Source organism: Ischnura elegans (assembly GCF_921293095.1).
Source record: "Ischnura elegans chromosome 13 unlocalized genomic scaffold, ioIscEleg1.1 SUPER_13_unloc_1, whole genome shotgun sequence".
NCBI lineage: Eukaryota > Metazoa > Arthropoda > Insecta > Odonata > Coenagrionidae > Ischnura > Ischnura elegans.
The window spans coordinates 13,612,324-13,684,412 of record NW_025791657.1 but is presented as its reverse complement, the minus strand read 5'-3'; the positions used below and the strand labels follow the sequence as shown (position 1 = coordinate 13,684,412).

The 72,089-nt window shown below is 36.9% G+C and overlaps 1 protein-coding gene across 5 annotated transcripts; it reads right to left on the bottom strand.

Annotated features, from left to right (window-relative positions):
• Positions 1–16,059: 16,059 nt before the first annotated feature.
• LOC124172595 lies at positions 16,060–34,407 on the bottom strand. 5 transcript variants are annotated; one of them, XM_046552037.1, is made up of 7 exons: positions 34,223–34,407; positions 34,046–34,125; positions 32,835–32,914; positions 26,614–26,693; positions 25,470–25,556; positions 18,951–20,416; positions 16,060–18,126 (listed from the first exon to the last, which is right to left on the bottom strand). In XM_046552037.1, the coding sequence occupies exons 6-7, from the start codon at positions 20,271–20,273 to the stop codon at positions 18,121–18,123; spliced, it is 1,329 nt and encodes a 442-aa protein (XP_046407993.1). In that variant the 5' UTR covers positions 20,274–20,416; positions 25,470–25,556; positions 26,614–26,693; positions 32,835–32,914; positions 34,046–34,125; positions 34,223–34,407; the 3' UTR covers positions 16,060–18,120. The 5 variants fall into 5 exon arrangements, with proteins under 5 accessions (XP_046407993.1, XP_046407995.1, XP_046407996.1 ...); XM_046552039.1 differs by having other exon boundaries at positions 25,470–25,550; XM_046552040.1 differs by lacking the exon at positions 26,614–26,693.
• Positions 34,408–72,089: the final 37,682 nt, after the last annotated feature.

Sequence of the window (72,089 nt, the reverse complement as noted above, 5' to 3'; positions counted from 1 at the left end):
GCTGATATAAGCTGTTGATATATTTTTCATCATTTTGGGATATTTTAGATAGGGGAAGATGAAATGGGAGCTGAAATATGAAGAAAATAAGTGATGAAATTGCGAAAAAAAAGAAAGGTTGTTAATTTTTATTGTTTTTTTTTAATCATTAACGGAAACTAATCTCCCCAAATCTACATCCTTACCACTAATTATTATTTCTTATAACATTTCTCCTCTCAAAAGCCAAATATGAAATATAAATGCTAATAAAATCCTTTTCATTCCTCCAAAATATTGCAAAAGTGATGAAAATTAGAGGGGGGCTTCCCCCCAAAAATGGTGGGTGATGGAGGGAAAAGATGTCGTATTTGGATTCAGGAGGTCATTTTACATATGAATCAGCAGGAATGGTGTCAGTGCTCCAGAAAAAAAATATTTTTTTGCCGTCCAGTGTGACTAGCGGAATTTTAAGATGAACGGTTCAAAATGGTGAGCTTTACGGCTTTGTGGGGGATATTTTACTAAGCCTTACACTATTCTATAAGTAATATCAATCCAAGTAAGTAAAATGGATTAAACTTAAAAATTTCTCTGAGCTCTGGGGGGGGTTTATCCCCCAAAACCCCCCTCGCTGCGCCACTGGCCACAACCTCAGTATTTTGCAATTTATTTGGTAGTTTTTCTTTTCATGGAAGGAAGTCGGGTAAGTAAAATTTATAATTGATAGATAATGGGATCAATATCATTCGGGACAGAGTTTATCAGGACGGTAATCCGGTGGAAAATAGAACATTTAATTATTAGTAGTATGGGCATGGTTTTGTACTGAGATGTAGACTTTTGTAAATACTAGGTTTTCAAAGTCAAATGTAAAAAAATTCTGAGAAAACATGGCACACTGAGAAATAATAATAACAAAGAATGTTGGATAAATTTACAGGTGACGGCCGCGTTGATTCCTTTTAGCGGACAAAATGAACCAAGTGGCCTTAACCTGGAAAAAAATTATCCATTGCATCACCGTGGAAGACTCCGTGCCAATAAAGATATTTATCGGAATGAGAGTCTGTCTTTTACTATAATTTAGAATACAAACTTATTCTTTAATATTATTCCGGGGCTATTTTTATTTATAAAAGCGGGATTTTAAACAACCAGACTCTCCCATTGGTTTCTGAAGGGTAAACACTTTCCTGGCGTTCAGGCTGTGCCCCCTGGCCTCTTGTCAGTGTATTTACAGCTGCATCCACTACCTCCGGAGTGTGCAGACGATGTTCGCTTCATCTATGAAATCATTATCCACAGAAGACGATTCCTCCTTGATTTTTTAAGTTGCTAACTTGAAAAATGACTTATTCGGGATCGTATTTATTCTGTGGGAGAAAGTTTTCCATTCATTTGAGGCCTCAGATTAATTTCTTTTCTAAATAAGATAATATGAACCACTGACGCCCAAGACTTATTGTTCGATATTTGGTGATAATTCAAGTTGAGACAAACTCAAATGAAAACTAAATGAATAATAGAACAAATAATCACACTGTGGCAATAACGAAAAATGAGTGGAACTTTCAACATTATATTTACAATTCTCAAGCCCTTTTCTTTAATAATCCACTACACTTCTTTCATGAACTAAGAGAGGCTAGTTTTCTATACTAAAAAGTGTGGTAGAAACCAATCAGATTACCAAAGGTTGATGAGTGTTGAAAGCTCTGCTTGTAAGAATGATATTCTCCTAGTGTGAAATATTATATAGGATGAAATAAAATGTCGGACCGTGCTGAGAAGTAGCTATTGGTCAAAATATGTAATAATGTGCCCGGGCCTGCTCTCCGGCTGCGCGCACGATTTGGACTGCTTGTGGCATCATATGCTCTGCAGTCCAACAACACCTTGTCCGGTGTATCCGCAGGGGAGATTGACGCCTCGGTAGCTTAACTAGCTGAAGCACTCGACCAAAAATCGGGGGATACGGGTTCGAATCCCGGTGAAGGCGGATGATTTTTTTCCCTTGTGGATCTTTCGCAGCTTATATCGGATTCTTACTCGAGATAAGCATCTACAATGTCCCTTATTAGCTTCGGCCACACCCATCCCACGAACAGTATTTCTATTGGCTACGCTGCGTAAGGCCTGTTCTAATTTGCTTGAATGATATGAGCGCACGGCGTCCATCTTGCCATTGGCATCCATCTCGGAATTTTAATATAATATATAAAAACTTTGGAAGAATAGCAACCCATGAAATAGCTGAAATAATTGATATGTACTTTGAAAGAACATAAATTCACAAACATCAACTATCGGGTAATTCGGTAATTACATTTCGGATATTTAATTAATAAATTTGCGTCTATATTTTGTTTAATTTACAATTATTAAACTATATTTCATGATTAGAGCGCTAAAATTTCGGGTGAAAGTCCCAATTAATGACACAATCTCTGTTTATTCGATGAACACATTCCAGCCACAACAAGCCGCTACGTTATCTTGGCTCACCTATGAGATCACAATATTGCCTATCTCTAATCATTCAAGGAACTCACCCGAATGAAATTTCTAGCATTTCGAGAATATCTTTGCAGCCCCTCGAAATAGTTATTTAATTTACAATTATTATGCCACCTCCCATTCTGTAGCTCATTGGCAATCAATCTGCTTCTTGAGATGCTCTTTTTCATTTTGTGTTTTGTGGCGTTCTCTAGCGGGATATTAGAACACCATAACGGCCAATATTGGTGTAAATATTGGTACTTGTCGTACGATGCGTAAAGCCCAATATTTTAACCAATATTGCGCGCCTATTTATTGGCCAATAAATTGATAAGTGTCATACGGGCTTTAGACTGCTAATCGGACGGCCCGCGTTCGATTCCCGGCGCCGGCCTTCTCGGAGAAAATCCAGAATATTCCAGGAAGTTCCAGCACAACGTTCGAGAATTCATCGCCAATATATAAACAAGCCAGCTTGGTCAAAAATTAGTCAGTCTGTACTTTGAAGTGGTAATAAAAGCTCCACTGCAGAAACCACACTAGTGTGTTTTCCAGCATGGCTATCACTAAATGCCAATTTGCTCATGGGTTACCTTGACATAACTTTCCTTAATGCCTTATCACTTAAACCCATTCTCTGGGTGCAATTAATTGATGATATATTTATACTTTGGAGCCATGGACATAATATTCTTAATTCCTTCATTGGCCGTCATTAACTCTTCTTTCTAAGCCTCCTTTACATCGTTTTTAAAGTATACCGGGACAAGCAACGATGATAACTTATAAAAAAATTTGTCGGAGTCGACCGCCATGCACAATCGTGCGAAGATCCACAGAGAAAAATTCATCCCCCTTGACCGGGATCCACCTAGAAAATATCCGCAGGGAAGAATGACGCCTCGGTAGCTTAACTGGCTAAAGCACTCGACCGGAAGTCGGGGGATCTGGGTTCGTATCCCGGTCAAGGCGGATGATATTTTTCTCTGTGGATCTTTGCACTCCTTTACATCTATCATATCAGCCTCCTCTCTCACCTTCCTTGGCATAAACATACCGATTAATATTTGCAATGCCGAGTGGCACACGGATGGCCCAACCATATGCAAAATTACTCATGGGTTACCTTCAAACAACTTTCCTTAATGCCTTATCACTTAAACACATTCTCTGGGCTAAATTTTAAGTCCAAAATAATATAAAATGTATTTCCAAGCAGGTGATGCTTCAAAAATTTCCCGGACTCCCCATTTCCTGGGGTCGTCTCTTCCCATTCCCTCTAAAGCATACTCATTGTTCCGCCACTACTCTATTGCAAAGGCCGCCTCATGGGTTTAATGGGAAAATATCCATTGCTAGTGTAACCAGTTTGGTAGATGAAATCGCTTGAGAAAATATTGGAAGTACATTTATACATGAGATTAATTCCAGCTGACAACATATATTAGTTTTTTCCATTATTAACATTATTATCGGGGATAGCTGTTGTGCCGATATAAAAAAATTAACCTGGTATTAAAAGCAGGACTCATTGTTTGAAAGGAGAAAAAAGTACCATTGAAATTTTTTCTGACGCTATTGCTCAGGGAGAAATATGCACTGATAGAATAATTTGCCGTTGAACATTGTTTGACGAGAAAAATGTGGCCACACAAACCACGACAAGGCAAGCCATCTCCATTTTATATTCGTCCGAATAAGTGACGGCTTATCGGTTATCCATCGATCTACACGAGCTGATTTTGTGACCATTGTTACCTTGTGGTGCGTATGGCGAGCAAGATAAGATGATAATTTACTACTTTGGAATCGTTCCTTGACTTTCACATCACATTTACCCACGAAATGACAACACCAAACAGATTTACTTTTCAAAAACCCTACGCAATGCAAAAATGGTTGTATTCTGAGAGAGAGAGACGATTAGCAAATTGGATGGGCAAATCAGAAGAATACAGTTGAGTTGGAAGACGTTATATCTATATTAAGAGAAGTCAAGTGCTCACCTTCATTGCATATTATTAGCATTGAAAAAATGTAAATCTCATCTCTCAAACGCGTATGACTGCAGACAAGAAAAGAGATTCAGGATTGGCTGCAGCTGAAATAGCTGGGAAAATATATTCATGCAGAGGTAACGTACACTGCAAACAGAAACTGGTTAGAATATTAAAAAAGAGTAATGAGACTATTAAATGAGAAGAAATAACGTGCCATTGAGTATGAAATGAATCATTAAATAAATCAAAGGGACGCAGGAAGACAAAATGTATCAGTATTTCTCCCTCAATTTTTATTACATTTGTAACGCACCATTAAATAATTTCTTATAATAGTTGTATACCTCTTCATTTGATCGCGATAAATGTATACTTGATAACCGAATTTGAAGGCTGTGCCTAACGGTTGTGACTTTGGAAACAACTCTTTATCAGCTAATTGAAGGAGATTTCCAATTCTATTAGGCATAACTCCTACAGAATGTCATTTCATTGTAATCATGGACATGGACGGATGGCTGAACGCACATTTTTGGTAAAAATAACTTAAATTCTGCTGCAGTGACTACTGACGATTTGTTTGACAAGACAAATTTTCTGTTCCGTTCTTTCTAATGGAATTTATAAAAAAAAACTTTAACACTCATTTGGTTCTTAGAATTGGGGCAATTCCATTTGTGACGGAATTACCTCTAAAGAAAACTATGCAATAGGATAATTCGATTAGAAAAAGGAAAATACAAAAAATTGTTAAACTTCAAACTGTGAATGATCAAAAACAATTATGAAGGTGATGTTAATATAAAGGAACAAAATTAATTATCGAAATACCTTTTGAATGTGCCCAAAATTAACATGTGACGGAAATACAGCCAGGTCCACCAACTAAGTGTAATGATTTCAAGCATTTTCAAAACCCTTTGAATCGAAGCATAATTTATAAACTTTTATCATCATCATCATTAGTCAACAATCCTAAGATTGGTTTGACGCAGCTCTCCATTTCTCTCTCCTATCCGCTAATCTCTTCAAAGCTACATATTTCTTCTCTTTTACATCCTTTATAACCTGACCTATATAACTCATTCGGGGCCGTCCCTTGCCTTTTTTCCCTTCCACTTGTCCTTCAACGATTGTCTTCATCAGACCATCGTGCCTCAAAAATGTGGCCAAAAAAATTGTCCCCTCTTCTGCTTAATGTTTTTAGGAGGCTTCTCTTTTCTCCTACTCTCCTTAGGACTTCCTGGTTACTCACACGGTCAATCCCTTTTATCTTCATATAAATTTTTTATACGGCTCTGAATAATGTTTCAAATACTAATTCAATAAAATTCAACCATTATACTGTTGATTTATCAAGATAAAATATTTCCATCTTAATATTTAATTTTTGGGACAAAGTTGACATTTTCATGGAAGTGCCCGTTAAATCATTTTTTTCGACAATTTTTGGAGTTTCCTAATATACTTCGATTCTTGTTATTATTGGCTTCTAGTGATTGGTCATCACCGTCTCAATACCTACAGTCCGGCCGCCGAGAGTTGTCCGATGACTTTTAGAAGGGTCTAGATCGGGGTAGGGGGCAATGTTGCCGGTTAAGAAAGGAAAACACCCACCTCGCACGTAAACAAAAGGGTTTTTAGTGAAGAAAGGAGCCGAAAGGGACGACGAGCGTGAAGGACCCAAAGGAAAATTCCTTTGTTTTGGCGATTCGCAGAAAGGGCTTGTTTTGGTGGATTAGCCTTCTTTCACTGCTTCATATGCACGTGACAACGTTGTATGACTAGGAGAGGGTGTGAGGTACGTTTGGGGGACAGCAATTGGCTGCAAACCGTGCTCGCGGGCTGGACTGTAGCGGTTTCTTTAAGAGTCCTTTAGTAACAGGCATAAATAAAAGCCATAAATGAATCTTAAAGAAAACATAGCACGGGATTAAACATAGATTAACGTTCATAGGAAAATTGAGCATTGATGCTGGCTTAAGTAACGGAAAAATTACCATATCTTTTGGTCGATTTAGACACACGCCACAAAATTTCTGTATGAAGTCATCGAGGGAGTTAATCTCTTCCATTTATTGAATTCTCTGCGCTCTCTAAGTATTTCAACTCTCGTGGCCAAACTCAGCGTCCAAAGATAATTGGAGAAGAATTGAGGTTGTGACTCTCTCCATTTGGGATATCTTATCTCCGCCTCACATCGACCCTGCCTTCACCTGTTTTTGTCACTTCGGAGGAAAGGACTCCTGTAGTGAAAAAACCACTTTAGAGAAATGATGGAAAAATATCCTTCCGAGGTGAGGCACTAAGGTAGTTGGGCTCGTTTTAGGACAATACGGGAAATAGATATACAAATTGCACACATATAAGATGAAAACATTTCCTTCACACTGTTTCTATATCATTTCAAAAAATTCTGGAACTGGAAACTGAAGTAATCAACCCCATAATAAGTAACTAACCCGAATTATAGTACGCATTTCTTATTCTCCTTCTTAATCTATTGAAAGTATCGTATTTTGAATGCCTTTTTTCTCATCTAATCATGTCTAAGCACATGTTTATGCGAATTTATGATTTATTTACGCAAGCCTTTTACATTCCTCGCTCACCTCGACATTTTTTAAAGACGGCATATTTTAGCATTAAAATTCAAAAAATATCAAACACTTTTGCCTTTCAACATATAATTGGATTCAGTAATACATGATTGATAGGAGCTGACTCCAACTGCGCAATTATTTAATTGTTATGTTACAAATTTACTAATATTTTACAGTGTTCTACTGATATTTAATATTGTCAGGAACATTTGCCCCAAAAACATTTAAAGCATTTGCAAGTGAGATTGTGTTTTGATTTAGTTACAGTTCGAAACTATAAACTCATTTCACCACAGCTTGAGCACATAATATTTGACCCCACCTAGTCCTGTTGGAATATTTGGGATGTTTACCAAAGATTCGTTCTACCAATGTATTAATTATTTAAGTTACTTGCGAATGCGAATTTGTGGTTTGATTTAGTTACATTGTAAAATTATGAACTTCAGCTTCGTCACACAAAATTGCCGAGTTGGAATAAATATTTAAGAAAATTTGCAACCTGCCAATGTAATAAATGTGCGGTAAATTATTTGAACAGAATGAAACAAATGGTTCGAATGTCAACGAAGAATGTCTATAATTTTGAACTTAAATGAGTGCCAACTGCACATGTCTATGGTCATGAATTAGCAGTAAAATACTCTTATTTGCTGATGACGCTGTAGTCCGTCGAGAAATCAATGATTGCTCAGACTTTGAAATATTATCATCGGATGTAAACAACGATCATTTGTGCACCTGCGATTGGGGACTCGGACTGAATCAGAGAGACGGCGTTGCATTTATTGCGTAGGCCGTCCAATTATCCACATGTTTATGCTGTTGATGGTATACGCATAAAGGCAACAGTGAAATTGAAGTAGATGGGAGTATTGATAACTTCGAACCTATCGTGGAGAACGTATATATGGAATATTTATAGCAGATCCCTATAGAAGTTATTCAAACGTATTATGGGAAGATATTCGGATGAAAAAGTAAAATCTCGAAGCTATTTCGCACTTTTCTGACCGCACCTTGAATATGGGGAAATAGCATGTTGGATCCGGTTCAGGAAAACTTAATCCGTGAACTAAATAAAATACATAGGAAAGATGCGAGAACTGAATCCGTAAATTGAATAAAATACATCCAAACTGAGTGCGATTCGTCAAACGGGCGTATAGATAGTGTTAATAAAATGCGAAGCGAATTCGCCTGGGAGACGGATCGCAAGGCTATGATTGCTTGATTAATTAGGAGTGACACAGAGATCCTCATCTAAGAGCAGCATTATATATCCACGTCCAATAGGAGTGATAGATTAAGAGAGATATTTTGCCGAGCGGAAGGATGTGGGAATTCGTTTTTCTCCCGAACCATAAATGATTTTAATAAAAACTAGTCGTAATCTTGTTTGAGAATTTTCTATTTATGCGTAGATGGCTGGCGTCCTGACACCCCCTGCCACACGTCTTTTGAGGGATTGCGGGGTAGTATGTAGATATAGATTGTGGATTGAGAGGGAGCAGAGAATGGTTTTTGTTGACACGTTGCGAAGGTGAGGCAATCTATTTTTACGTATTACTGCAAAAACATTGCAGAGAGGTTCCAGGGATGAGAGATTTTGCTTGGATGAGATTGACAGTATAGAAGCGCAGTGGATTAGAATTGCGAGAAGGAAAGAAGTACAAAATGGATGGAACTCTTTTACTTCGATGAGAACAATGAGGAAAGCCACGAGTGACATTTTCTGAAGGCCACTTTCACCGATGAATTACATTGCCAACGAAATCCACGCGCACGATGGATTGAGTCGTCTGCATATCATTTCGGAGAGTTTTTAAGCAGAGAGATACACAGTTTTGCGACTATGGGATTAATCCAAGACTGACTTGATCTTATACATGTACTAGTGGAGATGAGCTCACACGAATAAAAATCTTCTCTATCAAGCGATTTTCTTGCTTGCGAAAAGTAAGAAAACCTGAATGTTGCTGCCAATCTTTCATGAGTTGGTGACGTCAGGAGTGTTCTCGATTGCGTCAACCTAACCCATTGCATAAAAGCCTCGATAATTTAGGACTACATTACTTTAGCGTTGGCCCTGCACTATTTTTAGAACAAAAAATAAGAGCTTAACTACGAGAAATTCTAAAGAAGTGAAATAGGTGAAGAAAACTCGGATCATTTTCTGCGAAAAGTGTAGCAAGAGAACTTGTGACGTAAACGGCGATTAGCATTGATCACAGAACTTACAGCAATCTATTTGGACCACTCTTATTTAAAATACGTTTACTCTTTTTCTGCCCCTTAGAAAATTTTCTTGCTCTCTAAAAATAAATGTTTTCCTTGTAATTCATTGCCAGCTGTTTCCAAAATACCATTGACAAGAAATATTACGTCGTTGCTGGATAGGAGGAATTTTTAAGCAATATTTAAAAAAATAGGCTTCTGTAGACCTTGCCACGCACGGACTCGAATGATATATCTATAATAGATAAGATTTTTTTATATTATCTGTAATAAAAGGTGCCACCCACTTTTATATCAGTAAAATCTCTCCTTTAAGTACAAGCAGGACCTATCAAGGATGAATATATATGATTGATACCACGGATGTTAGGAAACAAAGCTACGATTTATGCTGTTATGACCAGATAACTCAAATTGCCAACGATCTTAAGCGTTGAAGGGGCGCAGCTAAGAATAAGGCTAGGGTTGGGGGTATTTATGCACAACTAATACTTAGGGGTGTGGGGGTATAGCATACCCACGAGGGTACACAGGAGTTTCGTGGGCCCTCCTCCAGATAATGTTTTGAATAATGGTTCAAAATTGCCAGTTTTACGACTTTCTGAGCGATGTTTGATTAATCCTAACCCTATTCTATAAGTAATACTGATCCAATTAAGTAAAATGGATTAAACTTAAAAAATTACTCTGAGCTCTGGGGGGAGGTTTATCCCGAAAAAACCCCTTTCCTTGCCCACTGCCAATAACGATCATAAAACTCCCATGTTACAGGTTTTCCTTTTTCCACGTAACCGATGTAGATTACTCCATATGCATCCAAAACGTCGTTGCCATGACCTGGCCGGCCCATTTTACCATCTTCGCCTGCTTTGGAGCCTTTATCTTCAAAAAATCCCTCGTTTTACTTGTTAAACCTTAGAGGACCAAGGGAGGGCTAAAAAATGTCCACCTTTTTATTTTTTCGATATTTTAAGTACTCATTCACCCAATACAGATTTATAACTTCGTTATAATGTCAAATATAGGTTTAAAAAGATAAATACATCTTGATGTATATGGAAATTTTTTTTCATACAACGTTATGATAGTGTAAATACGCGGTGGACACAAAGTAACCCTCCCTTGGTCCAACCTGTGACATATTTTTCGACCGAATGGAATCGTGTAAAAGGACAAATATTTTTGTTTGGCATTATAATTTATAACTTAATTAGTTTAAATTAAGTATTAACGTTTATTTTAATTCAATAATAGGCTCCATACTGCATTTATGTATTTAAACTATGGGATGTTATTACTTTGATTTTATTTCACAAATTTCTATTTTACATAGTTTCGATTATTATTATCTTCTAAGAAATCAGAATTCGTAAAAAAAAAATAGTTTTCAATCTATTTATCTTACATATTGATTAATTTTCTTTAAAAATTTTGAACTGCATGTATAAATAATTACTCTCTGTTTCTATTCAATTTGCTTACTCTTATAGGCTCTGCTTGGCTGAATTATAAACTGATACATTATATCGAAAAAAAGTTACTGAGTACCCTTCTGAAATTTTGAATATTGAAGTCATTCCTTGTTAATACTTTCAAAAAAACCTTTTCACTGTATTTATTTTATTCATTCATGAACAGGAAAGGGCGCAAAGAGCTCTATCCAGCCATTCATGAAGCATCTTTTACAAAATGAATTTTTGCATACCCCGGAAACACTTTGGTTACCTATTTAATCAGACTCGCAAGAATTCGAAGTATTTTACCTTCTTGTCAAACTGGAATGTCATTGATGCGAAAATATGAGTGCAACAAGAACTAGCCCACTTTCTTACCATGATATTAGTGTTTTTAAATTTATGACACACCGGCTAATTTACTCAATACCTTCACCCTCACCCTCAGCTGCCGCGTGATTTGAACTCAGGCCATTCAAGATGCAATCTGTGTACAATATCATGCAATTTATACATTCAGGATACAATCCTAAAATTACCTATCATACGGTAAGCATTTACGATGCATGGCATGCCATCTGCAAAGCTACTGTGAAATTTTGGTCCTGATGTTGAAACCTAGAGCTACTATGCGGTGGCTTTTGAGTGAAAGAGTTTATATATTTGAAAAGTTTTCCTATCTGTATATCTACTTGACTGAGAGTGACGTGTAATGAGAATTGGAAATTACAAGTGACACAGAATAAATCAGTAATGAAGAATTGAGTGATACTGTAGTCCATTTAAGTGAAATCAGTTCAAATAATGACAGTAAGGCAGGTGAAGGAAGTGACTTTTGTAGGAAATAAGGCAGCTAGGAAGATATCGAGTACGTTGCAAAAATGGCAAGGAAAAACCTGAGTGATCCTCGTCGCGCGACTAGGCGAACCATTCAAAATACATTGCGGAAAAAGCAATGTTTACTACCTGCTGGTAAGGAAAAGGATATGCACAAGTCATTTGAAAAAATTTCAACCCTGACATTCTTGGCATGATTTTACGGCAAACAAATGAAGAAGCAGAACGAGCTCAAAGTCTAAAAATGATACGGTAGAACTAAAATCCTTCGTAGGAGTTTTGATATTGTTCGGTGCAAACGGTGATAGCAAGTTAGAATTGCATGATTGGTGGTTACAAAGATTTGGAATGTCCTCCTATATTGCTGCGAAGCGTTGAAACTGATATTAGGAACTATTGCCTTATTTGATGAGAAGTCTACTCGGGGAAAGACAAAGATGAAAAGATAAAGTTGCGCTTATTTTTCGGTATTCCAAATGGTCAATGCGATATCACCCAAATATTACATTTGTGAACCCGATACGTTCGTTGATATGATAGTTGATGAAATGTTATCATTGTTTAGGGGAAGGTGTAGATTCATAGTATTCATGAAACAATAACTAGGGTAGTATGAGATACTTATAAGAATGTTCACCAACTGTTATGAGAGGTATGTGCTCAACATGGAAATTGTTGCCTGAGAAAATAATGAACCATCAAAAAGCAGAGGTTCAAACGAAATAGTGAACGCCTGGTGGTCCCAATCAAGAATTCCGGGGAAAATGTGTCAATGGGTAGATACTATAATTCTGTGGAGCCAGCAGAAGAACTTTATGGATTGACTATGGTTGGAAATATGCAGAGTAACAGAAAACGTATTCCTGAACAATCGAAGGGAACAGCTAGTCAGAAGATTTTTTCAAGTTTGTTTGAATTTACAGACCCGAGATCTGGGAGTCCACCGGTGACTCTTATCATTCATCACCAAAGAGAAGCCTAAGAAAAATATCGTTTCTCTATCCACACAGTATATTGAAATCTGTTCATATCCGATATAAATGTCAATAATTGTTTCAAAAATAAATGTGACGCAAATTTGCTCTACTACAACACCAAAGGAGGAGTTGATGTTATTGATCAGATGCTCTGAAAGTATTCCACCAAAAGATCAGCAAGAAGTTGGCCAATCTGTCTTCTTTGCACTAATCGACATTGCTGCCGTGAATGGATTCTCTCTTTTTATCCTCATTTTCCTCAATATAATATCAAATTAATTAAAAGGAGACATCATTTAGGCATATTTGTTGGGCCTTGAACTTATGCGGCCACAATACAGTATTAGTTGGAAAAGACAATAGATTTACAGAAGCACATTTTATTGATGATGGAAGGGGTCGCGGATAGAAAAATACAGCCGTCATATGTTGCTGTCAAAGTAATTGGCACAGGAAGTTTCCACACGTGCAGCAACGCACTCACATCAAAAAGAGAAAAACCAAACAAATAATAAAAACTATGATTATATGTACTATATATAACAGTTATATTTGCGGTAAACATGGCATAAAAACTAACGTATACAATTTAGGCAATAATGCTGCCTTATCAGAATATTCGAGTTGATTATTCATTAGTGATTGCTAATGTTAATAATTTTATAAATTTATCGGAATGATATGGTTAATGATAAATAAATACTACGAACAATGAAGAACATAATTTTTTTAATTAGGAGACGTATTATGATTTATCATGTACTTTTAAATTAAGTAACTGAAAATGGAGTGGAAAATTTTAGGTTTATTTTAAATAATTGTTAAATTGTTTTCCTGGAGTACGGTTGCTGAAAATTGACTTAAATTTGAAATACTATTCCTTATTGTTATTTTAGATGCACAGTTATCGGTGATTTAGAAACTTAATTTTCAAATAAGAGCATGAAACCCGGTACCTCTGTGAAGAAGTTTTATCATAATTTCGTTTATGATCAGTTTAAAAACATTTGAAATTTTCCGTATTTTTATTGCGATTTTATGGCTTTCAGCTGGATAAACAACTTTTAAAATGTTTTAACAATATAAAAACACAATTGTTGAAGATATACTCTGTTTCATGATTAGTTAAAACGAAAAAATATAAGTGGACATTTTTTGACCCTCCCTTGGTCCACGGTGTAACCGGAAAAAGGTTGGTCCTTTAAGGGTTAATTTGTCTATTTAGTATAGCGATGAATCCATACTTCATCGAAGGTAATGTTTCAACGCGGAAAGTCTCCAGGACGCAAGATAAAAATGTTTTCCTAAGAGTAGCTATTTCCTTAATCAAGTTTTCTATTCGTCCATATATACGTAAAAATTTCAATTAATAAATGATACAGCTTATATTTCTTCGGGAAGTCAACATTAAGCGAAAATCGGATCGGGAAACAATGCTGCGTTTTCGCAACCTTGGCCCTATACGGTAAATGTAGTCAGTCATGCAACCCGCATTACCTTCTGTTGCAGTCTCGTAAAAAATATGCCTTTTTTACTGTCAAATTATGATTACGTAGGGTCATTTACGCCTTTTTTATGCCACGTATTTGGTAGAAATCGTAATATTTGATAACTAAAATTCTTAGACGTTATTTCTCCAGTGAGATGTTGTATTACTTAACCTATCCAAAATATATAATATACGCATTACGGATTGAAAGAAATCAAGTCATAACGAATATTTGTTATGAAAAACATGTTTTATGCTCACATGAACATGTATTTCACATTTTTAATTAACATCAATTTTATCGTTGCAGATTAAATTAAAATAATTAATGCCTATTTATGAAATACATGAATGCATTTTGGTGCAATGGACAACATAATTTGCACTCCCATATAAATTTAAAAAATGAGGTGGTTCACGTAAATATAGATTTTGATATTGACGGAACCTTTGAAAAATAGGACGAGACATCTGGTGTAGTTCATCATGGCGGTCCTCTTTCAAAACACCCAATAAAAGGTATTAGTACTTTTCATTTAACTCATTTTCAAAAAGCGGAGTTGTGTCCTAAGTAAAGGAAGAACTAAAATATTGCATTAATATTTTCTCCTTATCCTTTAGGCGGAATTTGAGGAAAAAATCAGAAAAGAATTCAGTTGATTCTCTTCAATTTAAAATTTTCACCAGGTCCTTAAGTGATTTTGTATGAGATAAATGACGTATTTCTCAAATAGATATTCCATTGACGACAATAGGCATAGTTTGCGTCTGTCAATAAAAGATATCAGAAAAGTTCCGTTTTTTTAATGTTTTAGGTTATCACTGGCTTCCCCAACAAGACATTGGTCAAAAGAAGACGATAAGGCGTGGATTTGATTGGGAAATCATTGAGCCAAAGCATATTTATAATAGTGAAAAAATAAACTTTTCAAACAATTCCTATCTGGACGGAAATGACACATTTGTAAATCATGGCCTATATTTGTAGACATGAATTAGAAATTTTTACTATTCGGAACACTTGCGCATCATTTGTCAATTGATGAGCAAGTGATACCTCACTTCGCCGCAGTGCAAAAATGTTCTTTAAAAACAAGCCGTTTAGATTTGGCTTTAAACTTCGGTGATTGTGTTCTTCAGACGACTTAAGGATACAACCAGGCGATGGTAAACGACTCCGATCGAAAGTAAGGCTAGGAAGCAAGTGTTATTCTGGAATTTCTTAGGGTTATCCCTGAACCCTCTAATAATCGTAGTTTTTCAATCACTTCTTTATATCGTGCATACTATTTATTGTTTTGAAAGAAAAAGGATTTTTGACACTGGCACCATGCGTGAAAATAGATAGGGTGAGTGCCTGATGTAATTTAGAGAAAACATCGGTATAAAACCGAGAGGAACGTGAAAACAAGCATTTGATGAAGCCGTAGGTCAGTATTTTTTGATGGAATAATAACTCAGTTGTCACTGTAGACAGCAATACATGTTCTGTGCTTCCATTGGGCACAGGGAAACGTTTCAGCAGACAAAAAATACTATTCCACAGCCTCGAGTTATTGGGGAGTGTATTAAATACATAAAATGTCTGTACATACGTGAATATGTAAATTCAAATTACCGCATTAGAATTCGCGGGGAAAAAGGTCCTAGTTAATCAACCTATGAATGGAAGGAAATGCAATATGGTTACAATAACAGAGGCTTGAGCTGGATATTTATCATTCTTACTCCTTAAATGGATTCATATCATATGCATTTTATGCATAAAATTTAAAAAATATAATAACACCTTTGATTAGCGATTAGATTAACGCATTTCAAGGATAAGGTGGGCTATGGGGCACAGCACTAAATAGCATCATGGAAATTAGTAGGTGAACATCAGGAGGTCCTTCTGCACTTTGTTAAAAAATTTGTCATGATTGAATCTGATACACCTGATACGGGATACTGCTTTCAAACCAAAATAAATCAAAAAACTTTGAGCCATACGAAATTTATTTTATCTGTATGAAGCATGATGTGCAATATTGGATAAAGCTCCACAACAGTTTGCAGCAAAAAATTCTAGTTTAATAACATCACATTCTATGTAATGCTATTTCCCCAAATGTAAGTTTCATAAGTAATTTAATTATATAAACAATATGCATACACTTACAACTACTAAATAATTGACTTGAGTATTGGAAAAAATACATTACTTTCACATAGTATCATGACATTTTTAGAAAATAAAAAAATATGAGAAAAATAATGCTAAATAAATGAGAACAGGCAATACCTTAAGTGACGATATCTTGCCATTACACTTCAGAGATAATCCAAAAGATAAAAAAGAGAATTATTCAGAGATACACAGTTTTCCTCAATGATATGCGCTCTTTATCCTAGATTGTCAATTACAGTCAATAATCATTAAGAAATTTACATGTAAAATTTTTACCATCAGACATGATTATTAAATGTTTTTTTTTAAATCAACATATAATGACAGTACTGCAGATTAGTAAATGAAATAATAATACTATATTTTTATCTAATGGAACATATTTACATATTCTGAATGATTAATCTTGTCTTACCAACTTGAGTGTTGTAGCACAGTTAAATTATCAATTCAGAAATACCTTAGAAAAATCAATTATTTTAAATGGATTTTCTTTTAGAAAAAACAACACATCATATGAACCACATTTCTGTTACCCCCAGGTAGCAGAGAGACGATAGATATTGTTTAGCAAATAATAAAATTACAGAAACGAACGAGTAACAAATACTAATGCCGAAAATAAGAAAAAAGTAAAATTATGAAGCATAAAAAGTAATAAAAAAAACCCAAACCCATTTATCAAATGGAAGATTGGGCAAATAAAGAGCCATTTAAAAAAATATGCCTTAGACATACGATGAAACCAAAAGAAAGGAGAACTCAAAAAGGTATGAATTAGGAATAGCTACATTTCTTATAAAGAGAACTGGCAACATGTATAACCATTATATTCACTTCAATCCTTGAGAACCAAGGAGCAATCCTGAGGATTACGAGACATTTACTGTTTGCTTATAAATAAGCAAATGCACATTTCCAGTCAACTGAATACTATACAAAGGATATCTGAATGTTGGAAATATATACGTGCATGAATGAATGCAATGATCTTCTCTAACGTCAGTGAAAATTTGAAAAAGACCAACTAGAATAAAAATGGACTTAGGTCACAAACATGTAGTAGAATGAATTTTAGAACCTAATTACTTAATTACGACATTTCTTAAATGTCTTCCAACTGTTAAACATTTAAAAAAATCCCATCTTAAGCATTATATGTCAAGTATGACAAGATTGTAAATTTATATACTACATAACATTTCAATTGTACAGCATATCTTTGAAATTGATAATCTTTGAAAAATATAGTGTTAGGCCTACTAAACAATGTTATGCCTACATCATTATAATTGCAAACTACAGGGAAATGTCTTTAAAGCAAATGGGTCAAACAAGTCGAGAGCAATGAACCAAAACAAACCAATGTTCATCAAAGGGCTACATAAACATGAGTACATCTGGCAAAATATGATTATAAAATTGGAAAGAGCTGCATATGTTGTAAATAGATTTATGTGCACGATGGCTTTCAGATAAATTTTAGGATTACTTTGGTAAGCCAAAATAGTACATTCCTTCCATTTACTAATAGCGCAAATGAAATGCAAAGTGATATATTATCAAAAATACAAATATCCCAGCGGCATGACTAGGAAAAGGCTGATAAAATTTAGTGCCCACAAGATTAAAACAATATGCATTTCAAAATGTGATTACCTACCGAATGAAAAAGTGCCATGTAGCAAACATGAAATCAACATTAATGTCTTATTATAATCATAAAATAGGTGTAACGATTGCACTAAACACACAAGTAGTTCATTTAACCCAATTAAAAAACTGAGAGGCTTGAAGAAAGTAAATGAATGTAAACATAATGTTCATCTTCAGGACAGGCTCCACAATCTCCAAAGTATATCTGGCCAAATTCATCTCTGAAATAGAAAATATAAATTAATGGAATGATAAGTAGTGTAATCACAAACAAAATGCAATATCAATATTAGTTAAATATTCATATTGAGATAAAATATTATCTCCATTTACAAGAATGAAATGGCAGTATTCATAAGCAACATTTATTAAATATCTTCCAACAAACCGAACAATGTTCTACAAGAATCTTTAATTTTATGATTGAAAAATATTGGAAGACTTTCATTATTGTTTGAAATTCGTATATGAATCAATGGATTGGTATATCATGGATTTGAATATAGGCACTCTTCAATGTCGTTATATTATTTTATCTTTAACTTCGACATTTATCCATTAGATTAGAGTTTTTAGTTTAGAAGTCACTTCCTTGAACTTATGACGTATAAGACCTTAAAAACATGTTACCTTTTCACAAGAAATCTTCATCTTGGAATATTGAGAATTAGAATGTTTGCCTAAAATAAATTGCATTTAAATGTTCTAATACTACAAAACCCGACTCTCATTAAATCAAACTACTCATATAACACATGAGAGGATGAACTCCAATGTACCAGAAGTTTCATTTCACCTCTACATGCCAACCAATGTACCAGAAGTTTCATTTCACCTCTACATGCCAACCAATGAGTGGCCAACTTTTGGGAAATCATGGACAATTAAATTACGAACAAATCTCTCAATAATTGAAAAGTTTGTTCACATTTACACTTATTATTTACCGATTTATTGGCTAAAACAGCTTCAAATAATGATTTCAATGTTTTAATGAATACCATGATGTAAAGAATAAAGCGTAAGAAATAGACATAGGACCCACCTTTGCACTGGCTAGAAGTGTTCCCATCACATTGTTAGAATAGAGAGAGAGGAGGAGAGGGGCTTGCTGCTGCAAAATAGCTCTTCCTTCTGTGGATCCATCGTAAGCAATAATAGGAGGGACAGCTGCCGCAAGCCGACATACCTTTGCATTCAGTGTCTTCCGATACAATGCATAAATGGTGTATCCAGGTAATACCCGTTCCCCATTCCACCTCTCCTCCGCATCCTCTATAGCCCTCATCCACTCACGCTCTCGTTCCATATCTCCCTTGCTATAGGGCCTCCCCTCATTATCAAAAACTAATTTAAGGGATAATTGTGAGAGGCCCCAAGCTAACCCGGCACATACGACTTTCTCCCTATCACCAGAACAATCCTCTGCACCCAAATATACAGTCTCACTCTCAAAATCACAAAACGATATCAATGCACTCCCATCCTCCTCAGTCCCATCCAATTCCACAAAATTCTCCTTCATCCTTCCAATGTGATTAGAATCTCTGTCCACCATCACCTTCACCCGATCATTCCCACACAAATATTTAATTATGCAAGCAGTGATTTCATCTCCATCATACAGTCTCTCATACAATCTACGCATTCCATCAACTCCACTTCCATACACTATCCTAGTCTTTCGCATCATGGCGTCCACACACTCCTGCCTTGCTCTGGTCGGATCGGTTGTAGGTTGACTTAAAGATGCCTCCCCAATAAGACCACACTTGATACACGTCACATCCTCCGCTGTTGACGTCACGGATTCTTCTAGACAACGCAACAGTGCATCGCGTCCACACACTTGATCCTTGAGTTCCTCCAACGATGAGCTCAGCTGTCGCACAAGAGATTTCATCTCTCGCCTCAATGAGTCCACGGAGGACTTGAGAGATGCAATATCACATTCTGGCCTAGCCACGGGTGTCACATGATCAGTACTCCTATTATAAGATGCTTCGAGACGACGCATAATAACTTGGTCTCTCCTGTGAACCAACGTCACCAAATTCAGCACTTTTGAGCGTTCCACATCATAAGGGAACTGCCGCACCATCTCCTCAGCCGAAGACAATGCATTTTGTTGACTCTCATCTGTAATGTCTGTGTCTGCTCCTCTCGCCAGTAATTCCTGCACCCAATCAGCCTTCCCAAGTGCCACACCAACATGCAAGAGTGTTTTCTCCTTTATCATACTGCTATCAACATCTTCCAACATGTCCAGCAGCTCTTTATGCTGGAGCAATGAGCCAGTCAGCAATCCAGCAATGAGCCTCTCCTCAACATATTTCTCCGCACCACTAGCAGAAATGTTCCTTGCCATTATTTCGAAAGAATGAAATAATTATTTAAGAGTATGTTGGATTCAGAATACAGGGAGTGGCCAATGGGAACCAGGCGTGGTAGCGCTGGTCAGCGAGGAGTAACACACGATCTCAGTGTTGCTACGAAAGGATGAAACGTTGACTGCAAAGAAACAGAATGAATATCAAATTATTGCCTTAAAAGTTGTCAATAACAGTGTGCAAACATAACAACTAAAGCACAATCTTGTATCAGATGATGACTGTGAGCCGAAACGGGTCATACGCATTGAAATGTAGTGGAAAAGTGCTGCCCTCTTGTATTCAAACAAAAAATGTTCCTGAGTAACAACTTAATAGCGGATGCCGGCACGGATGGAAATGCATTAAAAATTATAAATATTTGCATTGTTACTTTCTGAACGGCAAGTAAAGTGTAATTTCTCTTTTGCCAAATCAAGCGAAGTCCAAGTTTTCCTCACTTCCTTACCTCCTCTAAGAAATGCAAATCATATTAGTTCTCTATTGCCTTCCCCATACACACCATCACTTATATTATGTAACTTTACTTAACCGTGGGACTACCGAATCGACTGCGCAACCTTGAAATATGTTGAAAATGGACAATAGCTCCCTTTAAAAGATTTTATTTGTCATGCACAATTGGTGATCCTCTTATCTCCATCCATCCTTCATTCACACTTTACGCTAAAGTGAAGACGTGGCTAGGATGGAAGCATTTTCAAGAGGGCGAAGAGCTTCAAGACAAAGCCAAAATTAATGGAAGTTATTGGAGGAAACATTCAATGAAAAAGGCGTAGCAAATCGTGTCTACAGCCACGACCAATCCCTTAATCACCGAGGCAATTATGTCTAAAGAACACCACATGTGTGCTCATTATTTAGCAATAGAATAATTTCTAATTAATCACTTGGTCATCTGTTCATAACACATCGGAAGTTGAAGAAAAACAGCACTAATACATTATTGAATTTTATGAGCTGTGATATTTCCACCTTTCACAGAACTTGATCTTACGAAATTGTTATTCTTCATAACCTCATATCCGGTTATTGAGAAGCAGAACCCTGTCAAAATCCATTTCTTAGCAAAGGATTTCCAAAATATTCCAAGGCAGGGCACCCCAGGTCAGGAGATAAAAGATAGGATCTTTAGCCCCATCGGAGGGCCACAATCACCCCACACCACCCCTGCTTATCTTCCTACGAACTCCTCCCGTCCACTTCATATCTCCCCCTGACTCTTCAGTAAAAAAAGAATATAGCCTATTTAGATTTTAGAGGTGGCCTCATATTGTATTTATTATACTGGAGCAAAAATTTACTATCTTTCACTCATTAAACGTTGAATATTTTTACTTGAAAATTAGAAAAAGCAATTCTGTTTCCTATTTAAGAATAAAATTTCCTTAGTTGCCCCCTGATTCTAAAAAAAGGCAAAATTTATAATATGGTTATCATTGCGTTTGTTTTGGTTTGATTTTCAATCATAAAATATCATTAATATTAAAGAGAATATTTTGGTACAATAATTTTCGTATGTTGATCATAATACTAATTATAGGAAGAGACTGGCATTCACAGATAGGATATTAATGTAACTGTGATTTAAATGAATGCATAGCAAGCACTATCTCTCCATAGACATTTTCCTATCTTCTACAAAATGAACTCAAAGCCTCTGGAAGCATCCCTTACGCACATAAGACCACAAAAAAATATTTAAAGGGACATGCAGCAGTAGAAACGATTGTAAGAACATATTTAGACACATCATCTCATGCCACGAAGTAAAATTTGAAGGAAAAGAAGATATATGAAATAAAGACAACGGATTAAAGTTTTATAATAGTCGCTAGTCATTATAAATGACATATTACAAGTTATTAAACTGTAGATCACCCACATTTCTCCTTAGTAAGGTAATGAGTTTATAAAGGAAGAGGTATGCGTGGTTAGGTATGAGAAATGAGCCCCAAGTACCTTGTTTTACTTTGTGGAACCACTATCTTCCAAATAAAGTTTATTCTAATAATATTCGACCATAACCACTAATATTCAATGACCTTGGTTGCCTCTAGTCACAATTGGAACAATCTCCTCCATGTCATAATCCAACTAGCCTGCCCTTGTTCATTCCGCCATTTTGACTTCGCTCTTGACCGCTTCGAAAAGAAATTCTCGTGGCGAACGTATCGCCTGTCGACCTCTGCTCCGGAGCACTTCCATTGAGAGCGCACTGTAGCGAATGTAGCGTTCTTTGGACCTCATCCCATGGTAACGGAGATTTCTAAATAATCTTACCCACTTTCAGAAATATACTCCTATCACCTCACCTTGAAGAGTAGCTCACTGAGGATCGTATCTTTAACTTTAAAAGTAAGAGTATTGTTTTCAGGGTTTTTGGGATTGTGATAATTGCATCCCAGCTAGGACATTGAAAGCCATTGAGATAAGATGAAAGGAAGAAATATTGAAAGCGATTATCAAGTAAGATTATTATGGGTTTCTTACGACCAGGCCGACAAACATCCAGAGTAATGACAAAATGGATGCCAAACTTTCAGCACTCCCGTAGGTTATTCTATAGATTTAGAGGATTCAGTAAGGGATTTAATCAAAAGAATAATGTTTCCATTCTTTGCCCTTCTGTAATATGAGTAGAAATAACATCAAATGGTCATAATTTGAAAATCATTCATATTAATGAACTGATGCAAAAGAAAAGGCGGACGGAAGAAAAACAGAATTTCACACGATTAGCGACGTAGAATAATATAAAAATGCCGTAAGGAATCTTTAAAATACGTATTGTTTCAACGCGTTACCAGGCGATACATTAAAATTTATCAATATTTTATCGTGTGGGCCTTGAATAATTTTAGTCGTTCATGCATATAACAGCAAATTTTTTCTAGTTTATTGAATTTAAAACTGTTAACTACGACTATTATTTCAGTAGGTCTGTTTTGTTTAGTTGTTGGGAAACTTTAGTTGTGTCTGCATCTCTTATAAAAATTAAACAGTAACATGGGGACTAATGCCTTTTCAGGACGTGCTTTCCTTTATTTTACTTTTCTTGCCTATTTTCTCCGGCAATATTTGCAGAATATTTAAATAAGTTTTATGTATCAAGAATCAGTGAGACTGCATCTTGAACATTTTCCCCTTTTTTACAGAAACAGATGTCCTTTCTTAAACATGTATTTAATCACTTGCTGTTTGAAAAATGAGATCTTAGATATTATCGATGGTAAGATGAGAGTGTCGTCTTGATCTGAGTGTGATCTTATAGATTTTAACACCATTTTAAACAAAAGCAGGGAATAATCAGTTCATAAGAACTGACTAATGCCGGCCTCTGATATAGGAAGTTAAATAGCTATTAGGTACATATTATGTTGCGATTGGACTACGCCTCGTGGAATTAGTGAATTTCATTTAAATTAGATTTTCGTAACAGTGTTTTTCAGCTATGGAACAAGTACGGGAGAATATTTAATATCCATTCTTACCATACATTACGCTCAAACTCTGTTTGTCGAATGTATTACAAAAAATCTTGCACTTAAATGGCATGCTTCAATAGAGTAAGGCATTCACACAGCCATGGATAATTCAAAGAAAAGCTTAGATTATATGCGTTTGCAATTACTTATTTAATAGGTTAGGCAATCTGGTTGGAATAAGTATTCGCTCTTTCCTCGACTCCCCTATTCCTAATATAGAGAAGGCAATCCTGAAACGTAAAATAAATTACTTCTGTTACTGAAATGGGAAACTTATTATACTCGTGCGAAGCAAACCTTTCTTTATTGCCTTTTTAAACTTACAGAATTTACAATCCCAAATGATGGACAAATACTTCTCAGATAACAGGTGTTGAAGAAAATATGGCAGATCAATTCGTAAGATGCAACTCGCATGAGATCTGCTCGTCTCATGACGTAGGAAATGGCCTTTACACCCACAGAGATCGGGCTTATCTAATCTTTAGTGCCTCATAAAAGATGAAGGTGTAAGTATTGCCAATTTATGACATTGCTAGTCATTGCTTGTGCGAAAATAATTGCCATTTTCTCGACTGAACATAATGAATAAGAAGGATAGATATCTTTTTAACGTTATTTTTTGGGTTGGTTACGATTTTTTTGCGAGATTACTGAGATATGGAATCACGAGATGAAGATGAGGGTAATGGATTTTGAGCTGCACGAAGGCTAGCCACTTCCCCCATGGGTAATCCAGATAAGAAAGCTTACAAGCGTTGTGCTCACAATCAAATAATGACGCGAACTATTGGCACAAGAGCTGCAAACGATTCTTCATCAGAGCAACGATTTAAATACAAACATAAGCAAGTTTTTATTAAACAACCGAATTTAAGAGTGATAACCTGTAAAAAATACCGACCAAAAAATTGCTGGTAAAAACATATGTTGATGTAGTTTTTTTCTAGCATTATGATAAGATAATCCGTGCCGTGGTTGAGAGAAAGTCGCATTAGCCATTTTCGGATGTTGGCGAGATGAACAAAGAACAATTGATTTTTCTACGCACAGCTTGATAAATGAAGGTGATTTGAAGTTTATTGCGTCATCTTGTAAGTAATAAAAAAGTTAATTTTTAAGTATCTCATGTCCTTATCACTCAAAAAATGAAGAATGCGATTATTATTGAAATTAAAACTAGAAATTTGAAAGTATTCACGATCAAAAAACGCAACGGTCTCTCAAACCGCATGCCAAATTTACATTAATTAAATTTCGAAGGCCTGTACGGGTCAAAAATGCATCTGAAACAAAAGGCAAAAATAATCAGCTCATAAGAACTGACTAATAATGGCCTGTGATGAAGATGAGTGCCAACAAGTTCTTTTCCGCACTAACGTTGCAATAAGACTATTTCTCTATGAATACAACAATGAATATTTCGTTTAAATAGTTACGGGATATCACATTAGGTCTGTCAACTTTGGAAGTAGTATGTAATACACGGTGGCGAAAAACTTTCTATGGATATAACACAAAAAATATTTGCTAACCATTCCTATCATAAATTACGTTCAAACTCTGTTGGTCGATTGTATTTTATTTAATCTTGCGCTTAAAATGCATTCTTATATAAAAAAGGCAATCACGCTATTATGCATAATTCCAAGAAAACTTATATGGAATGCGTTTGCAAATACTCACCCAATAGGTTAGGCAAATCTAGTTGAAATTTGTATTCGCTCCTTCCTCGGCTATCCAATTCCTAATGCAGAGAAGGCAATCCTGAAACTTAAAATAAATAACTTATGTTACTGACATGGGAAAATTATAATACTCGTATGAAGTAAACCTTTCTTTAACGCCTTTTCAAGCTTACATAAATGTCAATACAAATTGATGGAAATATACTTCTCAGATAAAAAAGGTGAAGAAAAAATGACGGAACGTTTCCCCATTCCTACACAACTCGATCGATATCTTTGGCGTAGGGTGAGGCCTCTACACCCACAGGAGAATGGGCTTATCTAACCTTTTGTGAGGTATAAAACATGGAAGTTTAGAGAAAACCAAATTTTGACTCTGTACTGATCTTCTGGGTAAAAATTATTACGATCCTCTCAACTGAACATAATGGAGAAAAACGGCATAAATAACTGTTTACTATTTATCTTTAACTATTTATTTATCTTGATAAATCAAGCTATGTAAACAAAATGTGAAGTCTACCGGGTATGATGTGAAGTCTATCGGGTCCTCTAGTAATAAATAATAAAAGTTTATTTTTCAGTTTTTCATGTCCTTATTACACAAAAATGTGAAGATAGCGATGATTATTGACATTTAAAATAGTAATTTTGAAAGTATTCACTATTAAAAAATGCAGCAAATCCTCAGACCGCATGCCAAAATTGGAAACGCCTGTATAAATTGAAACTAAATCTGAAACAAAAGTAAAAAATAATCAGCTAATGAGAACTGACTAAAGATGGCCTCTGATAAAGATAGTCTAGTGCGCCCACAAGCTATTTTATGCACTAACGTTAGAATAAGTTATTTCCCCATGAATAAAAAATGAAGATTTCGTTTAAATAAGGTTTCGGAATATCGCATTAACTCTGTCAACCTTCAACCACATATGTAATGCACGTGTGGCGAAAAACATTCTATGGATATAATACAAGAAATATTTGCTAACAATTCTTATAATAAATTACCTTCAAACTCTGTCGGTTGATTGTATTAGATTTAATCTTGAACTTTAAAGGCATTATATATTAAAAGGCAATCACGCTATTATGCATAATTCGAAAAAAAACGTTGATTAAATGCGTTAGAAATTACTCACCCAATAGAAAGGGCAAACCGTTAGATATCGGTATTCGCTTCTTCCTCGGCTCTCCTATTCCCAATGCAGAGAAGGCAATCCTGATACGTAAAATGAAACACTTCTGTTACTGACATGAGAAAATAATTTCACTCTCACGAAGAAAACCTCTTCTTTCAATGCCATTTTTAAACTTACAGAAATCTTAATCCAAAACGATGAACAAATGCTTCTAAGATAACAGAGTTTGAATTACAAGATGGCTGAACAGTTCCCAGATGCAACTCGAACGAGATATGCTCATTCTTTGGCTCAGGAAGAGGCCTTCATACCCACAGACAGCGGGCTTATCTAATCTTTAGTGCCTTATAAAAAATGGAGGTGTAGGGACTGCCAATTCATTTTACTGCCAGTCAACGCTTGGGCAAACATAATTGAAATTCTCTCGACTGATGTATTCGATAAGAAGGATGGATATGACTTTTAACGGTTTTTCATCGGATTGGTTGTGATCTTCTACGAGATTTTTGATATATGGTATCACGAGATGAAGATGAAGGTAATGGATTTTCGGAGCGGACCACTCAAAGGCAATCGGAGATTCCCAATTACTCCATAAAAGGCGTGGCTTAGCAACTGAAAAATTGATATCCATCTTTGAAAGTTGGTGACGTAGTTTCGCCAGCATGCTGCACCGTCGCACATAAATGTATTCGCGTTGGATTTTCTCCGCGTTTAGGAAGCACAGCGCAGGCGAATGCGCATTGGATGTCGTTTTTGGAAAGCTTAAGTATGCTGGAGGTTGATATTCAGGAGTAGCTGAATTTGGAGTGATGATTGCCATTAGTTTCATCGTTCAATATTATTTTGAAGTTTTGATCATAATTAACTTGATATTTTCTCAACATAAGACAAATGTTAAACTCTAAATTATATTACAATCACAAAAGGACCTTTGATTACCATACGGCACATCTGTCATCGGTATTAGCAGATGAACACAGTTTGAGAGCTCCTTGTTAGTGACTACTATCTCTTAAATACTAATTTATGTAATGTAACTGTCCTCTCTTGATTGCTCAAGTTGAAGCTATTTGGGTAATTTGGCTGCACCTAGCTGTTTTAGCAATGACGTTCCCAAATAAATTTTTCTGATACCATTTCACGTTACTTATTTTCACTCTCTGTACTTAATTTTCTATTATTCATGTGGCTAGATTTAGAAAATATAATAAAGCTATAATGTTTAGGCAAGTGCCCTTAGTGATGATACATGGTTAACGACTCTTTAATCGCCAAATTTAACTTCTACGTAATGACCAGCTGGGAAGAAAATTTTAAGGAATGAAATGGCATGAAAATATAAAAAAAACATTCGTATTGCGCGATTATCGAAATCATGAATCGACCTGTTCTAGGGTCAATGCTTAGAGAGCCAACGACCATCGTATTTCATTTGTTTACGCAATTCAGAGCTGTCAAGGGCTCTTTTTTGCCGATGGGGCTAGAGCTTTCATCGCGTTGACGCAACGCAGTGCTGTGAAGGCACCCTAGTATAATAGGCACCCTGAAGATGTACACTGTACGAACGTTTGGGTTCTAAGGCAGTCTCAATGCCCAATATGTCGGCTGTGTCCACTGATGTCCCGACGAGAGTAGATTCCATTGTAGGTGAGTCGCGGGCGAAGCATACTTCGGAGAATATGGCGAAGAATTCGTAGCTGGATCTTTTGCGCCTTGTCATAATGCGACGGGTATGATTATTTCCCCGGTATAAGGGATATATTGCTTTTAAAACTCCCGGTTGTATGAGAGAATTGCGAGGGAAAAATTTTGGAAGACAAGTAGTTCCTGAACTGGCCGCTCTCAGACGCCAACGAGCTTTGCGTTAATTTTTTCCGCCATTGTACTTACATACTAATTATGGATCTGTGATTAGTTTTTGTGTCGTGTTCATTAACGTTGCTGTAGTCAATGCAAGAAATCATTTTAAATGTCCAAAATGCTTTATAAGGGTTAATAATTCTTTTAGATGAGCAAATAATTCAATTTCAAAAGAAATATTTTAATTAAAAACACTGATCACTCAATGAATTCACCATGGACTTGCCGAAAGATGGGGTTGGAAGGTCTGTTTTGGTGACCTCAAATAACGCATAATCAAATGAAAACACAATGCATAGCCCATTGACCAGGGCAGGACACATGTTGAGTTTTTTCTCAAATCCTATCCTACTCGTAAGACGGATAAAGTTTTCCTCTCGTAGGCGCCGGCAGGAAAGTGTTATGGCTGTTTTACTCAGTGGGTTTTACATCGAATGACCATCATTCTCCACCTGAAGCTTAAACTTTCTCATTATTAATTACTAACTAATGATTATTCGAATGTAATTTAGAGCATATTCAAATTTGCTTGAATGATTTCCATGAATTGTATGAGAGAACGGAGTCCACCTTGCTACTGGCACCACCTTGGAATTTTATGATAATATTTAATAACATGGTATGATTTTAATAATTACGGATACTTTATAACATATAAAATTACCGAAGTCATAACAACTTTTTTACCATAGCAAATGATATTTACCCACTATTGTTTTGTTGTGGTGCCTTAACATCTGAAGCTTTAACTGTGAAAATGACTGAATTCCGTCGAATATCCGTAAAAACTAGATTAAAACAATTTCTTGATTGAAGCTTTCGCGGCTCATGATGATTAAAATAAGTTACATACGGGTGTATGCCCAACCCAATCCTAACATTATTCCCTTGAAAAAGTGACCAGCAGTCGGTCGCGAAACGTCGGGGCTATCTCCATCACGACACGCGGCATACACCCGTATGTAACTTATTTTAATAGATTAAAACAATTGAATAACTTAAGACTGTATCCAAGTAAATTAGCTTAAATATTTATTTCTGAAAACTTGAGATGATATAATCTTATAATATTCATGCCACTCGATACCAGGAATGTAAACAGTAAAATTTTTACCATAGCAGGCAATTGTCGAAGAAGAGCCGAATGCCATCCATAGATGCCTTCTCCGCTCTACTATTGTTTTGATAAACACTCGGTGTCTCCTGTGACTGTTCGCTCGCCTCTCAGCCCTCCATTGTTAGCGGGAAGCCGTGCGAGTCGATCGCTCTTTCCCTACAACCGTCGCCTTCTCTCGTCTTTTGCGGCCTTTTGATTTGTGTTTTTAATGCATTTGATACACTGTGGCATCCTTATACTATAGCCATCGTGCTTATAGTTAACAAAATCATGAAATATTGATGACAATCTCTAAAATTCGCCCATGTTATATACCGGGCGGAGTACAAAATGAAACTTTTCCATCCCTTCCGCGGAAGTGATTGCACAACAGGGAGCACTAAAATGGGGACAAGTGATGCAAGTAAATGTAAAGGGAACAGTTTTGCCTTTTATTGTAAGAGTGAGAAATAACGTAGGTGAATTTTGAAATTCTTATATTGTTCAATATTCAAATGTTTTTTACATTTATTATTGAGCAAATATTTTTCTTATTTCTTTTAAATGCAACTTAATTTTCCGTTTAAGCGAATATTTTTCCTTCGAAAATCATTGCCGTTTCCAGATAGAAATGTTTCTTTCAAATAAAATATTAAATTGCAACTGAATAATCAGAGATAATTCGAAAAATAAATACTTAAAATCCATTCCAAAATAATGTTGCCACGCAATCTGAGATAGGTGAAAAAAAACTAAAGGGAGAAAAACTCTTGTTCCAAGAAAAACTACTTTTTCTGAATAATTCACAACTCGATATTTCACGAATGCATACGTGACCGAAGTCACAATCGTTAAGAAATAAAATCTTGTTTTTTTCGCCGTTATCGCCAAATGACTCAATGTTATCTCTCTGATCCATTTCAATTTCAATTTGCGCGTTCGGTGGGAGACAATAGTAAGTGGTCACGCACGCAGTATTCCGTCTAGAGAAGGCGATCGCGAATTTCCAAGACAGATCAAAAGCGGTTGGATTAGGAGATAAGAGGTGGACAGCAGGAGAATACAGATAAGAGATTATCACGATGGGGATAAGCAGAGCGACGGCGCATTCCTGTAGGGTTGAATTTTGTGAATCCCGGGGATCTCCAAGGCAGAGGCGTGGAGAGAGGGGCGGTCCGGGGGGTTCAAACACCCTCCCAAAATATGAGAACACAATAACTCGCCTCCATTAAAGAAAACGAAATATTGAAAAGCCATTAATTTACAAAAAATTCGTTGAATAAATGAAGTTTTTTCAATTATGAAAAACATTAAAATTTGTTCAAAACCTTCTGTATAGTACCTTATCACAAAAAAGAATTTCTCCTGGTTTTGGATGCCCCCGAACGAAATTCCCGACATAACTCCGACAAATTGTCATTTGATTGTCAACATTGACAGTTGTAATAGCTAATCCCACATATCTGCTATAATTGACTTGCATTGTGCAGCAATCGCATGTCTTAGTAGGTAAATTTCTGCGATTTTCTTTCTAATGAAATTTCTATAAAACGTTAAGACTCATTTGGTTATTTGAATTAAAGGATTTTTTGCACTTTCCTAATGTAGGGCGGCTTCTAACTATTGGTCAATACCTAGCGTCTCAATATCTAGAGGTAGCGTTCTGAATCTTTCAGATTCAGGCATAAAGAAAAGCCATTAATTAATCTTAAAGAAAGCTTAACGCCGGATTAAATACATATCAATGTTCATTGAAAAAATGCTATTTATTGAAGGAATTATTACCGCTCGCGTTTGCCGAGTTAGAAATGCACCGAAAAATATCGAGCCCACAGGGTCGTAATAATATACTCGTTGAGACGATCATCCGTACTCTTTTATCCAAGCAGTGACTAATGGAAGAATTCTTGTCCTGAGTCGTAATAAAAAGAGTACAATAGAGACTTATCCGCTCTCAAATCTTGATTATATTTGAAACGCTAATGGAACGTATCTCTGAAGCAAACAGGAAGCATTACTTAAAGTTTTGATTACTACGTGTTTGGATCGTAAGAAGGTATTGAGGATGATATTCCAGCCTATCTTCAAAATTCTCATCGCTCTGCAAGTATTTCAACTCTCGTGGCTAAACTCAGCGTCCAAAGATAAATGGAGAAGCATTGAGCTCGCTAATCTCTCCATTTTCGATATCTTATCTGCGCTTCACATTGACTCTGCCTTCACCTGTATTTGTCACCTCGGAGGAAAGGAGACCCAACATCTATCTATCGCAAACGCCGCTTTAGAATTTATATCTACAAATCGCGTACAATTTAATGAACATTATCTCTGAGAACGTCAGAGATAATTGTTGTACTTATAATTGAAGAAATCAAACCCATTTCAGATTTCTGAGGGGGATTTTAGCATTAAAATTCAATGATTTTCATAAAATTTGTCTTAAAGTAATTCATTGGATGCGGAGATACACGCTTGGTAGGAGCTTACTTGGATTATAAAAATATTTAAATGCCAGTTATGAATTTACTCATATTTTATAGCATTGTACTGAGAATGAATGTGCACAGGAAGAGTTGTCCCAACAATATTAATTTAGGTATTTTTAGGCACAAATTTGTCTTTTGTGTTTTTTACATTATAATATTATAAACTAAATTCACTTCTGCCTATTTTCACAATATGTGACCCCACCTAGTCGCGTACCTAAAGATATGTTCTGTCAATGTACTCAAAATGTGCGGTAAATTTGTCGAACGGAAAGAAAAAAATGCTTCGAATGTCAACGAAGAATATTTATTCGGAAAAGTCTATTCGTGCTTCCAGCCGGGTGGTCTCCCTCCATTCTGCAAAGAGTACCATTCATTTTAAACAAAAGCAGTAAATAATTAGTTCACAAGAACTGCCTTATGCCGGCCTCTGATTGAGGTAGTTAAAAAGCTATTTCGTACATATTATTTTGCGATAGCACGACGTCTCGTGGAAAAGAAATTGGTGGATTTCATTTGAAATAGATTTTCGTAGTAGTGTTTTTCAGCTACGGGATAGTTGCGAGGTAAACTGTGGCAAAAAATGTTTTTGGGATAAAACAAGAGACGTATTTACTATCCATTCTTACCATACATTACGTTCAAACTCAGTTGGTCGATTGTATTAGATAAAATCTTGCTCTTGAATGGCATGCTTATTTTTAAGTAAGGCAACCACGCAGTAATTGGTAATTTATATGAAAAAGCATAGATTAAATTCATTTGCATGTACTTACCCAATAGGTTAGGCTATCTGGTTGAAACTGTTATTAGCTCCTTCCTTGTCTCTCTTATTACCAATGCAGAAAAGGCAATCCTGAAACGTGGAATAAATTACTTCTGTTACTGAAATGGGGAAATTATTTCACTCTCATAAAGCAAACCTCATCCTTCAATACCTTTTCTAAGCTTACAGAAATCTCAATCCCAAATGATGGACAAATACTTAAAGATAACAGGTGTTGAAGAAAAAATGGCGTATCAATGTGTCACATGCTACTCGCTCGAGATCTACTCATCCTGCGGCTTAGGAAGAGGCCTTTACACCCACAGAGAATGAGCTTATTTAATCTATAGTGCCTCATTAAAAATTGAAGTGTAGGGATTGCCAATTCACGACACTGCCAGTCATCGCTTGGACGAAAGTAATTACAATCCCCTCGACTGAACTTAATGGATAAGAAGGACATATATCACTTCTTACTATTTATATTTGGATATATTGCGTTTTTTTGCGAGATTTTTGATACATGGGATCACGAGATGAAAATGAATGTAATGGATTTTAAGCTGAACACACACTGGCTAGATTCTACCCCCACGGGCAATCCAGATACGAAAGCTGGTAGGCGTTGTGCTCACAATGAAACAGTGAAGCGAACAAATTCCCAAGAACTGCAAACGCAACTTCTTTAGGTCAACGATTTAAATCAAAACCAAAGAAATTTTTATTAAATAACTGCATTTAGTAGTGAAAAAACATAAACGGTAGTAAAAAAATTAAAAAGAGGTACTTATTTGTCGATATTGCCTGTATAAATCGAAACTCCATCTGACACAAAAGTAAAAAATAATTGACTAATGAAGGTCCCTGAGTAAGATGGTCCAGACCGCCCACAAGCTATTTTTACAAATTAACGTTGCAATAACTTTTTGCCCCATGAATAAAAAATGAAGATTTCGTTTAAATAGAGTTTCAAAATATCGCATTAATTCTAAGAGCCTTCGAAAAAGTACGTAATAGACGGTGGCGAAAAACTTTCTATGCATAAAACACGTGAAACATTTGGTCAACATTCTTATCAAAAATTACCTTCAATCTCTGTTGATCGATTGTATTAGATTTAATCTTGTACTTTAAAGGCATTCTAATATATAAAAAAGGCTATCACGCTTTTATGCATAATTTGAAAAAATGTTTAGATTAAATGCGTTTGCATTTACTTACCCAATATAAAAGGCAACCCGTTAGTTATCGGTATTCGCTCCTTCCTCGGCTCTCCTACTCCCAATGCAGAGAAGGCAATCCTGAAACGTAAAATAAATTACTTGTGTTACTGACTTGAGAAAACTACTTCACTCTCATGAAGCAAACCTCTTCTTTCAATGCCATTTTTAAACTTACAGAAATCTTAATCCAAAACGATGGACAAATGCTTCTAAGATAACAGCATTTGAACAACAAGATGGCTGAACAGTTCCCAGATGCAACTCGAACGAGATATGCTCATCCTTTGGCTCAGGAAGAGGCCTTTATACCCACAGACAGCGGGCTTATCTAATCTTTAGTGCCTTATAAAAAATGGAGGTGTAGGGATTGCCAATGATCGATGGTGCCAGTGAGCGCTCGGGCGAACATAAATTCGACTGAACTTAGTGGATAAGAAGAATAGATATCACTTTTTACATTTTTTCTCCGGATTGGTTGTGATCTTTTGCGAGATTTTTGATATATGGGATCACGAGATGAAGATAAAGGAATCGAAGCTTCCCAATCACTCCATAGAAGGTGCGGCTTGGCAACTGAAAAATTGAAATTTGACTTTGAAAATTGATGACGTATTTTCGCCAGCACGCTGCGCTGTCACAGAAAAATGTATTCGCGTTGAATAATCTCCGCGTTTTGGCAGCAGCGCACAGGTGGTTGCGCATTGGTTGTCGTTTATGGGAAGCTTAGGTATGATGGAAGCAGGCATGCAGGAGTAGCTGAATTAGTAGTGATGATTGCCAATAGTTTCATCATTCAATATTACATTGAAGTTTTAATCATAAATAACTCGAATATTTTTTCAAGATAAGACAAGTGTTAAGGTCTAAATTAGACCAAAATCACATAAGAATTGAATTCAATTACCATAACACACATCCGTCATCGGTATTACCAGCTGAACACAGTGTGAGAGCTCCTTGTTAGTGACTACGGTCTCTTAAATACCAATTTATATGATATAACTGTACCCTCATGATTGCGGAAGTTGAAGCAATTTGGGTAACTTGGCTGCGCCTAGTTGTTTTAGCAATGATGATCCCAAATAAATTTTTCTGATACCATTTCACGTTACTCATTTTCACTATCTGTACGTTATTTTCTATTTTTCATGTAGTTAGATTTAGGAGATAGAATGTAGCCATAATAATGCATAGGCAAGTGCCATCACTGATGATACACGATTTACTACTATAAATCGACAATTCTAATTTTAACGCAATCAACAGCAAGGAAGTAAATTTTGAGGAATGATGTGTCGCGAAAATATAAAAACAACATTCGTATTGCGCGATTATCGAAATCATGAATCGACCTGTTCCCGAGCCAATGTTAAGGAGCCAACGACTCTCGCAATTCATTTCTTTTCGCAATTCAGAGCTGTCAATGGCAATATTTGCCGATGGGGCTAGAGCTTTCGTCGCGTCGACGCAACGCAATGCTGTGAAGGCATCCTAGTCACCTGTACAATGTTTAGTGGACATGCATACTAATTATGGATGACTAATTAGAGTTTTCCTATTGTGATCACTAACATTGCTGTAATCAATGCAAGAAATCATTAAAAAAATGCAAAATGCTTAAAAATGTCATTAATTCTTTCAGAAGAGTTAATTATTGAAATACAAAAGAAATGTTATATTTAAAAACACTGGTAACTCAATGAATTGACCATGGACTTGCGCAAAGGTGGGGTTAGAATGTATATTTTAGTGACGTCAAATAACGCATAACCAATTTAAAACACAATGAATAGCCCAGTGACCTGGGCGGGCACATGTTGAGTTTTGTCTCAAATTTTATCCTACTCGTAAGACGGAAAAAGTTTTCCTCTCGTAGGCGCCGGCAGGAAAGTGCTATAGATGTTTTACTCAGTGGGTATTAAATCGAATGGCCATGCGAATGATTTAGGGAATGACCTTGCGAATTACCATCATTCACCGTCTGAAACTGAAATTCTCTGCATTCAAATGATTATTGGAATAAAATTTAGACCATGTTCATATTTGCTTGAATGATTTCCATGAATGATATGAGCGTGCGGAGTCCATCTTGCTACTGGCACCACCTTGGAATTTTATGATAATATATAATAAAATGGTCTCATTTGGTATGATTTTAATAACTACGGATACTTTAAAACATATAAAATTACCGAAGTCATGGCAACTTTTTTACCATAGCAATTGATATTTACTGTCCATTGTTTTGTTTTGGTACCTTAACATCTGAAGCTTTAACTGCGAAAATTGCTAAATTCCGTCAAATATCCGTAAACACTAGATTAAAACAATTGAATAACTCTAGGCTGTATCCAAGTAAGTTAGCTCAAATATTTTTTCTGAAAACTTGAAATGATATAATCTTATGATATTCATGCCATTCGATACCAGGAATGTAAACAGTAAAATTTTTACCATAGCAGGCAATTGCCGAAGAAGAGCCGAATGCCATCCATAGATGCCTTCTCCGCTCTTCTGAGGTTTTGATAAACACTCGGTGTCTCCTGTGACTGTTCGCTCGCCTCTCAGCCCTCCATTGTTAGCGGGAAGCCGTGCGAGTCGATCGCTCTTTCCCTACAACCGTTGCCTTCTCTCGTCTTGTGCGGCACCTTGATTTAAGTTTCCGATGCATTTGATGCGCTGTGACACCCTCATAAAATCAGGGATAGCCATCGTGCTCATAGTTAACAAAATCAAGAAATGTTGATTACGATCTCTAAAATTCCTCCCCGTTATATACCGCGCGGAGTGCAAAATGAAACTTTACAAACAGCCCTTCCACGGAAGTGATTGCACAACAGAGAGCAGTAAAATGGGCACAAGTGATGTCAGTTAATGAAGTTTTTTACATTTATTACAGAGCAATATTTTATCTCTTTTCTTATTAAATGCAACTTAATATTTCGTTTGAGTGAATATTTTTTCTTCGAAATTCATTCTCAGTTGCAGCTAGTATCTTTTCTTTCAAATAATATATTAAATTGAAACTGAATAATCAGAGATAAGTCGAACAATAAATACTTAAAGTTCATTCCAAAATAATATTGCCATACAATCTGTGAAAGGTGAAAAAAATTAAGGGAGATTAACTCTTGTTCCAAGAAAAACTACTTTTTCTGGATGTTTCACAACTCGATATTTCACGAATGCGTACGTGACTAAAGACACGATCGTTAAGAAGTAAAGTGTTTTTTTTCGTTATCACCAAATCACTCAATGTTATCTCTCTGATCCATTTCAATTTCAATTTGCGCGTTCGGTGGGATACAAGAGTACGTGGTCACGCACGCAGAATTCCATCAAGAGGAGGCGATCGCGAATTCCCGAGAAAGATCGAAAGCAGTTGGAGTGGGAGATAAGAGATGGACAGCAGGAGAATACGAATAAGATAAGAGATAAACACGATGGAGATAAGCAGAGCGACGGCGCATTCCTGAAAGATTGAATCCTGTGAAAGGGGGTCTCCAAGGCAGTGGCCTGGCGAGAGGGGAGGTCCGGGGGGTCCGGACACCCCCCCTAAAATATGGGAACACAATTACTCACATCCATCAAAGAAAACAAAATATTCAAAATTCGATAATTTTAACAAGATTTCTTTGAAAAAATGAAGTTATTTTCAAAAATAAAAATTAGTTGAAACTATTCTGTTTAGTACCCTGTTTAAAAAAATCCTGTTTTGGATGCCCCAGAACTAAATAACTGACTACCCTACATTTCCAAGGTAATGTTTATGACTCAGTTGTCGGACGGTCATGGACATTTATAGGGGTGAAAGATGAGAAGACAGTGCGTAAGAAATCCCGGTGCTGCTGCGATGAAGGCTGCTAGCAGGTGGCAGAGTAACCAACTTGCAGAAAGCGCTTGCCTTATTTTATTAGGATTATTAATACCTTATCAAACGAAGGAACCATAGGAAATTTTAATGGTCGAATACTATGAGATATTTCCCTGAGCTCTTTGCCTCATGTATGCTTTGGTAATCTCAAACTATGTAAAACCATTATCTGGTCGTATAGATTCTAGGTCCCTGTGACGTCACGTGGAGTGGTATCACATTGCGCCAATCTGGCTTTTTCCAAATGAAGTTAAAACTGACCATTAACATACGTATAAACTGGGATTTCTAAAACCAAATAATATGCATGTTATGAGTACACAAATTGTGGGTAAGGAATCGCAATCCATGCCTTTTGTTTTCTTTGATGAAGGAAACTCTCCTATTCTGACACTATTACTATCAATTATCCTCAATATTTTTTCCCTGTTATATCATATTACTTATTCAGAGTATTGAATATTCACAAGGGAATTCGAAAAAATGAGAATATGTAGGAGAATGCATTGTCTTATTGCCTAGTTCACAATAGGGTCGTTTCCTATTTTGCTTTTAGTGTCTAAATCGAAAGAATATTAATCCTGGAGTACGCAATTCATGCTTTTAGAGTTTTAGATCAAGATATTTTTTGCGGTAAAGCAAATGCGAAATTTTCAAGCGCGCGAAAACGTAACGGGTAATTATGAATGCTGGGAAAACCCCGTGTGACGTCGTTCAGGTTCCTGCTGTTACTGTGTTAGGTGACATTGAGGCTACTGTATGTGCGCTGCTGCTATGAAGGCTGCTAGCAGGTGGCAGAGTACCCTGATGGCAGGAATCATTTGGCTTAAATAAGGATTATTATTACCCTATCAAGCGAAGGAAACTTCCGACCTTAGGCAATTTTAATAAGTGATTATTAAGAGATTTTTCCCTGAGCTCTGTGCCTCAAGCGTGCACCGGTAGAGACGATGTAAAACTCCTATTTACTCGTATAGAAACTAGATCCCTGTGACGTCACATGGCGTGGAATCGCATGGACGCCAAACTTGCCTTTTTTCGAATGAGGTTAAAATTGACCATTAACATTCGTATAAACTGGTATTTATAAAACCAAATTATTTGTACATTATGAATACACTAGTGGTGGGTAATAAATCGTAATCAATGCCTCTCGTTTTCTTTGGAAAAGGAAAATGAAGGAAGCTACCCTATTCTGACCCTATTGCCATCAACCATCCTTATTAGTTTTTCAATGTTATATCATATTAAGCATTCAGAGTATTGCATATTCACAAGGGGATTCGAAAAAGAGAATGTATTGTCTCGTTGCCTAGTTCACATTTGCCGCACTCTACTCGACTCGATACTGGGTGCTTTCCATTCGTCGACGCAAGTTGACTTGCGTAGACAGAAGTCGTGTTTTTTGCTTTCCATTCGTTGGAGTTGCCGACACAGGCGGACTCACACCGACTCTGACTAAAAGCTGAGTTTGAGACAGCGGACAGACGAATTGCGCATGCATAGTTGTTTTGGCGCCTTTCACCTGCATTGGAACTGGAGTTGAAACATTTTTTAAACTAGTTATTGGCAAGTGTGCGATATGTTCAAGGTATTACGTTTTAAATAAATAGCTTATATGCAGAGATAATAATGCATTTTTTTTTAATTTGCAGTAGTTATTATACAATTGTGAGATTATTCTTATTGCTATTTTAAAATTTTGTGAATTTGAGTGATATTATTTTTAAATACACCGGCCATGCCTATAACTAAGTCGAATTATTTGCGTAAATTGCTTCATAGTTTTCACCGTAAAAAGTTTACCCATTTCATGAGGAGTAAATTCCTTTAAAGGAAAGTAATTGCTTTTTACTTGTGTTTTACTAATTTGTTGGATTCGATTCGGAATCATCACTGCTACTGCTACTATGTATTTCTTCCATTACATTGGCTATAAACTGCTCTTCGTTCATCTAAAATAAAAGACAATTTTCAGCACAAGTTTTACTTTAAACGGTCAAGAGAACAACCCAAATCACCGATGATCAGAATCCAACATTGGTCAACAATATAAACAAAAAACATTCCAGATATTCACTCTGAATCACTTACATCACTTACATCACTCTTTGGATAAATTTCCCGGTGTTCTAAACTCGTGTTTTACCTGTTCTACCAAGTTCTACGCGCATCAACTACTGCGCATACGGTGCTTTCCATTCGTGGCTGGCTAGGAGTTGACCAGAGTTAACACAAGGTGACACATTGGTCGCCTGAATGGAAAGCACCCACTAGTGCTGTTCGAGGGTCTCGTCTCGGCGGTCGAGACGAGACTTTCATTCCTCTGCATTGTCGGGACGAGACTCCCTCGGCGCGGCGAAAGTCTCGCCTGGCAGTCGAGAGTCTTGACGAGACTCGTCCCGTCAACGCCGAGACATGAAATTCGCGTCTCGAGACTCGTCTTGGTGGTCTCGAGAGTCTCGCACAGCCCCACTCGATTCCCGACCCGAGACCAACGAGTGCTCCTGGCACACCCTAAACACCTACGTCTGATCAAAGTTAAATTTCAATTGCCAAAATGGTATGAAATATATTTCCTGACATTTAAAATTTTCCCGAACTCCCTGTTTCCCAGAGGGTCACTTCCAATTCCCTCCTGAGCATATCCCTTACTACAACACTGTACTAACTGCAAAGGACGCTCTATGAATGTGATGGAAAAATATGCTTTGCTTGTCATAGCACTAAGGAAGATGTACTCGGAAGAGAAAATCATTGGAAATACATTTAAAATCGAAATTAATTTCTTTGATATTACTCAATTATTTCCACTATTATCGGGGATGGCTATCATGCTGTTATTATTAAAAAATAAACAAGAAGGTTATGAAAATACTATTTTTAGTGGAATGGGAAAAAATGATCCAAATGCTATTTGTGCTGCCACTATCGCTCAAGTGAAATATGTATTTATAGAACTATTTGTCGTTAAACATTGTTCGACGGGATAAATTTTGAGCAAGACAAACAATCTCCATTTTATCTCCGTCCGAATAAGTGACTGTTATACTGGTGTCCATCCTCACGAGCTGGTATCATGACGGCCGTTACTTTTTTGTGAACTATGGTGAACACTATAAGGCGATGTATGATGGGATTTTACCGTGAGTTCCTATTCACATATCTTCACGGCATGAAAACAGCAAACGGAATGGATTTCAAAATACCCTACACAATGCAAAAAAAGTTGAATTCAGAGAGAAAAAGCCAGCCAGTTTGCAGATTGGATGGGTAACTCAGAGGAAAACAGTTGAGTTGGAGGACATAATATCTAAATAAATTGGAGTGAAGTGCTCAACTTTAGTACGTATTATTTGCATTGGAAAAAGGATCTGAATCCCTTCTTTGAAATGATATTGACTGCAGACATTGAATTGCATTCACATTCAGATTGAATGAAAAAAGTAGGTCAAATTGTCATGGAATTGCTGTGGCTGAAATTACTGGAAAAATAAATTCATACAGAGGTAACTTACACTGCAAACAGAAACTGGTTAGAAAATAGGAAAAGAGTAATAAGACCATTGTATGAGTAAAAATAATGTGTCATCGAGTTGATGTGAATATTAAAATAAAGCAAAGGTTACAAAAAGACAAAATACATCAATATTTCTCGCTCAATTATTATTGTATTTGCAACTCTCCATTTAATAATTTATTATAATATTTGTGTAACTCTACAATTAAACGCGCTTCATAAAACGTAATAACCGTATTTGAAGATTGTGCCTCACGGCTGTGACGTTTAAAATAACTCTATATCGGGAAATTTGAGGGAAGTTCCATTTTTTACGCATAACTCCGACAAAATGTCATTTGATTGTCATCATTGACAGTGGTAATACCTAAACGCATTTACTATCTATAAATAACTTGCATTCTGCTGAAATAACATGTCTGAATACGTATTTTTCGGTATTTTTCTTTCGAATGGTACTTTAAAAAAACGTTAAAACTCATTTGGTTCTTTGAAATACACGATTTTTTACACTTTCCTGCTGTGGGGTAATGTAGCGCTTGGTCAATACCTAGCGTTGCAACGTATAGCGGTAGCTTTCAGAATCCCTTAGGTTCAGACATGAAGAAAAGCTATAAATTAATTTTAAAAAAAGCTTACCGCCGGAGTAACCCTATATCAACGTTCATAGGAAAAAATGGTATTTGTTAAAGGAATTATCACAGGCCTGCAAAAAAATATTTTTTGAAAATTGTTTGAAATTTTATAACTGATTTTTATGTACTTTCCAGCGCTGATTTCAAAAATGCAATCCATTTTTCCCTATCACGTCAGGTTTTCTCACAAAGTACGGAGTATGTTTGCATATAGTAACAAACTGTAAGAAATTTTTCACATTTTTTCCAACGTTATAAAATTTTATTTTATTTATATATAATGTTATAAACTGCATTTCTAGTACACTTCCAATTCTCTTAAAGCTTATAAGTCCATATAATAACGCTTTCGCTTTCTGCCGAAGCTTCTCTTACTGCTTGTCCGGCTGTGGACTCGTTGAGGATCATCTGTTTTTATCATCCAGCAGTAGTTCGCTGTCATGTTGATGTTCCATCTTCCTTCATATATTCTTTCCATTTCTTTGATGTCTTGGCGAAATCTTTCGCCCTGCTCTTGACTTACATCACCAAGGTTTGCAGGGAAGTAGTCAAGATGTGAGTTGAGAAAACGAACTTTAATGCTCATGTTACAGCCAAGCTTCTTAAAGTTGTCGAGCATGTCTGCGACGATTGTCTTGTTGTTTGGATCTCTTTTGTTTCCCAGGAATTAAAAGATTTGATGCTGCCTGTCCTTTTCTTTCCATTTTGGCCACGAAGTTGGAATCTGTCATTAGTGTTCTAATGTCTGGTCCGACAAAGATGCTTTCCTTTACCCTTACCTTGGATAAACCAAGAAACTGTCCACAAAGATATCTGAAGCACTTCCCTTCTTTTGGCAATGCGTTAACAAATTTTTTCATCAGTCCCAACATAATGTGAAGTGGTGGAAGTAACACCTTTTTGGAATCATCAACATTCTTAATTTAACTTAATCCTCTCAACATTTTCAACCCCTACCTTTTTCTCCAAGGGCCAAGCTTTTTTTATGCATTGTTTCTTTCTGTCTCTTCTTTCATTCATCGAGAAAGTCTCCCATTCACAGAGAAAGCAAGGGAACTTTGTATAGCCACTTTGTTGACCAAGCAGCATTGAAATCACTTTTAAATCACCACAGTGTCCATTTGTGGTCTGAATAGCAGAGTTTGCTTAAAACCGCTTCAAAGTTTAGTAACATTCTTTTAAGTGAACCGAATGTCCAACTGGTATAGAAGCATACCTATTGCCATTGAGTAGAAGTACTGCTTTAAGGCTTCTTTTTGAAGAATCAATAAAAAGTATCTACTCATCATGGGCATATTCTATTTTGAAACGTGTCATAAGTCCAGGAACATCACTGCAAAACACCAGGTCATCTTCTTGAGAGAAGAAAGATACAAACTCTTTTTCCCTAAATCGATACCAAGAAAAAGATGTACCCGGAGCCAACATATGGTTATCTTTCAATTTAGATCCTAAAACCTCCACTGATTCTTAAGAAAGGCCTATGTCTCTGACTAAATCGTTCAGTATCATTATGTATATCATCCAAAGAATCTGGAGGCGAGGGTATAAGTAGGTACTTCAGGTCCACGAGGAACAGGGCGAATGGCTAATTGAATGTTAGGCTAAGAAATATACTTTTTTTTCTCAAATTGAAACCTCGTACGTCACAATAACAAAAACAGCAGTCATCACTATGATTTTTGGGACTATGATTTGTATGCATAAAAATATCGAAAAAAGCTAAAACTAGATCAGCAATTTGTGAAATAACTGTGCGTGATGGAGCTTTTTCATTATTTTTCCCGAAATCAGCGTTGAAAACTCTATAAAAATCACTTATTAAATTTGAAACAATTTTTATGTCGCAGACCTGTGTTATTACCGCTCGCGTTTGCCGAGTTAGAATTGCACCGAAAAAATATCGAGCCCGTATGGTCGTAATTATATACTCCTCCAGACGATAATCCGTAATTTTTTCTCCAAGCAGTGACTGATGGAAGAATTCTTGTTCTGTGTCGTAATAAAAAGAGTATAATTGAGACTTATTCGTCTCAAATCTTGATTATATTCGAGACGCTAATGGGACGTATCTCTGAAGCAAACGGGAAACATTACTTAAAGTTTCGACAATGTTATTGGATCGTAAGAAGTCGTTGAGGATGATATTCTAGCTCATCTAAATAATTCTCATCGCTCTGCAAGCATTTCAACTCTCGCGGCTAAACTCAGCGTCCAAAGATAAATGGAGAAGCATTGAGGTCGCTAATCTCTTCTTTTGCGATACCTTATCTCCGCCTCACATTGACTCTGCCTTCACCTGTTTTTGTCATTTCGGAGGAAAGGACTCCCAACATCTATCCATCGCAAAGGCCGCTTGAGAGAAACGATGGAAAAAAATATCCTTCGCAAGTTGAAGCATTGAGAGAAATGGGCTCACTTTTGGGCATTATGAGAAATATATTTACAAATCGCGTACATTTAATTGAAAATTATTTCCTGTGATTATTCATTTATCTTAAGAGATAATTGTTGTACAGATAACTGAAGAAGTCGAACCCATTTCAGACTTCAGAGCGGTACTTAAGCATTAAAATTCAAAGATTTTCATAAATATTTTTCCAATATTTCATTGGATGCGGCGATGCAATCTTGGTAGGAGCTCACTTAGACTGTGCAAATATTTAAATTCCATTTTATCAATTTACTCGCATTTTATGGCATTGCAATGAGAATGAAAGTGCACGGGAAGAGTTGTCCCAACAAAATTAATTTAACGACTTATTGTACATACTTTCTTTAACCTTAGTAGTTCATTTAACACATATACAGTGCTTTATTTTCATTTTAACGTGTCTGATCACAGATATTCATGTATATCATTGCGAGTTTTGCATTTACAGGTCATGGATACACGGGAAAACCGATTGCATAGATTTAGCTCTCGATTTAAATTTACTATTGATAGTGGATTTAATTTATGACACGGGTTATCAAGGATATGGAGAAAATTAGGACAATCTTATTTAATTTTTAGTTTATTTCTATACGGGAGACTTAGTAGTTACCATTTGTTTTCCCTTATTTTTTGGTTCCCATGGACCTTTACACTAATATATTTATTCCGCGACTTATTCATATAATTTCGTTAACAAAGAGTATATGAATGAATGAAGATTTTATTACTTGCCTTGGGGCATTTACACTCAGGGAAAAAACAACCCAAAACATTCAGCAACCTCAACAGAATAATCAAAAATTTGAAACAGAAAAATAAAAAAATTAAATAGAAGTTCATACCGATTTTACGGTTAATCAGCCTAACACTGAGGTATAAATAAACTCCTATAACGAATGCATCCACGAATTATTTTTGTTGGTTAACGATGAAACAACAGGAATAAAATACTTTTATTAATTATGGAAACTCAGCTACTACAAGCAATTACGACAACAGGTACACAATAAAAAAATAAGTTACACGAATATTACACATTATTATCGGAGTTGAGTATCAATTGAGCACTTATTTTCCATGCAGCGAATAAGTACCTCGGATGACTTCACCACGCTAGGACTCGTCCAAAACATGAAAGTTTATATTAGGTAAGACCTTCTCTTATATCTGTAAAGTCTACTTTTAAATGCAGAAACAGGATATTCCGTGGATGAGTATACGATATAAGGCAAGAAAATAAAACCACGGCTTAGGCTGTTATGACCAGATAACAGACATGCCAGCAATGTTGTCCGTTGGCTGTAGCTGGGCTGAACATTTACGGTAAAAAATAATATTTTAAATCTGTGCTGAGATAAGACTTAAGCATATACACGAATATTTCTTCTTCCGAATCCATTTCCTTCAGTGACTGGACATGTCACTTACAGGAAAAAATTAAATTGTAACCTAATAATCAGATATGTCTAAGAAATACTAGAAATTCGTACCAAAAATAATCTTGCCATGTAATCTGTGATAGCTGAAATTAATTAAGGGGTAGTCCCACTCTTATATCTGTAAAAAAATGTTTTTAATCAATAATTCAAAACTGGATATTTCATGAATGAGTGTACGTGACTTAAGACACGATGGGGAAGACAAAATCAACATTTTTTTCATTTATCTCCAGATGGCTCAATTTGCCATCAAAGTTATCTTTTCACGTGTGGAGGGACACAGGAGTAAGTGGTCATGTATGCAGAATTCCATCTAGAGGAGGCGATGGCGGATTTACATGAAAGATAAGGATATGAGAGGTGTACAGGAGGAGGATACGAAGACGATAAGACATAAGGTAGAAGGAGATAATAAAAAGCGACGGGGCATTCATGGAAGATTGAATCTTGTGAAAGGAGGTGTGCACCATTCCAAGGTAACGTTTTGCACAACGAAGATTTTTAATGTTTGGAGAAGACGAGGGAGATATTAAGTAATTTGCAATAGAGTGGGGGAGGAAGATAAAGTAATGAGGAGGATAACCCGGCGTTTACACTTTGAGTGCACTATATCGGCCATGGAAGTTAGAGAAATTCGAAAGGGATTTTATATCGAATTTCGCCTGAGATGCAAGCTATGCAATTTGGACACTAGAATACGAACTGAAGACCCCAAGAAAAAGAATTTGAAGGTCAAAAAGACAATGGCAAGTGATATCATGGAAATAGTACTGTAAATTTATAAAGTAACGAGTCGATAGTCGCTTGAATTCATCAAGCGGGTTCGAGAAGGGGGTGGGAACATGTTTGTGTCACGCGTGTTCGAGTATTGGGTCCATAAGTTGCTTAAAAGGGAAAGAAAACACTTACAATATCCTTTTAATAGGTGAAATAGACGGATGATACGCTCTTTCGCTCTCAACAATACTTAACGTCGTCTTAGTAACCCCGATGATATAAGCGTTAAGACCGTTTTGAATAGAATATTTACGTAATGGAGAGAAATATAAAATTAACGACGGATGCACTTGTGAAATATCGCCGATTTTTCGTATTTTGACCCTTGTCCTAGAATTGTAGCTTTTCTCTTTCTGACTATGAAGATTTGAACACAACATACTTAAAAGAATATAACAGCTTTTTTTACTATCGGACTGAGACCAAGTCAATGCACCAATACCCAGCCGATCAAGTTAATTTCGAAGACAGAAATCCAAAAAGTGCGGATCTATTAAATGTTATGACCTTTCAACCGAGAGAAGCTCAAACGCTCTGTCCTCAAAAATCCAGCATTCGCATATTCCTTGAGGTTTATTTATAAAAATTCGACAATTCATACACATCATAACTGTTCATCTATTCATAAATATATGAGCGCGGAATAATGTGAAAGATAGCTATCGCCTGGCCAGTAAATTATTTTCACAAACAGCCATAAAATTAGCTATTCTAAAACCTGCTCTTATTTGAGAGGTGGGAGATGGCAATATGAACGCGAAATATCGGCACTCAAAAGTATCACCATGCACGAAAGTATTTTTTATTAACAATACACATGAAAATAGATGTTCTAAAAGATATTTTTATTATCACTGTAAAGATGGTGCCACCAACGCAAATCAGCGTAACACGGCTTTCATAACAGGTCGCGGAAGATTTTTTCATAATCATTACATATTCACAGCAAATTGTCTTCGCTGAATTAACTCAATTTTTGGTTATGGCATTCATTTGTCGTGACGCCTTAAGCGAGCTTTATTAGATATCGATTCCCGACTACTTGAATCCTATATAATGTTAAACATTCTTAAACAATGAATTACGTGAGGGTGTAGTCTCCGTAACCCCATATTTCAGCGTTGGTAAAGAAGTATGCGAAAGGCATAACATATAGGCCCTACGTAACCTAGAAAACGTAAGTAAATGTTTTAATAGCATACTATCCGTAATTTCGTGTGGTTAAATAACCACGGGAAAAAGCAACCCTGGTATATAATGGTCAGTATTACCGATTAAAATGATTGAAATTATTCCGCACATTAGGCAATCAATACCGCGGCTGAAGTGATTTGATGAAAGAATGGGTAAGGATGCGCCTTGAATATTGAATTTTTCGTATTTCAATGATGCATAATGTAGTATGTAATTTTGGAAAGGAGATATATTATCAAAGGGAAATTAAAACTGTTAAAAACAATCAAATATAAAAAATACATAGATACAGTTAAGCATTTTTATATGGTGTAATGCATGCAAACGTCATTGAAAGTAAAAAAATAAGTCAATGCTTAAACCAAAATAATGAATTGGTTACGCTTACGTGTAGTAGAGTTGGTTTACCAGACATCAACAATCACTTCCAGCCTTAGCAACCACTTCGAAATACTGAATGAAATCGTACGTAAAAGCGATATGAGTGTATCGCCATTTACTTTACATTGAAATTAAATGTCGTTATAAAATAAAAACTATGGTTGCCATGGAGCCTTAATTAGAAAGAAACATTTATATTGCCAGTTAGGCACTACCCTGAAAATTACGGACAGGTACGGTCAATAGCAAAGGAGAAAATGAGACCTATCGATATAAATTCATATCGAATTATTTTCATAAGGAATCGTTACCCATCAAAATTATTTATATTTCTGCATAGAAATTTTTTTTCTTACCAAATTATTAAAATTTATATCCCCGTCACTATGTAAATAACTCAGAAAAAGGGATATATCGAATGCACACTTCCATCGATGATAACATCGGTTCAAATCATTGAATCGGCTTGATTTAACTTTTATCGGATAAAACAGATTAGAAGTTGTATTGTGTATGATTTTCATGTTCAAAACTTGATTAACAAAAAAGTTATTAGCGATTAAAGCGTAACTAAGGAGATTAGTATCAATATAACTCGCACATGAATCGATCGAGCGGAATGGCCATCATTTCAAAAGTTGACCTTTTTGAATAAAGTATTACCCTAAAAATTTCATTAATCTAGCTTGAACGGTTACTAAGATATTCAAGGTTGTATGCCCCACAAAAAAATGGCGACAATGATTTTTCGAGTGCAGGATATTTTTCGGAATTTTATTATGAATTAACCAAGAGGGTTATGGGAAAAGCAGTTAAAACGTGAGGGTACGAAGTACCCTCTACGGTTTTTCCAGAAGATTCCAAATTTTCATATGGCACATGTCTCAAGGCCGAAATCCGAGTTTGAAAATTCGCCCATCACGACAATGTAAAATCGAAATCGTTTATTCCTCGGAATTGTTTCGACATATGAACATTCCAAGATAGCCAAAAACTCAACCAAAAAATCCTACATCTTATATTTCAAGGAATTTGTCCTGCGATTATTGCAAGTTGGTCAAAAAAATTCCTAAAGTTTTCCCATAAGAAAAGCATTGAAAGCGTTCAAACAATAATAAAAAATACTAAATATCAATTCGTCGCTATGGAAACCACATCAAAAAATCAACCAAAAAATCTAGTCTATGTCCATTGAATATCATGTTCCTCAGGCGTTTAAAAGTACAAAATAAAAGCGAAAAAGTTTTAGTCCCATAAGGCTCCCATGTTAATTCAAGTCGATATATCTCGAAAACTAATCGACTTTTTCAAGTTTTCAGATTTTTTCTCCCGATGAACTTTTTTTTAATTTTGCGTCCAATAAGCCAAATACCCACACCTATCACAGTTTGGGCTGCGAATATTGATGAGTCAGTCAGTGGCATATCGATTTGCCATTATATATTAGCTTAACGAGTCGATAGGCGCTTGATTACATCAAGCGGGTTCGAGAGGGGGGTGGGAACATGCTTGTGTCACGCGTATTCGAGTATTGGGTCCATAAGTTGCTTAAAAACGGAAAGAAAACACTTACAATATCGTTTTAATAGATGAAATAGACGGAGGATACGCTCTTTCGTTCTCAACTATACTAAACGTCGTCTTAGTAACCACGATTATATTAGCGTTAAGACCGTTTTGAAAAGAAAGTTTATGTCCATATAATCTCTTTCTGATTATGAATATTTGAACCCAACATACTTAAAAAAATATAACAGCTTTTTTTACTATCGGACTGAGACCAATTCAATGCACCAATACCCAACCGATCAAGTTAATTTCGAAGACAGAAATCCAAAAAGCGCGGATCTATTAAATGTTACCACTTTTCAACCGAGAAAAGCTCAAACGCTCTGTCCTCAAAATCCAGCATTCGCATATTCCTTGAGGTTTATTTATAAAAATTCGACAATTCATACACATCATAACTGTTCATCTATTCATAAATATATGAGCGTGGAATAATGTGAAAGATAGCTATCGCCTTGCCTGTAAATTATTTTCACAAACAGCCATTAAATTAGCTGTTCTAAAACCTGCTCTTATTTGTGAGGTGGGAGATGGCAATATGAACGCAAAATATAGGCACTCAAAAGTATAACCATGCACAAAAGTTTTTGTTATTAACAATACACATAAAAGTAGATATTCTAAAATATATTTTTATTATCACTGAATAGATGGCGCCACCAACGCAAATCAGCGTAACACGGCTTTCATAACCGGTATCGCAAGATTTTTTCATAATCATTACATATTCACAGCAAATTGTCTTCGCCGAATTAACTCAATTTTTGGTTATGGCATTCATTTGTCGTCACGCCTTACGCGAACTTTATTAAATACCGATTCCCGACTACTTGAATCCCGTATAATGTTAAACATTCTTAAACGATGAATTACGTGAGGGTGTAGTCTCCATAACCCCAAATTTCAGCGTTGGTAAAGAAGTATGCAACAGGCATAACATAAAGGCCCTACGCATGCTAGAAAATGTAATTACAAATTTTAATAGCAAACTATCCGTAATTTCGTGTAGTTAAATAGCCACGGGAAAAAGCAACCCCGGTATATAATGGTCAGTATTACCGGTTACTATGATTGAAATTATTCCGCACATTAGGCAATCAATAATGCGGCTGAAATGATTTGATGAAAGAATGGGTAAGGATGCGCCTTGAATATTGAATTTTTCGTATTTCAATGATGCATAATGTAGTATGTAATTTTGGAAAGGAGATATATTATCAAAGGGAAATTAAAACTGTTAAAACCAATCAAATATTAAAAATACATAGATACAGTTAAGCATTTTGAAATGGTGTAAAATATGCAAACGTCATTGAAAGTAAAAAAATAAGTCAATGTTTAAACCAAAATAATGAATTGGTTACGCTTACGTGTAGTAGAGTTGGTTTACCAGACATCAACAATCACTTCCAGCCTTAGCAACCACTTCGAAATACTGAATGAAATCATACGTAAAAACGATATGAGTGTATCGCCATTTACTTTGCATTGAAATTAAATTTCGATATGAAATGAAAACTATAGTTGTCATGGAGCCCCCTTATTATAACGAAACATCTATATTACCGATCAGGTACTACCCTGAAAATATCAGAGAGGTACGGTCAATAGCAAAGGAGAAAATGAGTCCTATCGATATAATTTCATATCGATATATTTTCATCAGGAATCGTTATTCATAAAAATTATTTGCATATGTGCATAGAGCTTTTCTATCTTACCAATATATTAAAATTTATATGCCCGTAACTATGTAAATAAGTCTAAAAAAGGGATCTATCGAATGCACACTTTGATCGATAATTACTTCGGCTCTAATCATTCGATCCGCTTGATTTAACATTTGTCTGATAAAACACATTATTAGATTTTATATATCTGACTTTCATATTCAAAACTTGATTAACAAAAAAGTTATTAGCGATTAAAGCGTAACTAAGGAGATTAGTATCGATATAACTCGCACATGAATCGATCGAGCGAAATGATCATCATTGCAAAAGTTGACTTTTTTGATAAAAGTTATACCCTGAAAATTTCATTCATCTAGCTTGTACGGTTGCTAAGATATTCAATATTGAATGCTCCACAAAAAATGGCGACAATGATTTTCGCGTGCAGGATATTTTTCGGAATTTTATTATGAATTAACCAAGAGGGTTATGGGAAAAGCAGTTAAAACGTGAGGGTACGAAGTACCCTCTACGGTTTTTCCAGAAGATTCCAAATTTTCATATGGCACATGTCTCAAGGCCGAAATCCGAGTTTGAAAATTCGCCCATCACGACAATGTAAAATCGAAATCGTTTATTCCTCGGAATTGTTTCGACATATGAACATTCCAAGATAGCCAAAAACTCAACCAAAAAATCCTACATCTTATATTTCAAGGAATTTGTCCTGCGATTATTGCAAGTTGGTCAAAAAAATTCCTAAAGTTTTCCCATAAGAAAAGCATTGAAAGCGTTCAAACAATAATAAAAAATACTAAATATCAATTCGTCGCTATGGAAACCACATCAAAAAATCAACCAAAAAATCTAGTCTATGTCCATTGAATATCATGTTCCTCGGGCGTTTAAAAGTACAAAATAAAAGCGAAAAAGTTTTAGTCCCATTAGGCTCCCATGTTAATTCAAGTCGATATATCTCGATAACTAATCGACTTTTTCAAGTTTTCAGATTTTTTCTCCCGATGAATTTTTTTTTACTTTTACGTCCAATAAGCAAAACACCCCCACCTATCACAGTTTGGGCTGCGAATTGTGATGAATCAGTCAGTCAGTGAGTGAAATCGCAGCCTTATATATGCGTTAAATGTTACATTATTGGTTATAGTTAGTAGTTGGAATCTTACGCGATTTCTTGCAAAAGTAACTCCAACTATGTTTCTTATAAAATTCGTGACATAATATTCCGCACCACAAATTTCATCGCCCAAACTTCCACTTCAGGTCACTGTCATGATATGCAGCGGACAAGACTATTCGCTGTTGGCGGAAATTAATGCAATCTTGGCACTTTGATTGCCGGCCGCTAATGTTAAAGCCCCACTGAAAAATCCAGCCATTTTTAATAAATTCGCAATTTTTTTTAAAACAATAGAATATATTTAAATCGATGTGTATTTCAATAAAAATGGACTTTGATCTTCTTTGTGAATGAGTTAAATAGCATTCATTGCGAACTTTTAAATATATTATTTAATTTTGAAATACTACTGCTTTTTGGAAAATAAAAAAGATGCAACAAATGATGTATCGCCATAAAATGCATAATATTTTTTGATATGCTAAATTTGATCTATTTAAACCATGGAAATCATACAAAAGCATTGTTCCAAGCAAATCATTCAAAATCTTGGATGACAAAAAGGGTCACTGCACCCTCAACGAACGGTTCTTTCCTCCAAAGAATTTTCACACAAAGTAGGCTGAGATATGGGTGCCGGTAGCTACAGACTTTTCGTCCTCAAGACATCAAAATAACTCTTTTTCCATTGAGCAGTTGCTTTTTGAAATAACTGAACCACCGAGCAGTAAACTGGAAAAGTACCATCGGCGAAATATTACGGCTTCACGCAAACAAAGTCAATAAAATAGATGGACGATAAATAATATTACGTCCATGGCAATCCTCACAAAGATAAGCAGGTCGTAATATTACGCCAATATAGCACCAAAGTCGCTATTCACTTTTTGAGACTTCCGGTTTTTATTCATAAAAAATAATCAGTGATTCGTGTATAACGTTGAAGGAGGAACATATTTTGTAATAACTATCAAAACGCTAACTCTTCAAATTGGATACCCTAGTACCCTTACTTTGGACCCTGAATGAGTCTTAGAATATTTGATGATTGGATTCGAAGGATGATAAAATGCTTACAGCTATGCCGTTTAAAGCCAAAATTTATCTATTCAAATGTGGAAGATATTAAAGGTAGATGAAGCTGTGACGTCATGCGCCAAAGTCGCTATTTTCCTCCTACTTTAGTCGCGTCCCACAAAAAACACAAAATACTTTTAAATTGATCGCACAACGTCTTAGCCATCCCATTCGCATATTTAAATTTGTATTTAATGTTATCGACCGTCACCTACTCAAAGGGGTGACTCAACTTGGATTTTGTCGTTCCCAAGGCAGACATTGAGGACAGCAGCTTCAAGAACAAGTTTTAATAACAAATTTTATCACCAATGATTCCATCTTCTATTTTATAGCATTGAAAGTTTCCTGAAGCAACACTTCCCTCTCCTGAAGCACACAATCATCACAGTTAAAATAAGATAAAAAAAATCTGACAGGTTTAAATATTGTACCAACACGGCAATTTCTTAACTGGAACTTACCTCTAGGAATGTTCCCCAGAGAGCAAATCAACCGCCTTTACCGGAATCCGAACCCAAATTCCTCTCAAAGAATGTATCGCGAACATTTTCGAGCGAGTTTGGCATGATTAATTTATTCCATGCGCTGCTCACACTCGTTTTTCTTTTTTTAATTCCCACTGTGAGTCGACGATAAATTACTCAGCAAAGACTTCAATATCTTATAGCAATAAAGAGATTAATGCTAACCAAGAGGCTGATCTTAAAACTGAGTCGCTACTAGGACGTTTCTTTAAAACATACATGAAACTACTCGACGATTCGATTAAGTTTCTGGGTAAAAAGAAGCCATTTAAGTCATTCAGGAAGTTCTCTGACTGCAGCTACCGAATTCTCATCTCTCTGCAAGTATTTCGACTCTCGGGGTTAACTCCTGTGTCAGGAGAAGGAATGGAGAACAATCGAAGACGTAAAAGCGGATAGCTCCCTTTTTGTGATACCTTATCTTTCCTAAAATCACCATCAATGGATACGTATATATCAAAGCCATATGGTGTACATATTACGTTAACGTGGACCTAAAGTAATCATTTTTGAAATTTTAAATTGATCGCGCAATATTTTAGCCCTCCCGTTTGCATGTTTAAATTTTGGTATTACGTTTTCGACCATGACCTACTCAAAGAGTCAATATGTTCGGATTTTTGTGTTACTGAGGCAGGCATTGTAGACATCATTCTAATGCATTAACTTTAGTGACAAATTTTATCACCGAACAGCCTAAGATACACTTTAATGTCAACACACAATTCTAACGGTTAAAATGAAATAACAATAAATATGATGGGTTCATATATTTTCCCGAAACGGAAATTTTTTAAACTTCCATTTCCTTTGCGAAAATTACACAGAGGAAGATAGTATTCGCCTTGTCCGGGTTTCGGACACATATCGCCCGAACACATATCGGTGTTGGGCAGGGCGTGAGTATTCACGGACATGCACTGCTTCGTTTAATACTCCCACATCTGCACAACTCCATGCGAGCCACCTCTAGGGTGTTTGGCAGGGGGTGACCAATCACCAGCATGCACAATGTAAAAGAATCCCCACTAGCGCGCTCTCCAATGGAACAATGGATAAAAGAAAGCATGCAAATTTCATGTAAGTAATACACTGCGAGCCACCGCAAGGGTGCTTGGCACGGGGTGTTCAATCATCAACATGCAGTAAGCAATAGAACCGATACGTGTACACCACACGGTCATAAAAGGATACACGTAATAACAAATTATATACGCGCATATTCCTGATAAGGCAAAACCACCGCATGTTAGTTATTCCTACGGATAATCCATGCAAGTTTATTACATTGGAGACAACAAAAACATGCAAAGAGTGGACATAGTGATGGCGCCACTTAGTCTATCAATCGGTACACCGCCGTTGTCATCCATAATGGCACAAGGAGTGAATTATATTCAAAATGTATGTTTTGCTGTTTATTTACTCTATTTTCCTCGTGACCAGGGGGGTTGTCTCTGAATCACTAAGGAATAATTCCGATACGTAACCAAGGATTCGCCCGGAAAAATTCGATACGGAATGTGATTTGGTGCGCTTGAAACCTTGGAGAGGAGATTTTGTTCGCGATCTGGTGATCCGTGTCGGACAGAAATTCGAGTGTAATTTGAGATTAGAATTCCGTATTGCAATTTTAAACAACATGGCAAATGCTATGATTAGTTTGTCTTTACGAGAGAATCTATATGAGAGAGTTTTCGAAATAATCAGATACTAACGTTAGCTTTTATGACCCTCGTGAAATAGGTTTAAAAACTGAGGTAGAACGCGTGCCAAGATGAGCTGCCAGGAACGTGAAAAGTCCTAATAACATTTTTCCCTCTATAACATTGTTATCAATATCTCCTCCTCGCTAAGTACTCGCTCCATCCATACCTTCAGCCTCCTTTTTATCTGATTTAGACGCTTCCACTCCTAACCCACCATTTCCAGCACTTCATACTTCCTCGTAAAATATTGCCATCTATAGCACTGTTTTCATCATCCCTTCTCTTTTAAGCACTCGCTCCATCCATACCTTCAGTCTTTTTTTATCTCGTATTGAATGTGACAATCCAAACCCACCATGTCCAGCACTTCATACTTCCTCGTAACATATTGCCGTCTATAGCACTGTTTTCATCATTCTTTCTCCTTCGTTCACTCGCTCCATCCATACCTCTAGTCTCCTTCTTATCTCATACAGAAGCCGCCACTCATAACCCACCATGTCCAGCTCTTCATACCTCATCACAACATATTGCCATCTATACCACTGGTTTCATCATCCCTTCTCTTTTAAGCACTCACTCCATCCATGGGTGCATCCAGGGGACCTCCGCTCACTGAGCGGAAGGTGAGCGAACCACCGCTCTCCCCCTGGATGCGACGGCTCACCACAGGTGAGCGGCCGCCATGTTTGTGAGCGTACTCCCGGGTATGATAGCGCTCACCGAGTAGGTGAGCGGCGGCGTGAGTTCAAAATGGTGCCGACGAACACTCGAGTCGGGCAGCCGTATTAATTATACATTGTAACGTATCGAACGCTGGATGACTTATACCTAATGTAGGCATATGAAATGCGATTGCCAGCAGGCCTTTTGTTACGTACCTATTCATTTACTAAATAAGGTAGGCAAAATATTATTCTGCGGTGGAATTTCGTCGTAAGCCAGGTAGAGTTCAGGTGTAGTCTTCGCTGAAAATGGATTTTCGTATTGAAATGTGTTTTTAAATCTTTATTAATATTTCATAGGCTTCATATTTATTAAAATATATCTATATATGCATAACGTGGGGCATTACGTTTCTGGTTAGTAAAAAAAATAAGGCGTGAGTAATTTTTTTCCCAGTTTAACTAAGGTAATTGCTTTAACATTGCCTTCAGGCCGTTTTACATGGGGGACGTCATTGCGCAATAGCTGAAGTATATATGAAGTTAAAATCAAAATTGCGTCGTGTAAAGCGGTGGATTTCTATAATACACGCGAGAATGCGTGGATGTAATACAGCAAAATATTCCCTGCTCTTAATTCCAAGCTCGCAATTTCAACATGTTTTCATTGCTAACCTGTGGAATCACGTGGTCCATGTGAAACTGCCTATACAAACTTCATTGTATTTCATTATATCATTCATAATAATATTTTTATTTGCCAGGAGATCATAGAAAAATAATGAGAAGAGTATACACTGTGTCAAGTACTGTGAGGTAAGTCACAAATGCATGACAGAAACAAAAATACTCATAAAATTGTAAATTAGATTTAACGAAGAAAGGCATTCAGTAAAAGATGAAAATATTTTAGGCTAAAAAAGTCACCCACAAAAACTCATTCTCTGAGTAATACAATGCAAGATAATTATAATATACAGTGATGCACAGCTCATGTGGCACATATGCGACAGCTATATAGCTCACTTCAAAAGTAATGTCAGATTTGGTTAGCACGATAACACCAGTATTTTTTTATTTGACCGGTTTACCAACACTTCTTCAAAACATCCGCACACTACTTCCTGGAATGCTGAGATATTTAACTTCATAATTAGTCACCCAATATCACAATTTGTCACAAACAGTTTATTGTGATAACAATAACAACGTCTAGTGACGTCCTTGATCAATTATTAAATCTCATTCAAGAAACTATCAGACGAAGTGGATTTCATGGCATTAGCAAATGTGAAAGTATATCTTTGTAAACATGGGAAATACGTCCATTTTAGTTCAACGACTTCTCTTTTCAAGACTTCAATGTCAGCCACCAGATTCCCAACGAAATGTTTGGACGATCGACACAAAAAGCATTCCCATTAAATATCACGCGACTCGTTAGAACTGTTATCAGTAAATCCTTATAGCCCGTACATTTAGCGTGATATATATTCAAGGCAGTCACAAGGTATGAACTTATCACAGGAATTAAAGGATATTTCGCAGCCGCTACACGAAAGAAACACAAGCGCTGGGCATCATATTGAATGTTTTGCATTTCAAGTTCCCCACCAGAGCGATCACTGAGCATTAACCATCCAGGAGGGAATGTGATTGCTCAGTGAGGGCTGACGTCACAGGCACTCAATGATCAGGAAGTGATCACTCCCCCTGGATGCACACCATACATTCAGTCATATTTTTATCTCATTCAGACTCTACTGCTCTTAACACAAAATATCCAGCACTTCATACTTCCTTAAAACAAATCGCCATCTTTAGCTCTGTTTTCATAATCCCTTCTCCTCTAAGAACTCGATCCATCCGTACCTTCAGTGATCTTTTTATCTCATTTAAACACTGCCAATCCTAACCCACCATGACCAGCACTTCATACTTCCTCGTCACATACTGCCATCTATAGATTTGATTTCATCATCTCTTCCCCTTTAAGCACTCCTTCCCTCCAAATCTTCAGTCTCCTCCTTATCTCATGTAAAAGCTGCCACTCCTAACCCACATGCCCTAAACTTCATACCTCACCTTATCAGATTGCCATCTTTAGCACTGTTTTCTTCATGCCTTCTCCTTTAAGCACACGCTTAATCCATACCTTCAGTATCCTTCGTATCTCATTTAGAAACTGCAACTCCCAACCCACAATGTCCAGCACTTCATACTTCCTCATAACATATTACAATCCATAGCAGTGTTTTCATCATCGCTTCTCCTTTAAGCACTCGCTCCATCCATAACTTCAGTCTAATTTTTATGTTATTTAGAAGCTGCAATTCCTAACCCATCATGTTCTGCACTCCATACATCAAGGTAACATATTGCAATCTTAATCACCGTTTTCATCATCCCTTCTCCTCTAAGCACTTGCTCCATCCATACCTTAAGTTTCCTCCTTATCTCATTTAGAAGCTGCCACTCCTAACCCACCATGACCTGCACTTCATACCCTATCTTATTATATTGCCATCGTTAGCACTGTTTTCATCATTCCTTATCCTTTAAGCACTCGCTCCATCCATAACTTCGGTCTCCTTCTTATGTTATTTAGAAGCTGCAATTCCTAACCCATCATGTCCTGCACTTCATACCTAATCGTAACATATTGCCATCTGTAGCACTGATTTCATCATCCCTTCTCCTTTAAGCACTCGCTCCATCCATACATAAACTCTCCTTCTTATCTCATTTAGAAGCTGCCACTCCTTACCCACCTCATAAACGGTACTGACAAAAAAATTTTCAGTCCCGTTTATGTATATGAACGTTGTTGATATTGCCTGTCTAAGAAATACTTAAAATTCCATTTAAGAATATTCTGACCACGCAATCTCTGTAGGCTGAATTTAATTTAAGGGAATGCCCAATCTTGTAACTATAAAAACTACTCTTACTGAATAATTCAAAACTGAATATTTCTTGAATAAGTACGTGGCTGAAGATACGATCGCAAAGAAATATCGTTTTTTGCCGCAATCACCAAATGACTCAATTTGCCATCAATTTTATCTGTTCGATCCATTTCAATGTCTTTGCACGTGCGGTTGGACGCAGAGGTATGTTGTCACGCGCGCAGAATTCCATCTAGAGAATGGGATCGCGAGTTTCCTTGAAAGATCGAGAGTTTTTGGAGTGGGAGATACGAGGTGGACAGCAGGAGAATAGAATTAAAATGAGAGATATACGTGATGGACATAAGCAGAGCAGCGACGCAATCTAGAATTATTTAATCTTGTTAAACGGGGTCTCCAACATTCCAAGGCAATGGCGTGGTTAGAGTGGACGTCCGGGGGGTCCGGACCCCCCGAAATACAAGAAGAAAAAAACTATCCTTCATGAAAGGAAACGAAACATTGAGAAATCATAAATTTTCATATTATTTCTTTGACAAATGAAGTTTTTTCAATACTGAAAAACGTTAAAATTAGTTTTCGTATGAAAATTTTCACAGATTCTTTTACAAATATTGGTGGTTGTTCTCGGGAATTTCTGCTTAGATAACATTTTCCTACTCTGCATTTCACTCCTCCTAATGGGAGCGTTTTCAAGAGAATGGGAATGTTTCTATCGGTAGAAATGTAGCACCCGCACGCGAGGCTAGGCGCCTACACCCATCACATTTCTTGTTTCTTTGCATTAAACAAATGAGGCTCCGAAAACGCCAAATGGTACTCGGCAGCCAGCGAAGAAGTTAAAAAAGTTTATCACTGATTTGTGAGATGTTTACTATGTGTAACTACTCCGCGAACACAATTTCTTACTCCCGTTGGTGTGATATGGCTTTTATTTGGATTTTTTTCTAGCCTAAGTAAAAAAGGATTTATATTCAAGGATTCGACGGTCGTTGATAGAAGAATATTGGCGTATCTCTGTGAAATACAGCTCCCTACGGAGAAGTTTAACCTATAAAGAACGGCTTTAAGTCAAATGGCAATTTTAACCTGTTTTCTGATGCAAGCGAGTGTCATTCCATGGAGCCTAGAGATATTTACACTATCTCAGCAGCGGAACACATTATAAGCCGCTTTTAAACGATATGTGTCTCAGTGGTCCCTTAGGGGATCGCAAGGCCATAAACGACAACATTAGGTGGTCCGTTTTGCGATGATAAAGGTTGAAATATTGTTATCCTACTGGAAAGAGGGATAATGTTTTCCTCTCGTTAGATAGGCGTTGGAGGGGCGGAGAGTGCCATTGAGATCAGGGTGAAGGAGAATCGACGCCGACTCGGTCAACTTGAAAATTCGGCCAATTCGGAACACTGTGCCCAGGAAAACCATAGCATACACTGGGAGGAAACTGCCCAACTCGGTAGGACTTAGAGGTTATGCATCGTTCGCATTACGATTGTTCCAGCAATCGTCGAAACAATCGTGCATTCACACGACGATGGTCAAAACCTGTGCCGCTCTCTTATGCTGACATCTAAAGTGAACGGGAAATTGACGGTTAGCAAAGCTATTGAGGTATACAGGGGCAAGATATTAAGGTGTTCAACGGTTATTAAACGAATAATTTTTCCTCCGCCCATATTCTTCCTTCCTAAGACAAATCCAAGAAAAAAATAAGAACTAAGAGAGCTTCACCAACTTTTCGTTTTTATCTTGTCGCTTCCGTTCTCGGTCTCCCATCGCCTAATCATAGTAAAGTGGCAACGTTCGGACCTAAGTCAACTATTGTCAGGACATGCATTCACACGGCTACTTCGGCCAACTATCGTTAGGACTGTTGCTCGGACAATCGTACTGTGAACGATGAATTATTGGGACCGCATTACTGAAGAAGCCGTAGAGATCCGTAGTCACCCAAACAACATCAATAGAGATCGAGATCTAATTTTGGAACCCATCAATAAATAGGGCGAGAGAGGAGGGAATATTTCCAAAACAGAGACCACGTGGGTGAAGGAGGAGGGTGTTAAAATCGGAACACAGTAATATCGGCATCATGAGCCCTGAGGATGTTAAGAAAGTCTCTCAACGAAACGTTGGCCTACTCCATGCAGACTCTGACCTAGTTAACAACCCGAGAAGCTTTAATTCGTTCTATTCATCGGAAAAAGCTCATGTTCTTCGAAAATGAAAAGGAGACGTTACTTCTACATAATACCCTGCGAGCCACCTCTAGTGTGTTTGGCAAGGGGGTGATCAATCAACAGCATGCAATTGGACTACCACATGCACACCACACCGTTCAAAAACGTCACATATACTAGCAAGTTACACTGCAGTATGCTGTTACAAATAATAATAAAATTGAGAAACATGCTTTAAGTTTTATAGAGGTTAGTTGGCTACACCACAAGTCATGCAATCTATTTATGAGTTCTACGTCGTTGATTTCCACTGATTTATTCCGTCCGTAACACATATTTTGAATCAAAGAGGTCATTATCAAGTACTTGTTTATTTACTTCCACATAGTTGAGCCTAATGCCATTGAACGATCTCATATTCTACGTTTACCTTTTTGGTGTCACTTAAAAGCAACATTGTGTTTTAATGGGTAAACAAATTGCATTTTTTGACGACGATCTACAGAATTTGCCCCTTTTATACACTGAGCAGAGTACAAAATGAGAATTCTCTTCAATGGAAACGATCGTACAACAGAATGGACTAATAGGAGACAAATGACACGAGCGAGTGTAAAGTGAAGAGTTTTACTTCTCATTCTAAGTTTGAGAGAGAACGTGTGTGAATGTTGAAATTATCACCTTGCTCATTATTAAAATGTTCTGTCTACATTTTCAATGAGCAATATATTTTTCTTTTTTCGTCCTAAATTGATTTTTTTTCGTTTCAGCGAATAATTTTTCTTCTTGTTTGCTATAAAAATAATTTCTTTACATTTTTTGTTGTGCGATGTTCTTTTTTTTCGCTATAATTGCTAGTTTTTCATTTTACTATTTTTCCTTCGAAATTCAATGTCAGCTGCGGCTATTATTGTTTATTAAAAAGCCAAATATTTAATTGAAACTAAAAATTCAGATAGGTCACATGCGTCTAGAAAATTCATTCAAAAATATTCTTCCCATGCAGTCAATGTAGCTTAAATTAATTAAAATGAAATATAACCCTCATATCTGTAAAATCTATTTTTTCTGAATAATTCTAAACTGGATATTTCATGAATATGTACGTGACCGATGACATGATCTTAAAGGAATAAAATCACGTCTTTTGCCGTTATCACCCGATCACTCAATTTTCCATCAATGTTATCAGCACCGCCACGGGATCAAATTTGCTTAGAGCCGATCGGATCAATTCGCCAACAAATTGAGCGTTTCACCAACAAAAAACAATGAAAAGTGAATTTAACAATGGAAATCCCGTTGGAACCCAAATTTTGTCCTCTAGCGGTTTGCATCACTTTGCTCCTGAAAAAAATAAAAAACCGTTAAATCTTTGCTTGTGATTTTTTTTCCTATAGTCACTTTAGCACGTTAGGTAATTTTCAATTTCTTTGCACGTGTGGTGGGACGCAGAGGTAAGTGGTCACGCACGCAGAATTCCATCTAGAGAAGGCGATCGCGAATTTCCGAGAAGGATCGAAAGTTGATAGAGTAGGGCATTGGAGGTGGACAGCAAGAGAATACAAATAAGATAAGAGATAAACATGATTGAGATAAGCAGAGAAGTGACGCATTATTGAAGGTTTGACTCATCTGAAGGGTTATTATTGTTAACCGTCTAAAAATATATTTGAGATCATTACTAATTTTTTTTGTGAAATTGAGGCTCATTCCGTTATCCATGTCTGAGTCGAATCCAAATGCCATCCTAATCAGAAGAGACCTCCTCGAGTTATAAATGGAGTAACTGGCACAATTTTCGATTTCGTTGTAAATTAAAGGAGCTGAGAATCCGAGGGATACCTAACTGTGCTTTTTTGTTCTAAACGGATTTTGGTGCTGATATTAGGTAAAGAAAACAAACAAGGCAAACTGGATACTAAAAAGAACGTTTTATTCTCCACTCAATGTCTGGACAAAACGGAGACTCACTTGTACCCCGTGGACACCGCGCTATTGTACAATCATTCTATCAATTTCTGCACCTAACTCCGTTTAGAAAAGAAATCATTTGTACACCTTCCCTTCTAACTCATCATATATAAGATAAGACTAGTAGACGATGCTGGAATAAAAGGCGAGACCCACCCATACATCTTTAAAATCTATTTATTTATGGCGGATACAGGATTTGCCAACGATGTTATACGCGTTGGATTCATTTTGGTATCATTTCAAGTGCGGTTGGACACAGTCGAGGTGGTCACAAACACAAGCTTCGATTTTGAGGGGGCGATAGAGGATTTTAAAGAAAGATAAGGAGTTGTCTATTAATTACGTGAGGCGATTTTCTGTATTAGATGTAAAGAAAAGGCGAGTCACACCCTTATATCTATAAAATGTACTTTTAAAGGCAGAGGCAGGATCTTTCGTGGATGAGCGCGTCGTTCAGGACACGTACGTAAGATAGTAAACTACGATATAAACAAACAAACCAGGTCATTCAAAATGGAAACGACATTATACGTTTAATCCATTACGGTATCATAGTATGTTAGGATGAACACAGGCGTAAGTGGTCACGTACACTATATTCGATTTGAGGAATGCGAATGAAAATATCCAAGATACGCTAGGGATTGCCCATTAATTACGTGAGGTAATTTTGGCAATATTTGATGTGTAAATACTATTCAGTCCATGCTTCATTGGGTTATATTTGTTATTGCCTGTTTAGTTATTTATACTTTATAATATTTAAGACTATAAATTAAGATCACGAAGATCTTGTTTCTTTCGGAAAAAAATTAAATGATACTCCAGCGACCCCCACTGCCCCACGTGAAATATGGCTCGACTCCCCCCTCCCCCCCGCTAAACGACTGACGCAATTATTGAATACCCTTCTTAGCAACAGCCGAAAAATTGCGCAGGCCTAAAAATCGATATATGTGGGTGTGATAAACACTTTCCTAGGGACACCTTTAATAGTGAAACGTAGAAAAATTACTTTTAGTGAGTCAGGAAACCGCTTTAATTCCAATAAATTAATCCCAGAAGACACTTAGTAGTAATTGCTTGGAGTGCTTGTCCTCCGTCGGTGTTTGTCTTTTAAGGAATTCCTCCAAATCCCTCAAAAGTGTGTATGTTAATTTCATTAGCCACCTCACGGGATAATTGGGAAATGAGAGAAAGAGGACACAAAGAAAATGAGAGATAAACGCGATGGAGATAAGCAGTTCGGTGGGCCGAATAAAAAAGTTTTTTCCCTGATCAAAGTTTCCCTTTGCTGGAAAGCTGCAAAACGATATCAGGATCTCACACTCAAATTTGAAAAAAAAATCGGACTACATCAAAAAAATAATTTCAGAATCAAACGGTTATGAAGACTAATTTAATTAAATTCGGGACAGTGGATAATATTGAAGACAAGGATACACGTTTACAGCTTACAAAAGTCAAATTTGAAGTTTAGTGGACAAAATCTAAGGCTCAAAAAATTCCTTTGAATAAACAATAAAATTATAGTATAAACCACCCGCAAAGCACAATACATAACTACCTACGTTGAGCATCGTTTCAAATATTCAAAATTGATGATCAAATGATATTTATTTTGATTTAATTCCATTTTTTATTGAATAAGTCATCACTTGGTATGAATAATTCCACAAAATTTAATAATGAGATCAATTATTTTAAATGAATATCAATTGTAATAACGAATTAAATATACCAGTGGAGCTCTTTTCACCAATAAATTCAGCCAAGGGCGAGAAAGAACAGAACCTGAAAACCAGACAATTCACTAAAAATAAGTTTCTCTCTCTCTCTGCTAGTTTCGTGAAGAAACTACCCAGAACTTATTAGAAAATGTCTTAAAACACGAATCGTTGTTCGACTGGAAAAGGGATCCCGTTGAAATGTATTCTTCCACTATCGCTCAGGGTATATGCGCCTGTAAAACGATTTCTCGTTATGCATTTTTCCACGAGAAAAATTTGAACATGACAAGGCAAACCACCTCCATTTTATAAAAATATCTTCGTCCAAACTAAGCGACGGTTTATCGGGTGTCCATCTGCAAGAGCTGGTTCCGTGACGGCCTATATTTTGTGGCCCGGATGGTTAACTAGATAAGGCGATAATTAATTGCCCTTGAATCTAATTTTGTTTTTTTCCCGGCGAACAATTGCAGTGAGGTTTTCTTGGGTTTCGCACCGGGCCAGGTCCTCCATTTCTCCTTCCAAAGTTTCGATGGTCAACTCGCCAATCGTGGTAAGGGATTCAGGAATCCGATGGATTGAGTATTCCTGAATACCTGATGGCGATGGGCGAATTGTCCATCGAAACGTTGGAAGGAGAAAGGGAAGACCTGACCCGGCGCGAAACCCGAGAAAACTTCACTGCTTTGGAATCGTTCCTAGAATTTTACTTCAGATTTCCCCACGAAATGACAACGACAAAACGGATTTATTTTTAAAAATACCCTACGCAATACAAAAGGTTTTATTCTGTAAGAAAAAAACAGCCAATTTTCAGTTTGGATGGGTAACTCAAAGGAAATCGTTGAGTTGGAAGTAGTTATATCTTTAGAAGTGAAGTGCTCACCTTCAGTACATGCTATTTGGATTGAAAATTATGTGAGCCCTTATATTGATGTGCCATTGAATGAAGACGAGACAGGTAAAGTTGTCGCCTTTATTGTCACAGGATTGGCTGTGGTTGAAATTTTTGGGAAAATGAATTACGAGAGAAGCACTCCCAGCAGAAAGTGGTTAGAATATAAGAGAAGAGTAATAAGACTATTAAAGACGCAGAAATAATGTGTCAACGAGTTTAATTTGAACAGTAAAATGATTCACAGTGGCATCGGGAGAGAAATTGCATCAATAATTTTCCTGTTTAAATTTGTTCTCCTTCGCACAATTATTTTTACTTTATAACCGTATTTGAAGACTTCATCACGTTTTATCATGCTAAAAATAACTATTTCTAATCAACTTGGAGAGAAATTCCAATTTTGAGAAGGAATATCGGGAAAAATATCATTTGATCGTAATCAAGTGGTAGTAATAAGCTATAGGCAAATTTTTCGTAGAAATAATTTGACTGATTAGGTAGTTTTTTCAGTAGTTTATAGTGAAACTACAAAACTGTTATCCATATTTGTGATTTTAAAATTTGACTATTTTTATACCAATCTAATGTGAGTTAGTTCAAGCTTAAAGGCATGCAGAAAAGCCATTAAATAATCTTAATGGAAACTTAGCGTGAGATTAGCCGTAGACCATCGTTCATGGGAAAAATTACCATGAATGCAGGTTTAAGAAACAGAAAAAATTACCTCATGATTTCGCCGATTTTGAAATACACGGAAGATTTTCGAGCATGAATGTCCGTAAATATTTTACTCATGAGGCGTTCAAGCGTGTTTTTTATTCGAACCATGGGTGATGGGAGAATTCTTTTGCTGCGTTGCAACTAAAAGAGTAGAAAATACACTCTTCTGCAATCAGATCTTGACTATATTTGAGACCATGAATGCACGCATCTCTAACGCAAACAGGATATACTTTTCGAATTTCCTGTTTCATTTTTGGACGGTATAAAGTCATTCAAGTCATTGAGGATGTTATATTCTAGCCCATCTTCCAAGTTCTCAACGCACTGCAACTATTTCAACTCTCGTGGCTAAACTCAGTGTCCAAAGATAAATAGAGAAGCGTTGAGGTCGTGAATGCGGATATCCCTCCATTCCCCATATCTTTTTCTCCCCACCACATTCACTCTGCCATCACCTGTCTTTCTTTCACTTTAAAGGAAATAACTATCAACAACTCTCTTCGCAAAGGCTGCTTTCAGGATATGATGGGAAAAATATCCTTTGCAAGTTGAAGCACTGACGTATATCACCCTGAAACCGAGCGTCATCTATAGATGGCTGCCGACTACTCTCTTTAAAAAAGTGCAGAAAAATTATGGAAGATTTTTTTGTGTTGCTAGGGACTCTCGGAGAGGATATTTTTGTATTGTTTGCGATATGATTATTAGTTAAAAATACCCCTAAAATAATTCGTTACCATGTGAAATAAAACTTCAGGTTAGTTTATTTTAAGAATAAAGTTCTCCACCCATGGCGGCAATCTTTCAGCTGCAGGCGAAAGAAGGACATCCTTAGAATGATTCGGGAATACTTTTTGATCGAAAGATTTAATTTTCTCTACAGATTTACTTATTTGGAGCATATAAAATCGGAAAAAGATCGCAAGGATTGACATTTTACCTATAATGCTTATTTTTTAAGACGGCAAGAAACCTTTCTCGTCATATAATAAATTTCGTGACTACCAACTCATGTCATACTATCCCTATGATTATAAAACTTTAAAAAGGTTCAGGAGATTAGGGATTTGAGTGACGCATCTACTGCTTTTGAATTTTTATCTCCTTGCACGCGAAAACTGAGCTTAAACTCATTCAGATTGTCAGTAAGAGATGCCCTCGCTAAAGGCCAAGCAAGAAGAAATTAGCCTTAACCACTGGGTCCTTCCTTGATATCAATCAATTCATGTTTTCCGAAGAATTTCGAAAGAAGGAATAAGAGAATATCGCAGACAGTACTCAAAGATTAGAAAGGAGACCATTGTCACCAACTTCTGTCCAGAATAACCCAGCCACGAATTGAATCTTTGCGTCCAAGATCATCACTGGAGATCTCTCTCCACCGTCATCGTAAAATTGTATAATATCGTAAAATAATTGTGTTAATTTTTAAATATAATGGAATTTAAATTGTACTTGTTTAATTTTTTTTAATAATGCAGAATAATTTGGAATCCACAGTTGATAAATATTTTATATCGTTTCACATTTCAATTTCAGGTAGTTAATAATTTTACAATCGCATATTGTAAATTATTACTCTATGCCAGTGTTAATCTTGTTTCAGCATTTGCTATTTATATGTAGATGGCTGGTGACCTAGCACCCCCTGCCACACGCCTTTTTTAGGGGATTGCGGTGTAGTTCGTAGATGTAAATTATGGATTGAGAGGGAGGAGAGTTTATTTGTTGACACGTTGCGAAAGTGAGACAATATATTTTTACGTATTACTGCAAAAACATTGCAGAGAGGTTCCAGGGATGAGAGATTTTGCTTGGACGAGATAGACAGGATGGAAGCGCAGTGGATTAGAATTGCGAGAAAGAAAGAAGTCCAAAATGTACGGAGCTCTTTTACTTCGATGAGACCAATGAGGAAAGCCACGAGGGACATTGTCTTGAGGCCACTTTCACCGATGAATCACATTGCCAACGAAATCCACGCGCACGATCGATTGAGTCGTCTGCATATCATTTGGAAGAGTTTTAAGGCAGAGATATACACAGTTTTGCGACTAAGGAATAAATCCAAGACTGACTTGATCTTATAACTATATTAGTGGAGATGAGCTCAAACGAAGAAAAATCTTCTCTATCAAGCGATTCTCTTGCATGCGAAAAGTAAGAAAACCTGAAGGTTGCTGCCAATCTTTCATGAGTTGGTGACGTCACGAGTGTTCTCGATTGCATCAACCTAACTCATTGCATAAAAGCCTTGATAATTTAGGTCTACATTACTTTACCGTTAGACCTGCATGATTTTTCGAACAAAAAACAGAAGCTAAACTCCAGAAATTCTAAACAAGTGAAATAGGTGAAGAAACATCACATCAATGACTGCGGAATTGTAGCAAGAGCACTTGTTACGCAAACGGCGATTACCATTGATCACAGAACTTACAGCAATCTGTTTGGACCACTGTTATTTAAAATACGTTTACTCTTCTTCTGCACCTTTGAAATTTTTCTTACTCTCTAAAAAATATGTTTTCCTTATTATTCATTGCCAGCCGTTGCCAATATACCACTGACAAGAAATATTACGTTGTTGCTGAATAGTAGGATATTTTTAAGTGATTTTAAAAAAAGACCTCAGTAGACCTTACCTCGAATGATATATCTATAATAGATTAGAATTTCTAATATTATCTGTAATAAAAGGTGCGACCCACTTTTACATCAGTTAAATCTCTCCTTTAAGTCAGACACAGGACCTCTCAAGGATGAATTTATATGATTGAGATCACGGATGTGTGGAAACAAAACTAAGATTTATGCTGTTATGACCAGATAACTCAAATTGCCAACGATTGCAGTTCAGCCGCCGACGCGGAATGGAGTACCCCCGCCACGCCTGAGCGACCGCCCACCCCGGGAGGAGACTTGCATTTGGGACTGCCCATGTGTGTATCCTCTATGGCTACAACCACATGTGCTTGGAAAGACGATGACTGGTTCCTGGACGGCGAAGACAGCAATTGGCGGCCTCGGACACCGGGTAGAGACATTGATTGGGCCTTGGTGACCCACAACGGACCGGACCCTAACCGCCAAAATCCCCCTTCCGCAATCTATATTCACTCATACAATCCCATTTCCGCATTTCCTACCCCCTTGGACAACTCCCGGAAACCCAGAACCCTTTCCGGTCATCGCCGCCGCCGCGAGCACAATCGCCGGCGGAGGGCCATAAATGTCGCACGGCGCGCCCAGAAAACGCAAGTACACCTTCTATGATTCCTTCTTCCCATCCTATTATCCAAAAGTAACAGCCATGGCGAGTTTACACTTGCAAGATCTCATGAAGACTTTCATTTCAGCCACCATGTTTCACTTGGCTTCAAGCATCCTGCGCTGCACCCTACTGGCCTTCGCAATTCCGCCGCTGGCCGACGCGCTCCTGTTTGTGCCGAAGAACCAGCTGCTCTTCACCCAAGGAGAGTGGCTAGTGCACATCGACCTACGGACCGGAAACCTGCGAGAGGCGCTGAACGACGTACGAAACCAAGGTCTCCAATTCCATGTGTTAGGGAACAAAATACTCCATTCCTCACCGTATGTGCAAGTGGAAGTTGAAAATATTCTACACGAATACCTAAGTAGTTTAAATCTAAGTTTGTCACAGGCATTGCTCAGACATGACAACCTTAATTTTCCTAAAGTTTCGTGATCCAATAGTGGGCTATTTGATGCGCTAGGATATGGTCTGCACTACCTGGCTGGAACGGCCACCAATGATCAGATAAAAAATCATCTCGCCGAGATCAATAACGTCGCGCGAGATTCAATTACCCAATCGAATGCCAAGGTCACTCTCCTCAATGAAATACCCGGCACCCTAAAAAGGCACGAAGAGATGCTCTCCCAAACGGTAAGGTCCTTAGATCTATTACAAAATAGGATTATCCAAAGTACCAACGCCACAAGTAAATTAATTAACGATACCCGACATGATATGGATGTTTATTGGGCTATTAACCATTAACTTATTGTTGTTTCTCGTCATATTACTGAATTATCAAATGAAATATCTAGAATTGACGAAATGTTGACGTTGGCAGAGCAAAACCACCTTTCTCCTTCGATCCTCCCCCAAACCTTCTGTCCCAAATCGTGGCGGAGGCCCGACCAAAATTACCCCCCGGTCTGGATTTCGTCCGAACCCGAGAGAACAATATCCACTCTCTCTATCGGTTCTGCGGACGTTCGCGCAATTCGGCACACAGAGAGTATCACCCTCTTAGTGATTTTGCCACTATACCGCCCAAGAATCGACTATATGAAGCGCACGCCTTTCCATCAAGGAGTGGCAAAGAAAAGCATGCAGTGATTCTGCAGCCTGATTCCCCCTACTTGGCGGTGGCCGAAAAGGGAGGAACATTTGTCCCGCTTTAAGGTACGTACTGGCGAGCGTGCAAAAGAGGTGACGTTGAGGCCTGCCCCCCCACCTTCCCCATACACTATAATTCCTCCAGCTCGTGCAACGTTGCAGCATTTCTTAATGATAATTCATCCATTCAAACAAACTGCAATATTCATCTCACGAACCCCAATTACGAAATATTTCTTGACGGAAGCAAACCGGGAAAATGGTATTACGCCGTAAGACATGCTACTAAACTAACGATATGGTGTACGAGCGAACACTCTCACCTTACGTTAAGGGTCCGCGGGCTTCTCAGCGTGCCGGCAGGATGCTCGGCGGAGACTGACCACGTTTCACTCAAAGCGCCTTTGGACGGTTTTTTCAGCAATTTATCAATAGACGTTAAGGTGGCGATAGATCCACTCCCTGATATCCAATTACCGGTTCACTTAACGAATGACACTGATGTACTACAGTTCGCGGACGATCTCGTGCAGAAACTTTCATCCATTAAAAAAATCAATACGCACGTTGTGCCGACCACATCCTTGCAGGAAGTCACCCGGCACATTAAGCTTCTGTCCCCCTTCGCGACCATGTTC

Bases quoted from the DNA above. Each gene is read 5' to 3' on its own strand.
- LOC124172595 (XM_046552037.1), bottom strand. From the start codon at position 20,273: ATGGCAAGGAACATTTCTGCTAGTGGTGCGGAGAAATATGTTGAGGAG.